This window comes from Rattus norvegicus, chromosome 7, assembly GCF_036323735.1.
Source record: "Rattus norvegicus strain BN/NHsdMcwi chromosome 7, GRCr8, whole genome shotgun sequence".
In the NCBI taxonomy this organism is placed as follows: domain Eukaryota; kingdom Metazoa; phylum Chordata; class Mammalia; order Rodentia; family Muridae; genus Rattus; species Rattus norvegicus.
In genome coordinates this window covers 85457848-85529936 of record NC_086025.1, presented here as the reverse complement: position 1 = coordinate 85529936, position 72089 = coordinate 85457848, and the positions used below count along the sequence as shown (strand labels likewise).

General features: G+C 39.9%; 1 protein-coding gene across 3 annotated transcripts; it reads right to left on the bottom strand.

The window, feature by feature from the left end:
• Positions 1-12681: 12681 nt before the first annotated feature.
• Slc30a8 (solute carrier family 30 member 8) lies at positions 12682-48073 on the bottom strand. 3 transcript variants are annotated; one of them, XM_006241645.5, is made up of 8 exons: positions 47694-48073; positions 36484-36680; positions 28058-28204; positions 23634-23787; positions 20282-20432; positions 17345-17450; positions 15295-15429; positions 12682-13906 (listed from the first exon to the last, which is right to left on the bottom strand). In XM_006241645.5, exons 1-8 carry the CDS (start codon positions 47762-47764, stop codon positions 13761-13763), a joined length of 1107 nt encoding a protein of 368 aa, XP_006241707.1. In that variant the 5' UTR covers positions 47765-48073; the 3' UTR covers positions 12682-13760. The 3 variants fall into 3 exon arrangements, with proteins under 3 accessions (XP_006241707.1, XP_008763722.1, NP_001124010.1); XM_008765500.4 differs by having other exon boundaries at positions 36484-36683; positions 47694-47764; NM_001130538.1 differs by lacking the exon at positions 12682-13906 and having other exon boundaries at positions 15287-15429.
• Between the last annotated feature and the right edge of the window lie 24016 nt (positions 48074-72089).

Sequence of the window (72089 nt, the reverse complement as noted above, 5' to 3'; positions counted from 1 at the left end):
GTGGACGCCTGATGATCCCACCTTCCGGAAGCGCACACTTGCAGCATGGTAGATGTAGAGAGAATGCAGACGTTGTGGTTAGATAAGCAGTATTGGGGCAGCACAGTTTGTCCTTGTTGACTACATGAAGAAAGTAAACAGCTCCTGCCGCCTGTGGACTGAATCTCATGCCTAAAAAGGAAAAATCAAAACAAATGAGGAAGTCCAAGCCCGTCATGGGCTTCCCAGAACATAATCCTGTTTAAATGCTGGTGATGACAGATTGTCAGAGAACTTTCATGAGAAAAGCCATCTTAGGAGTGTGAGGACTGGGCATCCATCCTACCTCTCTACTCTTCTTGTAACTTCCTGGGGGCCATTTCCCTATGTGCTGCTTCACATCTTCCAGGAAGATTTTTAATTTTAAGTATTAATATCACATACTTAGTGAAACATTTCTTTGGAATAGGTTTGTGGACCTTGGTAAACATTTAATGGTTTTATTTGAAAATATATTTTTTGGAGCAACACTACCTTGAAGATTTGTAGCATGCCCAGATCTCTCTGTGGTTCGAATCTCTTGGGGAAAAGCTTTTCACTTACAGTAACGTCTCGGTAGCAATCTTTGCCTACTGGCTTTAACTTGTATATCCAGAATATTGCACTTTTGCAACCTTTGCTCACAATGTTCAGATACACTGTCTTCATTTCCTTTTCAAATTCTTCTTACCTTGGCTTTTACACATGCTAGTCTATCTTTTCCTCCAGTGCCATGACAGGTTGGTCCTTTTCCTCAATCTCTTTTTATGACTGGACATTTCCTGATGCCCAAATGTCACCTCTTCAAATAGAACCTCCATGGCCTTGTATATGCAGCTGCCTTCCTCTGTCATACTCCTAATCATTATCATTTTCTTCTTCTTGTCACTGCCCCCAAGGGGCCTCATTTGGGTATTTATTTGTTTATTTATTGGTTACATTTTTATTGGTGTGATAAAACATCATGGCCAAGGCAACTTTTAGAAAACTTTATTTGGACTTACAGTCCCAGAGGGTAAGAGTCTGTTGTGGCAGAGTGGAGTCATAGCAGCTGTAAGTAGAGGCTGAGACTTTTACATTTTGAGTTTAACACCCAAATCAATGAATTTCATACCCATTCTAAGACCATACATCCTAAGCCTCCCAAAGAGTGCTACCAACTGGAGACCAAGTATTCAAATGTCCAGGAGTATGGGGGGGAGGATGTCATCCAAATCATAGTTTCCTTCACTAGACACCAAATTGTCAGCAAATTAGCTGGATGTTCAAATGTACCACAGGGCTTTTTGCAAAGTCATCATTCATTAAATGCTCACTGAATAACCACGCTTATGAAAAGGGCAGATTGAAGGCAAGGTAAGATCTGTCCTACACTAACACCCGGATTTCTGTTGGACATTTTGTGGTGTGGTAGAAAAAGGACAAATGTAGTTTTCCGTTTCATTTTAGCCTCTCATATTACCCTCAACCTCTTACTCTTTCTTTTAATCCACCCTGCCCCCCACCTCACAGCTTCATTTCCCCTGTGTATTCTTTCTGTGAGGGTCAGGAAACATGTATGTCCTCATCTCATTTTCCAGGGTAATTTCTAAGCACTCCACACTAAGCATTCATAAGCATGATGTCTGAATGAAATTCCCTACACACACACACACACACACACACACACACACACACACACACACACACACACAAATTGCATAATAATGCCATCACTCACTTTTTAAGCATTTTAATTTCTATCTTCTTCATCTCTTAATTATTTATATCAATTCCTTAAAACAGTTCTAAATTCTATAGGTCTCCACTTCTAGCTGTTTATAAATAGTACATCGAGTACCCTGAAAGGGAACCATGAGCTATAATACTGATTCCATCCAATCTATGTTTTAAAGATTTAGGATACAAGTGAATTTTTTCATTACTTTGATAATTTAATTCTTTAAATAAGAATATGAAACTCCTAATTCAATAATACATATATTCCGCCCACTCTACCCTTGCCATACACGCATTCATGTTCATGAGCAGGGATATATTCCAAACAGAACGCGCACTCATATCCTTAGGCTACACTATGTTCCAGCCACATTAGTTACCTAATGATTCTACAAACTTGTGACATAGATGCCATCATCCCCATTTAATCCCTGTTTCAGAATCTGCCCAGAATCTTGCAGCTCCAAATTAAAAAAAAAAATCACACCTAATACAGGGTGGAGTGAATCTAGTTAGGGTCCAAATGTAGATATCTGTGTTTAAAATTAAATGTGAAAGAATTAAAATGACTTGGTATTTTATTTATAACATTATAGTCTCTCAGACTAGCCTATTACACTTTTGATAAGGCAATTCACTGAATACTACTGTCTACTAAAGCCTTGTGCTAAGTACTGGAGTACAAAACAATACAGAGATATATAGTTAGAGGGGGAAAATATTTAAAAATCAAAGCAGCACAACTCTGTACATAACCTACAAGTAAGAGACAAACACAACAGCGGGAAATGGTTGAGAGGAGTTGTTCTCCCTAATAAGCGAGTAATGATGACTAGCATTGGTCCAGAAGTCAGAAGTCGAATGACTTGAAACTGGATGGTTGGGATTTATTGGGAACATACTACATACATCTTGCTGAATGATTTACACACAACTTCTCATTTGGCAGTCACAACTACACAAAAAGTGACTGGTTTTAGTTCTCTTGTCAAGTACAAAATGGAAACAGAGTCCAGTTAATTGGTTTGTTGGTCTTCAGAAAGCTACAGTACCACATGGATTCCTATAAGACCATATCAACTATTTTATATTTTATATAAAATATTAGCTATAGATTAAAAATTGAAAGACAGAAAGGTGAAGAAACAACACTGAATCAGCGTAGACATCACTGAAGGAAGTAACGTTGCTATGCCTAAAGAATTAATGGGGCTCAGGAGCCTCTAGGATTAAACCCTGAAGGGCTGCAGCTCTACCCTGAGGAGAGGCACTGATAACCATCAGTGCTATTCTGCAGAGGGTTGGCATGGAGTTAAGAGTCCAGATCTCTCAAGAGAGAAGATAACAGCAAGCTGGTGCTCTTCTGGAGAAGTCTGACTGAGACTGGCTCTGTGGACGTGGGCATACTTCAGAATGGAAGCAGAGGGAATGAGAAAGGCTTTGCTGTCAGAGCGGAATGCTTTGTTAGGCTGGCTCTGTTGTGAGAGGCCCAAGCAGGAACCCAAACCAAGAAAGCCCTCTTTCCCTTAGTGCAGGCTTCTGGTCTATGTTCTCCCTCTACAGCCTGCTAGGGAGGAGCCCCAGCTGAGGAGAAATGCAACAAACGCAGTCCTGCCTCAGTATCTCAAAGTCAAGAGTAGATGGATACGTAGGGAGTTGAGCCACAAAACTTAGCAGCGGGCACACCCAGGCAAGCAAGCTTTCAATCTTGGCTCTTCCGTGGCTCCTTTCCCTGACGACTATTTCATCTTTGCCCCTCACGTCTCCAATTCTCAGGGTCTTCTCCTTCAGTGATACACTCAATTGATGGATTTAGTTCCAATTTCATAGAAAAAATTAAGCGATCCGAAGGGAGTGTTGAATTGATTCCACCAAGCCCACCCTCTGGCAGCAGAAGTCTGGTTGTGAAGACTGTCCTGTGCATAGATGCTGCTTTAGAACTAAACTCCTTTAGAACTGACTGTTATGTGCCAGGTTTAGGCTTTCCTCCCTTACTGATGCCTGCTATCTCAGCAATCCTCACCTCTCTCTCGAAACTCGGAAACCATTAGCTTCTTTGTATCTGTCAGTTCCCATTCGCTTAGATTAGGTATGATTAGTGTAGCCAGTAGACTCAGCAGACATAGGAAATGTCCGCTTAAAGATAATATTATTTGAAAGTTAAAACCAGTGTTTCTCTCTTTGTCTTCCCTGTGACCTGATGCTGCAATTTAAAACACAACAGAGCCCCTCCCTATACATCCCTATATACCCAGGAGACATCAAGAGTGCTGTTTCTTTAACTTCAGCCCAGACTCACATAAACAATGATATCTTTAACTTCCCATTGCTGGTTTATTAAGCTAGTTGCCAAAGACCAAGTTCTTCATCTGGTCCCACACTTCCCAACACACACACACACACACACACACACACACACACACACCACACACCACACACACACACACACACACACACCACACACCACACCACACACACACACACCACACACACACCCACACCACACACACACATACACCCCCCACACACACACTTCACACCACACCACACATACACACACCACACACACTCCACACCACACCACACATACACATACCACACACACATACACACACACACACTCCACACCACACCACACATACACACACCACACACACACACACTCCACACACACATACACACACACTCCACACCACACCACACATACACACACCACACACACACACACTCCACACCACACCACACACACACACACCACACACACATACACACACACACACACAAAACACACACACACACCACACACACACACACAAAACACACACACACCACACACACACACAAAACACACACACAAAACACACACACACACAAAACACACACACACACCACACACACACCACACACACACACACACATACACACACACACATTCACCTCTTGCCTTGTCCAACTCTATTTCTGAGTGGCATCCAAGCACTAAGATTCAAAAATACACACTCATATCATGGCCTACTTTTGCTACTTACAATGCACCTCAACTCTCGGGAACTGAAGAAGGAAAATGAAGTGAAGGGCTTCCATGTTTGGGAATAAACAGGAAACATACATCAGGCACTGCGGCTGGTTCCGTGATTTGATTGCACCTTAGCAATTCTGTTAGGTGATATATTTGCAGAGGAAAAGCCGTGCAGGTGTGTTTGGTTCTCAGAGATGATGCCTAGCACATAAATATGAGGCATGTTTTGAGGACACCTAAAGTTTAGAAATTCAGAAAATTCTAATCCTGGATGTGACTAGGAGTCTTAGGGATGAATATCAATTTTTCTAAAGCACTAGTGTTCTCTGTGTTTGGCTTGTGGTTTATATGTATTTTTATAAATGAGCTGAACAAATGAATTAAGCAGAATGAATGGAAACTCTCAGGGCATAGAGTTGTATTTTTTTCTAAACTCCCTATTACTGTGGTATTTCTGTTGTACAAATGTTTCTACTTAGATAATGACCACTGAAGTTGAAGTAGTAAATTCTAGGACACTTGACAATTGCCAAAATAGCAGCAATAAGAAGAGGAGGAAAAAATAACTGTAAGTCTTCATTAACCAGTGTTTGTGACTGCACTCTCTTTACAGTCAAGGGGAAATGTTGACGGCACCCTCTGTTGCCTCCTGTATAGAAAGAATCAGAGGCTCAATGGAGGGTCAGCCACTTCTTGTTTATGAGTTACTACAGCTGGTAGGAATTATCTTTTCCCATGAAAATTGTTTTGAGATGCTGAATTCTATGACATCCCAACTCATCCCCGCAAAGAGGCCTTATCTTTCAAGGCCACTAATTTGTCAAAAATACTAAAGTAACCCCAAAATGGGGTATTCGATACCCACTGTGAGATTTTTACCATACCACAGTGGAAGTATAGGTAGAAATGGGCAGTAAGGGGCTGTTGTTCTGCAGTTTTCTAAAGTCTTAAAACATGAGAGGGTGCATAGAAAAACATGGAATTGATTTACTAAGCGCCTTTCTGAAGATGAGGTTAACTTTCAAACACAGACCAAATTTGTACATCATCCTTCCATTGTGCAGGCATTGTGCTGTGCTTTAGAGTATCTTCAGCATAACTGAGATCCTTTATCTGTAGTATTCCCAAATTCACCCCAGCATTGCACATCCTGGAAAATAATATTTCATGGTACTATTGGACTGTGTGGAGTAGCTGTATTGTTTGGATGGCTGTAAATATGAGAATTATATTGTTAGCAAACATCTACGTGTTTAAAGAAAGGAATATAGAACAATTTTATTGATATTCCATCTCCAGGGCTTTACCGTTACTCCTGAAAGTAGGATCTCTCTACTACTGTTACACTAGATGAAGGATGTCTCTCATCTCTTCCCAGCTTTTACAGTTGAAGTTTTGTATAATTGTCAAGCATTATCACATTACCCCTGACCCTCATCTTCCTCTCCTGCTGGATTTTTATACCCACGACAGGATGATTAAAAAAATGTTCTCAATTCTTAGATCAATGTCCATTATCCCTGAGCCAATCTGTTAACCAAATAGGTTCTTTCTACAAGAAAAGATAGAGAGCTAAAATGAAAGTTTCATGGCGGGCTTCCTTTCTGTAATGGAAAACATCTCCACCATGATTTTGGTTATTGAAAAAAAATGAAGACAAATTAACCTGAACTGTCTTCTCCATGATTTTATTCTAAACAACATATATTAACATTTTAAAATAGAACTGAAACAGGTGCCCAGTAACAGAATGACAAGCGTTAAGTGTGAAATATGAAAGTTAAAGAAACTAATCCACATATGGTCACTGTTTTTTTCTTTGAAACCTCCGCCTGCACTGGTCTGCTAAGTGGCCTCATCACTGTCAGCCAAGAAATGGGTATTTACAGACATATTAAAGTGGGTGTCTTTAATATGTCTGTAATTAGTCATTTAAACAGATTGCCCTGTGATCCAAAACTGGGGGAGCAGAGCGATGAACTGAGAAAATAATGTCCCAAAGGTAGTTTTCTTGGAGCACATTGTGGGAAACAAGGCTTTCCTCTGTGAAGGGGTCTTCAGATCATGTTTCATTGGGTGAGAATGGAGCTAAAGAGCAGCCAGGACTCTATAAAAATATATGTGATGAGAACATATCTTTTCCTCTCTGAAACAAGAGTGCTATAAAAAGTTTTGTTGGCTTTGTGATATCAAGTGATCTAATATCACAATTGTCTAGCTAGGAGCAAGAAGGAAATGGACTTGGTGAGAATGAATTGAACCAGAAACCAAGAGAGATAGCTAGTGGAGTAAGAGTGCTTACTTTGCAAGCATGGAAATCTGATTTCAAGCCCCAGCACCCACAAAGAAAGCAAGATGTAGTTGCCTATTCCTGTAACACCAGCTCTGTAGTGGGTGGCGACAGGAAGATCCCTGAGGTTTACTGGATGCCAGTCTGGTTCCAGGTTCTTCCAGAGAACCTGTCTCAAATGAGTAAAGAGTGATAGAGCAGGACACACAGTGTCCTCTCTTAGTCTCTAGTATGTATGCAAGGGCTAGCACAATGACATGCACACATGTATATACAGTGGGCCTACACATACATGCACATAGAGTAGACACACACATACACCAAAATATAAATAAATCAACATTTGTAGAAAACTTTTTTTTAAATGAGTTTGGGGCAAAATCGTAGGGAGAGGTGGTAGCATGATATTTTATAGGAATTGGCAAAGCTGGAAGAAAACTCTGACTACCTGCTTGGAACTGGCCAGTTACACTCTTTTACTAATAAATGTACTTTGAGTGACTAATCAGCTTCTGCTTCAAAGATGAGAGTAGACATTTTCAGAGACTGACAGGAAGAGATTGGACTGATTTAATTAGTCTGTGACTTCCTATTAGTCTGTGACTTCCTCAGCGGGAAGTGTTCTCTCAGTAAGTGCCTTTATCTCAGCAAGGCTCAATTACTCCTTCTTATAAAAAGACTGTTTAATTGTCACCAGCCATTTTGCCTGTCTGTCTGTGGTGTATTTGTGCTGATGACTTAGGAGTTTCTAAAGAGTTGGATGATTTAAATCTGTGAGATATATATATATATATATACATATATATATATATGTATATATATATATATATATGTATATATATATATACACACACACACACACACACACACACAATCACTAATATATCCTGAATGATGACCAAAGAACACTTTGTACAGTTTGAAGTCTTCTAACTGTCCCATTTTTTTAAAGATACTTGGACAACTAAATAGGAAAGTTTTGGCACTCAGGAAATGAAAGGTCAGAATATTTAAGTAACCAGCTTCAGAGGTTACAGAGCCAATCAGATGAGGAGCTGAGTTAGGTCATCTAACTTCCGAATCGATGCTCCATGCAGAAGCACTCTCTCGGTCATGTCCTTCAGAATTCCCATTTTCCATCTGCAACCAAACATATGGAACACATAAATTTCTTTTATGAGCCCTAGCATCACCATAGAGCCCGAGATGAATCTCAAGTCGGCGCTGGATAATGGAGAGGCATATTAAGAATGGAGAGGGCAGGGAGGTTGACCTGACTTCAGTACTCAGAAGAATGAGGTGCGTTGCTTTGACAGAAATGATGTGTTGAAAGCTGGGGGGATACAGTGTCTCAAAGCGGAGAACGCTATGCTGTGTCACTCATTTCAATGGCTCAGAATTCTGACCATGCAAAGGAACGGGCAGAGGGTGAGTCAAAACGTCCGAACTGACAGATGGCCTATAAACGTGTTTGGAACACCTGGGCTTTTTTTGTCTTAAGATTTTTAAATCTTCATTTTTAAGTTGTCTTGCAATTCACCATCTAGGTCTTCTGAGTGAAATGACTAAAGCAGTGGAATTTTTTTAAAAAAAAGATGGAAATTTCAGAGGATTAACTAGAAGTCTTGAGACAATTCCTTTGGTAGACACATCACTCTCCCGCCTTCATGATTGCCTGACATACAGTGCATTTTTCTATATAAAATAAGATCTTACCATGATTTGAAATTGCCCTAGAACCAAAGTGTTTGCCAGGTCACTTCATCATTAGTAACTGTGACCCACACAAAATATGAAAAAAAGAGTCATTCCATAGCCCTTGAGACAGAGGAAACAAACTTGCATGATATAAGCCATTGGGGAAGCCAGATGTGGCTGGAGACATAAGAAACCTGAGCCGTTGCCTGAATGTGCTGGACGAAGAGGGGACACATCAATTTGCCTCCACTGAACAGGGCCAGATGTCAGCAGAATGCTAAATAGCATGTCAGTGGCACTGACTGACCTGAAGAGATTGCACAGCTGTGACCTCCTCTGTCAAAGTCAATGTGTTCTTGGCCTTCACAATTCCAGAGAAATACAAATATAAATGAAAACGCAGTGGTGAGACCCACCTCTAGCCTCAGAGTCATTAAGGCCGTCGAGGTTTCTAGCATCCTGCTGGATGGAGACTGGCGATGATATAAAGACTGCCTAAGACTGGAGTGATATTCTCTATGTACTAATAACGCCAGAGCTGTAAAAGTATATGGCATTAAAAACCATAGAATTGAAAAAGGCCTCTCCCACATGCTCATTGCTTTATACTAAAGACTGGCAGAGAAATACAAGTGTGCTTTGCTCACTTGTGTGCTTTTGCCTAGAACGACTATTCCTATCTGATCTGCTTGGAACCCCACTATAAAATGCAAGGTCCAGAACGACATCACCGTGATAATAGCATAAAGTCTGATGCGCCCTCAGCAACTCTCACCATTCCGCTTCATGCCTTGCTTCATCCTGTAATGCGAACTGCCGCTATAGCTATCTAAGCACATGTCTGACTCGCCTCTTGGTACCTTTCAGTTTATGTTTAAAGTTCTTCCAGTTTGTGTCTCTTCTTTAGTGTTCTCAGGGTAATTTACACAAACGTGCAAACCATTTAAATTGGCCTCTGACTTGTGATTTCCCAGACACTGGCCTGAACACTTTTACTTTAATTAAATTACCAGAGGAAGTGTGAGTTATCACTGTGGCTTAGAAGAATATACTATGCCTAATTATTCTTTATAACCCCATTGTCTAGCACACAAAGTAAGTGCTCATGTAGTACCTGTGGAATCAATAAAGTCATTCTATCTCCATTACTCCGTTTAGGTTAATTATCATGTCAATGACTTGGAGAGTCAACTTTGTGCAGCTGCTTGTATTACGAATAGTAATTACATTCCCTAAAACAATCTGTTTACAAGTTTGCACAGAACTTCAAGGACCCTGCCCCCAGTTGGTTCTGATTGGTAAATAAAAATGCCAACAGCCAATACCTGGGAAGTACAGACAGAGGCAGGGTTTTAGGAATTTTTGGGTTTGGGACCTTGAGGAAGAGGAAGGAGAACCACATCCCTGCCAAGAGAGTATGGAGGAGACAATAGATACCTTGCCTGAGAGGAGTGCAGGGCAGAGAGGCATGACTGCCATGTGAAGAAGCAGGGAGATCGTGGCCCTAGATCAGCCAAGATAGAATTTAGAATCAGCAAGTAGTAACTCAGGATTAATGGTGTGGAGGTAGGCAATGACCCAGCTCTTGAGCTGCTTAAAACATGTTCAAATATAAAGTCTGTGTGTGTCTCTTTCCTTCAGGAAGATAAACCATTGAGGCATGTAGTGATCCCTGCCCCTGCTAGGATTTATTATTTAAAAATTTAATTCAAAAACTTTGAATCTTTTTATGTGTTCTTCTTAGAGATCTCTGGGTTCCTACAAGCACATTCTTTGGTGGGTCCCATGATATAAACACTGTGATAGGCTAGAATTTAAAACTAAAAAAAAAAGTATTGTCAAGAGATGATAAAGGAATAATAATCTTGAAAAGAGTTTTGTATATTTGTATGCATGTCCAATTTCAGACTAGAAAAAAAAAGTCTATTTTAAGGACTGCAACCAATATTCTGCCAGTTTATAACTTTATAATTAACATATTCAAGTAGAATTTTTTTCCTCTCCTTATTAGAGGTAAGCACCAACGTTTAGAATAATATGATATTATACAGTCAAGAACTTTGAGTGATATAGACGTGTATTGCCAGTTGTCCTTCCCAGAAGAGGGTCTAAAAGAAGACCTATAAATAACAGAGTACAAATCAAAATACTGCTGGATTAATATTTGAGTCCAGTAATTCAAAGAAATGTTTGGGGGCTAGAATATTAATTAAGCCATCTATTTTTTTCTGTAGTTTAAGCTTAAGTCTTGAAACAAGCTTATTCAATCTCCCTGTGAAAATGAAGAAGAGAGAGAGATAGAGAGAGAGAGAGAGAGAGAGAGAGAGAGAGAGAGAGAGAGAGAGAGATGGGTAGCCATATTTGCCAAGAACCTGTTCCTATCTGCTCAGCCCTCAGTCCTGTGCTCATCATAGTTGGAACAAAATGGAGTCAACCAAGCCTGGGGCTGACCCACAGAGACATACTCCGCCTACTTCATGTACTAAGGGAAGTAGAGAGAGAAAGATATATGAGCAAGTTTCTCTGAATTTGGTATGCCATAACTTGGCATACTATTTAAAGTTAGCCCAATGAATTCTCTAGTTTCAGATTAATCTTATTAAATGTCCTGCCTGTTTAATGAAGGATCTGGAAAATAAGTAGACAGTACTGGACCCAACATGAAGACACCCTCAAGTTCCATTTGTGAATCTTGGTTTCTTGTTCAAAGGTAATCATGCAAACTCCAAATCCTCACAACCTCTACTTCCCTTCATAGTCTGTAAATCTACCTTCCCTGCACGTGTGTGTGTGTGTGTGTGTGTGTGTGTGTGTGTGTGTGTGCATTACAACCACAATTAGTAAACTACTAGGCCCTGGAGATCCTACTAAATATACTGTCAAGGAAAGGACAGTGTTCCCCATAACAAAGAGTGATTCAGACCCAAATAGGAATAATACCGTTAGAAATATGTTTGAGTTTGCAAAGAAAGAGTCCACCATTTCAATCAAGTTTCTTGCAACAAGGCAAAACTTTACTCTTGATCAAGAGGGTGATCTGCTCACTAAAGCAATGGACCAACACATGCTGAGTTTAGTTTTTATTCTAATGTGGGTGGCAACCGTGTGTTTTCATTTCATCGAGGACTTTTTTTATTTGCCAGTCATGTTTAGTTCTATCTTAAGTCTGTGGGCTATCCAGCCTGCCCTGACCAGGCAGTGTCAAAGGCGGGCACCTTCTTGTGGCATGGATTTCAACCTGGTTTGGTTCTTATAGATCCTGGCTCCTCCTACATCCCATCCTGCCTCCTCCTACATTCCATCCTGGCTCCTCCTACATTCCATCCTGGCTCCTCCTACATTCCATCCTGGCTCCTCCTACATTCCATCCTGGCTCCTCCTACATTCCATCCTGGCTCCTCCTACATTCCATCCTGGCTCCTCCTACATTCCATCCTGGCTCCTCCTACATTCCATCCTGCCTTCTCCTACATTCCATCTGGCTCCTCCTACATTCCATCCTGGCTCCTCCTACATTCCATCCTGGCTCCTCCTACATTCCATCCTGGCTCCTCCTACATTCCATCTGGCTAACACACATTTGTTGTTGTTATTGTTGTTGTTCCCTTCAAATTTGGTTTTCTTTGAGAAATTCTTCATGGACCTGCCTTAGTCTCACAGCCTCTCTTACTTCAGATTATTGGCTAGTTCTTAAAGTACTTCTCAGTTGTTTTTATCTCTATAGTGTATGTCTCCCCAACCCAAGAAAAATAGCACGATTTGTGCCGGTGTTAACGTTACCTCCGTCCACTGATAACAGTTTAAACAACCCCACTAAAACTAATGTTGAAATTTAATGCCCCTGGTGGACTCTTGAGAGACTAGAAACCTGGGTTTGGGCGGATAAAACCACTGGGAGGTAATGTTCAAAAGGAACACAAACACAGAGACCTAATTCAGTGAAAATGTGGCTTTATATGAAGAAGAAAAGCAAGCCAAGATGTTTGTCCCTGTCATCGTATGATGCTCTGCTCTGCCTAGGGATTCTACACACATCCATTACCATCCCATGCAGCAGCCACTCGCATACAGACTCCCAGCCTTCAGAGCCATGAGCTATATAAAGTTCTGTTTCCTTTTTAATGACCCAGTATAATTCAGTTACAGAAATAAAAAAAGCTCTTCCCCTGCCCTCTTCCCAAGTCTAGCATCAAAATTGTGACTAAATGACACTTTAAAAATTACTGATCCTCTTTGATTTTTATGTTCTGTCTACCTAGTAAAAATAGTAATAAGTTGACATTCTAAAAGTTATTTTGTTGGGAAATAAAGTACAGCAATTGAATGATGGTGATTCATGAATAGTGTGCAAAATTTGAGAGTTATCTTAATTCTTAAACTAAATTTCCTTGTGTGTGACCTGGAGAAAAGCCATCTCCTCGTTTTCTTCCATTATTAAATTCTACTTTATGAAAACATTCAAAAGTTAGCAATTTCAGAAATTTTTCCCACTTTCCATACCCTTTGCACATAGCATTAAAGTATAATTCAATCCTTCACAGCGTAATTTACATGCAAGATAAAAAGGGGGGTTCACTGTTTCACAAATAATGGAGATTTCACTGAGGATGGCACAAGAGTCAAATCCCCAAGCCTCGAGATCCTCTTCAAATATTTGTTTCTCCTGCTGTGGATCCCTACAAAGGCATTCCTGAATTCAGCTGTACCCACTACTGTAGGGAAGTGAGTCATTCATTACCTATGGTGGCCAACATCTGCTATTTCAACCCCAGTTAGGAATAATCTATGTATACTATCATTGAGCACGACTACTGATTAAGTATGTAATCCAAGACGCTGATGAAGCCCATGCATCCTCATTCATGGTGGATGGAGACAAACACAATGGAAGAGCGTGCACAGTGCATTGTCATGATTTTCTCAAATCTGTTCTGCTGGTTGCTTAATTGTGCATTGCAGAGACTTTGCTGCAGTTTATCATGGCCTAGGAAACACTGGAAGCTGACAGTGAGCGAGCTAGTCCTGTGGGTCTTCACAGAGAAGGCAGCTGGGGTCCTGATCTGCCGCAGATTCGATCTGAATGGTAAGAGAGTGCAGATCAAAGCTACTGCTGAGAGCGCAAGCAATTCCTGTCCGCACAGACTGGCTGTCCTGGCTCGCAGCTGTTGATAAAGAACCACGGGAAGATTAACACAGATAATGTGAAAACGTATTCCTGACCTCTCCCTCCCCCCACACACATACAAACACGTGCTCGCAACATGCAACATGTAAGCATGTTGAAACAGAAGCAGATTTCACCAAGGGTTTGGTGCCTGAAGGGTGGAGAAAGGGCAGAGCCCTCAAAAGAAGCCATTGACTCGAAAACTCACTGCTGTTCACACAAACAGTGCATCCTAGCATAGCAAGGTACCGTTTACTGTGGGTACTTTTTCCTACACAGTTACCTCTGTAGTGTGGCACTGGTAGGAGCTCCTTATGGAAGGAGAGACAAGACTTGAAAAAGCAGTGGAACCAGACTGAGTTCCTGTGTCTTATTGGGCCCTGCTCACTAGTCCCCAGGGATCTCCCTCTTGCCGATCTTGGATTTAATTAGAATTTATATCAAGACAAGTGGCAGAAACCGGGAAGCGTTTAGAGCTCCCCACAGACTTTCCCTAGAGCATCCGCCCTCACTGTCATTCTTTTTTCTGTCTTAAATAATATCAGGAGGCTGCAAAGTCCCCACATGGTTACCCGATTGTTTACTATATTCTTACACTGATAGTGAAATATTTGGACAGAAGACGCTGTAAATTTCTGGAAGTCATATCTGAGACCCTTGGAGAAAATGAAGACATTTGATGAAGGACAGCCTTTGAGGGAATGTCACTGACTTTCCAAGCCCTTGTCTCTAAGTAACGTCTCGAGTCATTTTTAACAACCTAATTACTATCTGTGGCCTGAGGTTTTTCTCAAGAGGAAGCAAAACCTCCTGCCTCCCATTTCTCCCAGTCTGAAAACTTACGATGGGCACACTCCCCTTCTACTACAAGAAAGCAGGTTTGAGTCTATTCTGTGAAGTGTCTTGCACGGTCACATGACATCTGACCATATTTTAACACATGTTAGCTTGTTGGAATTTCAAAGCTAAGCCTCCATCTCCCTTCTTCCTTCTTTGGGGTCAGAAAAGTGTCATTTACACAAGAGACAACCCATGGAGATGCTTTGCTGTCTAATTCACTCCTATTATTTAGACTAAGGGGGTATCCAGGAAAATAGGCAAAGTCATTTTTTTTTCTGAAGCAGAGGACTTGAAGTAAGAGACATTTTAGCCCTTTGCTCTGTCTCTCCACTCTATATAATCAGCTCAGAGGATGCAATTGGGATCATTGTTGCTATGACAACATTGATAAGTGGGTTGGTTTTCAGAGGTGCTGAGTAGAGCAACACATTTTACAGTTGTCCTGACAGACAATGGATAGTGGGGGCTGCTGTAAAAGGAAGAGAAATGACTGGCTTTTCAGGCGAAGGAGTGACTCTTGCCTGGGTGTTTACAAAACTCACTGACCTGTAGCAACATGAACAGAGAGAATCACTTGGTTCACTGTCAGCGACCAGATGTGTAGATTGTGCACGGAGATCACGCCATCGACTGTGAGGAGGAGTTCTTTCACACTGTTGTAACTCAGGCCCTTTGGAACACCTGACCAAGAAAAAGTATGACCCTCTTGTTACTTACCTAAATGTCCTCACCACGAAGGCTAAGTGGCCTGCAGAGGCCTCAGCAGAGCACCAACTTGCACCCAGTGCCTTTCTTTGGTTTTGTACTTCAAATGTTTAAAAAGCTGCCTCTGCCAAAGGCTTTGAGACTGAGGAGTCTCAAGTCAACAGACAAAATACTCACAGAATTTACTCAGCAACATCTAGCAACAGTAATCATCCTGAAGATGTTATTATACTAAAAGTGTTTTGCCTAATTATCTTTGCACATGCTCTACAAAGCATAATGAAACAGCATGGGGTTTGCTATCATAAATCTTGAGTTTGCATTCTGACTATAATTACTGTGAATTTTCTCAAATTGTGATGCTTCTGTGACCTGCATTGCATGCAGAGTAAAATGTGACCAATATGAGCAATTCATAGATCATGAATGGTGTGGGGAGCAAGTGGAACAAGTCTGTTTTTTATGAATTACAATGCTATGAAAGGTTGATATTCAGTGGTCACTCCAGGGACTGTGCTAAGAGGGCATGCTAACGTTGCAATGATAATTCACTTGGTTTGTTAATTGCCCATTATGTTAGATGCCCAGGTCTGGGTCACAGACTATAATAATTTGAGTTACTATTCTTTTTTAATAAATCATGTAGTGAAAAGATGGGAAAACCGGTGGTAAATTAGCTTGTTTTTTTAATTTTTATAATTTATTTTTGGTAGGTTCTCACTACATAACCCTGAATGGCCTGAATGTAGAATATAGTCCCTTGAACTTACAACAATCCTCCTGCCTCTATCTCTCAGTTGCTGAGCTTACAGGCATTTGCTACTGTACCTGACTACTACCTGTTCTTTGAGGTTGAAGTAGTCTCAGAATGTATGTCAATCACACCTAACAACAGTTATGCAGTCTGGGAATCTCAGAATACTGCAGTTTTTCAATTGTGTGATGCCAAACGAAAACAAAGTACCAAGCTACAGAATGCAGGGTGGAGACACGCCGAGTAAGCTTTAGTCATAAGAGCTACTGTCTTGACAGTGAGAGTTACTTCTGCTGTCTTTTCCTGATTGATGGGAAGAACCACGGGGGCTAGTCAGGCAAAGCAGAATAGTTGGGGCCACACTGTCTACGGGCAATGAGGTTCATATGTAAAAGGTCCTACCCTAGGCTCAGAATGAGCTTAGAAGGTCACATCCACAGCTGCTCACTGGCCCTCCTCTCCAGCCATGTTACAATCCCACCACTCTCTGTAGCACTTACTGCCCTATTCTTTCACTCAAATATAACTCCCTTTATTAGGAGAGTTTCCACCACTGAATCACTGCTTTGCTCAACTTAGTCCAAGTTTAAGGACATGATCTAGCAGGGTTCTGCAAGCACTTGCTGGATGGATAAATGTCACGCCAGTGTCCTTGTACTTTGAGACCCATGAGACCTAAATGTTCAATTATATTGCTGCCTAACACAAAGATGCTTCTTCTCTTTCCTTGATATTTCCTCTGTATCCAGAATACTTTTGCAATATTTCCCTCTAACGTTGCTTTCAGTGCTTATATTTGGTATCTTTACATTGCAAGGTAAAATTTAGCAATGTGTGTGTATGCATGTGTGGTTTCTATTTGTTCCATATAGGCAGAAATCAAACATCGTGCGTGTGTGCATGTGTGTGTGCATGCATGTTTGTGTGCGTGCGTGTGTGCATGCATGTGTGCATGTGTGCATGTGTGGTTTCTATTTGTTCTACAGAGGCAGAAATCAAGCATTAATAATCCTTATCACTCTAATTTCCTTCTATAATGCAGATACAAATTAATGGAGAATATGCCTTGCAGTCACCCCTTTTATGAGCAAAGGGCAGAAGCATCAATGCTGAAGTTACCGATGAAAACGGCCCTACCTTCCATGAGTAAGATGGAGAAGTCTTTTAAGATCATGACGGTGCTGGCCAAAGCCAAGACGGAAGAGATAAATGTGCACACTGGATCAGCCATTTTGTAGTCGGGCTGGAAAACACAGCAGCCTCGGTTAACTGAGGTCAAATTTCCCATCAAGAAACCCAGTTGAGAAAAGAAGTAACACTCTCTGAATCCTTCTTCCTCCACCACCCATTGACCTTCCTGACCATTCAATTCAACAGCAGGATGCTTTTTCTGGGGACCCAGTCAGGCAAGTTTTAAATTACAGTGAGTAAGGAATGGATGGCATCAGGAAACATGTTTCTGATAACCCAGGGATTAAACTGAAATAATTCTTAAGTATTCTCTAAAAATTACTTGATTTATAGTTATTATGAGAACACATTGGTCTTGAAAATGTGTGAAAAGACAGTCCCACTAGCCAATACTTTTCACCTTAACTATGATGAGGGAGGAAAAAGAGTATCATTTATTTCCGTTTTTAAAGCAAAAACCATCTCTCTCTCTCTCTCTCTCTCTCTCTCTCTCTCTCCCTCTCTCTCTCCCTCTCTCTCCCCCCTCCCTCTCCCCTACTCCTGCTGATTGATAACCTTGAAAGTACAGGGAAATATGTACTATTCTGATTATGATGAAGCTCAGTGGCACAGAAAAGTCCATTCTCTACTTTCTTTAGGAAATGTACCCTCAACCTAACCTTTGTTCGTGCAGCGACTGGAGTTGTTTTTTTTTTAAGGTGTTACATGGATTTTATTTGTTACACAGCAAAGAAAGTCATAAATCAATTTCCTTGCCAAACGTATTGTGGATGCCATGGATAGGCAGGCTGCAGCAAAACCGGGAAAAGTCTGCTACAGATTTCAGTTGCTATGTGATGTAATGTGATGACATTCTTAGCTTTTTAGATTAGTGGAAGTAAGTGGTCTATTAAGGATTCATTACAAAGTCTCATTCCTTTTTTATTTAAATAGATTGTTTAATGCAATGTATTCTGATTATAGTTTCCCCTCCCTGGACTCTTCACAGATTGTCCCCACTTCTCCACTCACCCAAATCCCATACCCTTTCTTTCTCTCATTAGGATATAGACCACCACCACCACCACCACCACCACTACTACTACTACTATTACTACTCTTACGAGGAAGAAGAAGAAGAAGAAGAAGAAGAAGAAGAAGAAGAAGAAGAAGAAGAAGAAGAAGAAGAAGAGGAGGAGGAGGAGGAGGAGGAGGAGGAGGAGGAGGAGGAGGAGGAGGAGGAGGAGGAGGAGGAGGAATTGGACAAAACAAACAGAAGAAAAAGCTTAAAAGCACAAATAGGGAGACACACACATACACACAAACACACAAAAAACTCAGAAAAACACAAAGTTGGAAGCTATAAAGTACATGTAAGGTTTAAAAAGACAAAAGCATTAAGAAACAGAGAACCTTTAAAATACCATTGATGTCATTCTGTTTTGGCACTTACTGATGAGCATGGAGCCTGCCCTCAAGTATGGTTTGTATAGCCAATGAGACTCCGTTGAAGAATAACAGATTAGAATAACTAATTTTTCACTTGTGAGCAGTTATAAATTGGAAATAGCTTCTATGCTGGGGATGGGCCTTCTGTCCACTCCCCATCTCAGTACTAAGGCTGCGTCAGGACCAGACCTGTGCATGCTGCCGAATATATTTGAGTTCATAGTTACACAGCCCCTGCTATATTAAGAAGACTTTGTTTCATTGGTTTTCACCATCTGCTCTGGTAAATTCAAACTATTAATCTTTATGATTTTAAACTGTCTTTAACCTAAAGCTTTTATTTCACTTTAAAAATTTTTTTTATTTATTTACCAACTTCAAGCTTTTAACATGCATTCCACCCCATCTGTGTTCAGATATCTTTCCCTTTATCTTTCCCTTTTACTTATGATTTCATACTTTAGGAAAGAATACTGTTCTCTCCACATTGGGTAATTATAGTAGCATGACATAAAGTGGCAGAGCCAAAGACTATTATTTTGCCCCCGCTCACTCTGTCCCAAACACACATCTCTATCAAGGAGTACTTGCATGTTTAGAAAGAGAGAGCCTTCTCAATTCTCATTTTGCCCTGAATTCTGCTTTGGGGTAACAGAAGCTCCTCCCACACTGAAAACAATGTCAGCAGGCCCATGGATCAAGTGCTCTACCCTTCCCCTAACCAAGCAGTAGGCACAAGTCACAAACATGGTGAATTGAATTCCTTCCCCCAGAAATATGATTCCCAGAGGGCTGGAGAGGATATCTCAGTGATTACGAGCAGATGCTGCTCTTGCAGAGAACCTGAACTCAATTCTCAGCGTTCACATTAGACCACTAATAACTCCAGCTCCAGGGCCTCCAACTCCTCTGACCTCTGTGGATGCCTGCACTCAGGCACATACTTACTCAGAGACACAGTACTGGACATAACTATTAAAACAAACATGAATAAATCTTTAAGAAATATGACTTTTGGCATTGATAATAAGAACAGATAAAATACTTGATCAGACATTTATTTCAGCATGATATCTGTAGATAGATACAAAATGTGCCCAATCTCAACCTTGATTTGTGTCTCTGAGTTCATTCCATAAATTTCAACCAACAATATAATTTAGATCAGACAGATATCCCTTCCATTGCTTACATCTGAAGAAAGCCAGTGTGTTCATGGTTTCATTGGTTTACATCTTAACACCATACCAAAAGGATCTTGAAAGATTCAAAGCCCAACAGATGAAAACAAACAGCACTTTGGGATCCAGGAGAGACTGAGGCTTCAGGATTGTTAGCTTCGGCTCTGTAAAGTGGTTTGAGCAAGTGAACGCGGGCTGCTAGTATTGTGGTGTTCCAGTCTTAGTTTCGATGCTGCTTCATCCAGAGCATCGCTGTGATTACTAAAACACTCACCTTAAAGTAGATAATGAGAGCACTAATTAGCACACTGGTGCTCTGAAACACATCCCCCAGGGCATGCACAAAGGCCGCTCGAACGCTGGCATTAGCTTGTGCATCCTTGTGGTTGTGGCCAAGATGCCGTTGGTGCAAAATCAGAGTTAGTCTGAAAGAGATAGAAATGTTCCTGACTCAGAATAAGCCTAAACAATGTAATGGAGGAGTCATCAGTAGCATTTATTACTCAAACTGTCAGGTAATTAAATTAAGGTACACTATGTTGAACTTACGTCTGAATATATCTTAGAACTTTTCAAAACCCTCAAAAGGAAATATTTCAAAAGTACACACCCTTTTTCTGGAGAATTTACCAACATAATGCTATTTTGTCCCATGGTAAAAATGAGTATTACTGCTTTCATGAAAATCAAACATTGTTCCAATTAGATGACTGTTGCTTATCCCAAATATGTAAATTCCACTACTGCAACCATGAGTATATCTTGTCACTGTGGTTTATATAGGCTTAAAGCCTGCTTGGACTCTTGACTGTTTATCTCCCTTGGCAGCTTGCATAGAGCTCACCGTTCTGCTCCCAAACCTGGAATCTTTAATTTGAATCTGAATAATTTAAAATCTGAATAATTTTCTAATGGCCAATGCAAAGAATACTGTGTCTGCATATATACTTATCTATACAGAGACTGAAATCATCTGATATAGTATAAAGAATATATATATATATATAGGTATATGTATAAAACAACATATTGCAAAGTTAAGCATGCATCTTACAAGCAAACTGACAGAAGGAAACACATCATATACATGTAATGTATCTGTTAAATCTCAGGCCATCACTGAAGCAGAATCACAGCTACCCACCAAGATTCGATCATTCCATAATGCAGTTTTCAGATTGTCAGTATTTAGGTAGGAATTCACTGTTAACTACCGGTTACCATCCCACATGCCCCAGACAGGCTGGCTGTAAATAGAGCCTCTGGATCTGCTATTCATATTCATCACATTGTCACTCCTTCTTTGACTTGTTTTATTTTAAGATGATGAGGAGCACATATTTAGGCACAGTTAAATATTTATACCACAAATTGGACATAGCTCCCTAGCATACATTTGGGGCAAGGCTAGAGAGGATTACACACACACATTTATATTCATACCTATTAAAAATTATCATTATACTTGACCAGCAGAGGAGTCTAGTTTACACATATAGCAACTGTGCTGAATTCATAAATTAAGCAGAAATATCTTCACTTCAGAGCTCTATCTACAACTTTTATTGAAGGTTCTCTTCACAGTTGTTATTAGAACTTTCTGTTCTAGTTTTCAGGTTCCCAAAGAGTATATTTTCCCCCAAATTTCAGTTCTAAAATCTCTGTATATTCCCACAGCACAGTATCTAACAGCACTTGAAACCCACATTCTCAGTTCCCAGAGTAAACATTCTAGTCACCTCTATCTACAAATAACCATCTGTTTGCTTGCTTGCGGAAGGCAGAGCAAACAGTTAGCTGTCTTTATAAATATGAAAACTACTTGCAGTTGTCAGGTCAATATTCAAAAACAATGCAGTAAAAAGAAAACCTAGATGGGATCTATTGTGAAGATCAAGATCCATACATAAGGTCCCCCAAATTAATGGAGTAATTGGCTTGGTTGATACACTACCTTTGCATAGTATTAGCAAAACCCACATAACATATGACTCTTTGGAAAACATGAATACTTTCATTCTTTCTACTGACTTTAGGACATACTCTTCTTCTAAAAGACGGTATTATTTCACACACACACATACACGCGCACACACACACACACACACACACACACACACACACACACACACACAGTGATCAGAACACATCTGAGTATCTCCTAAAAAAGATAGGTTTACATTTATCTGTCTGGATTCTTTTTCCATTTGAAGCATCATTTCAAGTTAACTCATAGCACGTAGGATTTAGTCGATGACAGTAGATCATCAAATATTTTCAGCTCAGATATTTTGGGTACAAACTATGGGTTGAAAATAGAGGTGTCTAAATGGAATACTCCTCCAATAGCCTGAGGATGCATAAAAACTGTCAGTACCATTTTATTTCTTCAACCACTTCGAGTCTTTGAGGTCAAATCTACCTTATAAAATGTATCAGTTTGTACTGGAAGACTGGAAGACTGGAAGAAGAAGAAGAAGAAGAAGAAGAAGAAGAAGAAGAAGAAGAAGAAGAAGAAGAAGAAGAAGAAGAAGAAGAAGAAGAAGAAGAAGAGGAAGAAGGTGGTGTGTGTGTGTGTGTGTGTGTGTGTGTGTGTGTGTGTGTGTGTGAAATAGAGTCTCTGGATCTGTTATTTATGTTCATCACATTGTCACTCATTCTTTAACTTGTTTTATTTTAAGATGATGATGATGATGTGTGAATTTTTACATAAAATTTGCGAGTTAAATATCCCTAATTTGACTATTCAAAATGTTCAAAACACTCCAAGGTCCAGAATTTTGAGCATAGAACACATCCCAAAGTCCCAGGTTTCAGGTCAGTTTAGGTTGTGCATCAAGGATGCTCAATCTGTAAATGATTTTCATTTTACTCCATTAATAAAGTATCACAATTCTTTGGGAGCTTAAATCAACATGAATTCATTATCTTACAGTTCTGAGGTAACATGTCCAAAGTAGACTTGAAGGACTGAATTCCTTCTGGAGGCACTTGTGGAAAACAGCTTTTCATGCAGTAGCATGTTACAAAGATTGAATTTGATGTGAACCATTTTTGGTTTGGTTGAATACACAAAGCCAAAGATTGCTTTATGAAGATACTGCAAAAGCTAACTTAAATGCAGACAAAGTACATAATTTCCAAGGTCTCTGTCAACTCAACAGTCTGAGAACTCATTGTCTACTTACCTAACAAACATTGAACCATTTGGAAGCCACATTACATGAAGACATTAACACACACAAGAAAGCAGAGTGGATGGAAGCTTGATTCCAAACCCGTGCATCTAGATTTTGAATCCTAATTCCTTCCTACTTGTTTAACATAGCTGAGTTTCCTTTACATACTCTGTGGGTTCGGAAGACTATAAAAATTCAGTTTGATATGTATATCACAAGATCCTTTTCCAGTCTCTGGCATGTTGCAAACTTTCAAACATGATAACTACTAGAAGCAATGTTTTAAAACTACTTAATCTTTAGTGACCAACATTATTTTCTGTCATAGTGGCACTCAAATACCATGTCAGAACGTTAGCATCTTCTCGACATGGGATTTATTTCTAAATCTTTCTCTACATAAGAGTGGAGACAAGTCAAACAGACAATCAGCATGGTATGACTTACACAATGTTGGCTGCCACTGCACAGCCTGAAACAGTGATCATGATGCCTGCTTGGATCTGGTAATCAGGATACAAGAGGCGCTCACAGGCAAGGTACACCAGCACACCAGTCACCACCCAGATGCAAAGGACAGACAGCAGGGCACCGAGGATCTCTGGGAGTCAAATTCACAGAAAGCACCATGAATATCACCTTTGCATCCCCCACTCCCCACGCAAGAGTCATAGACTCTTTGATCTCATACCTCCTCCCACCGCCCATGAGAATGGCCTCACAGTGTTTTCTTTCAGTGATTCATGAAGCAGAAGTATGAATGGATTTGAGAACTGAGATGATGCACTTTAGCATTGCATCCATAAAACAGGAGCATCAGAATTCATTAGGCTCCCTATTACTGGACAATTTTCAGCAGATTTTTGGAACATATTAATTACTGCCTGCCCTCCCTGTTCTCCTTGGGGATTTTAATTTACACAGGTGCTCAAATGATGAAAACTTATTAGGGGAGGGGATGAAATAATGAGATGCGACGAGTAAAATGTGTTTAGAAACTCTTAATTTCACCATAAAACATTTACAACTTGCCAGCACTGGCACCTTTAGAGGAATAAGCTAGTAAAAAAAGGAAAGCATCGGAGTGTACTTTACGAAAATGGGTTTCATTTGCCAAGCCGACATATTGTAAACACAGAGGCAGACTCAAGGGCTTCTAGGCGCCCAACTGCTCTTTAAGAGCAACCACGAGGAAAAGAAACATCAAAATGGAAACATTTGCATTAATATTTGAAGAGAAGGGAGATCTCAATGTGCTTGTTTAAGAAAGAAAGTACTTCGGCTCACATCAACATTCCTTAATGCCTCACCTTGTTCTTTCACTCAATCTTGCAGATAGATTTTAAAAACCCACAAGGGCCTAGGGAGATCCCCCAAGCTGCTGGTCAGGCAAATTCCACTACACTATTCTCTATTCCCTTCCCTGCCATGGTATAATACTTGTACTGTGGCAAACACCAACCTAGGAGAGGAAGGGGTTTATTTGGCTGAACTTCCAGGCCACCATCTATTGTGGAGGGGAGTCAAGTCCAGAACTCAAACAAGAACTTGAACAAGAAACCATTGATGAATGCTGATTGATGGCTTATGTTTGACCAGACTTCTTATGCAGCACAAGTCCACAAGCCTAGGGAGTGGTGCCACCCACATTAGGTAGGGCCCTCCTAGAGCAAGCAAGACTACTTTCCACAGAAATGCCCACTGGCTAATCGGATCTGAGCAATCCCTTAGTTGGGAGTTTCTTTTCATGTAACTGTATCAAGACAATTAACACCAACTATGACACTCCCTTTACATTATTATTATGTATTAGAACTTGTTAAAGCAGAATTATGTACTATAACCCACCATGTGGCTATTGCTCCTCTAACTTTATTCATTTATATATAACCTTCATGTTTTTGCTATATTCAAGGGCTACTTATCTCAGTCATTTCATATTTTTCTCAGATGAGCTCACTTATGCTTAGCTTCTTCCTAAATAAAATTATCCATAAAATTGGAAGTTTGATGTTCTACTTTATGTTTCATGCATAATAGAATGTGAATGTGGTTATTGTCCATGCAACACTCAAAACATAGTCCATCCGTGGAACATTTTTACATAATAGGAAGTGCTGGTGCAGATATTTAGGACTTGACTATAAGTATCAGATCCATATGTTATGTGGCTTTATACAATAAGAGTTTCTTAATTATCAGATAGACTTTTAAAATAGCTTATGAATACTAATTGGCATGGGTTGTGGCTTGAATTCTGTCCCTCAAAGATCTATATGTAAAAATGCTATTCATCAGTAATTCATATTGTCACCTTGCTTGAAAACCAGGTATTTCCACATGACTGGTTAAGATGCAGTCATTTGGTATAAGGTATTCCTATATTCAAATATGGCTTGTTGGCTTCTTCTAAAGGGAAATGTGGAAATAGTTCTGTATAGAGAGAGAGTACAGGAAAATATAAAAATTAGAGCAGAGATATTTAAGCCAAGGAACAACAAAGACTGTCCCCAAATGACTGACAGAGAGGTATGGGACAGGTTTTCATTGACCTATGTCAGAAGAAACCAACCTTGCTCATATCTTTATCACACACTTTTGTTTCTCTAGATCTCTAAGGCACCAAATGTCTCCGAGCTGTCCAGTTGGCACCATGCTGTTTAAGCAACTCAGGAAAACTAATGGAACATTAAATAACCTCTCAAGAATTATTACTTAATCAGTCAGATTGTTTAAAACTTCTTTTGCCAAAATTAATGAGAATCGACCTTAAAAAATTCTGCTTAGCCAGAAACAGATCTAAATTGGGATATTCAAGTTTAGCATGTCCCACCCTAAGCCCATGTTTAGAAATATGGAGACAGGGGCTGGGACAATAAAGCCCTCATACCAAGCTCAAAGATCAACAGTCAGATCCAAACATTGGTCAGGAAACCAAAAGCAACCAGTTAGAACAGAAACACATGAGGAAACATGGGTAAGTGGTACCATGATGCTACATGGTTTCCAAAGAAGGGCTGGTGGATTGCTCAGATTGGGCTGTGGATTCACAGGGCCCACCTATGTCTATGGTACCATTTCATATGGTAGCCAACAATACTGTGTAGCCATTTAATTAGATAGAATCAAAAATATTGTTATTAAGTCATCCTAGCCACATTTAAAGTTCCCAATATTTACATCATACTCTGTATTTCAAAATATTTTACCTAATAGCAGAAAGTTTTATTGAACATGCTTGGTCTTTTAGAATATTAGGGATTGTACATTTTTATGGTCAAGGGCATACTGTCTAAGCAAAGATGTAAGGTTCTGAGTCTAGACTATCATAAAAGGAAACTTCCTAGAGAAACAAAATAGCTCTAATAGTACCAGGAAGTGTTCAGTATATGTACAAATTTGTGCTGACAAATGGGAAGAGTTCAATGGAACTCACATGGCTTCCAGGTGTGCTTTGTTCAAGAACAGGAGAAAGAGTTCTCTATGCTCAATCTCACAAGCTTTCTGGAGCTGTTTATTTCACTCTCCCTGTTGAAGGGAAGTGAATCCACCTGTACTGACCAATTGCTTAGCACGAAGACAGAGTTTCCTAGTACTCTAACCTCTAAAACCTGTAGTTTACATTGTCAGCAAATGAGCTATGGTTTGTAGCCACCAGCATCTTTCCCTGTGAAGGTGGGCCATGAGGATTACCTGCATGTTGTCATCAGCTTTCCTTCCCCTTGTCTTCTCAGCCTGTGTGAAACCAGAGCTGTAACTATGTTTCCAACATAAATTCCTCCAACTGATATAAGAAACCACAGAGATTGGAAATAAAGAAGCCCTGTGTGGGGATAGGGGATGGAGGTTGAAGAACACCGAGTAAACCCTTCCCAGAAACTGAACAATTCTCATAGTTCTGGCTACCACCCAGGCAAGAGCAGACAGTGAAAGAAGCAGCACTGAGAAAGGACAAAAGAGTGAATTTTATTCCCTCCATTTCTTTCTTGTCATCATTTTGTCTACTTTATTGCTATTGATGATTAAATGAACAAGCATTCAACTGAGCCGAACAATCACTGCATGGGCTATCTGGGTGCGTTTCCTGCTGCTATAACAAAATACTGGAGAGTAGGCCATTTATAATGAAAGGAGGGTTGTTGCTTTTTTTCCTCATACTTCTGGATCCTGGAAAGTACAAGACCAAGGTTCTTGAAGTTGGCAAACATTCAAAGCCGCGTTGTAACATGATAGAAAAGCGAGCAAGTATGTGTGAGGAAGGGAAATAAATTATGCTGACCTTATCCTTCCCAGAATTCCACTCTCCCACAGTAAAAGCACTGACCCACTAAGGAGAGTGCAGATCTCATGAATTAATGAAGTCCTATCTCAAGACCACCCGAACAATCATTAAATTCCAACCTGAGACACAAAGGCAGCATTCACATTCTAGCAATGATTACTTGTGAGTGAGAAAGCCCGTATTTTATGCCTGACTCCCTAGAGACAATCACTAAACCCTGCTACTCTCTTGGACATTAATTTGGAATGTGGCAGTTTGTCTGCCTTCATTCTTTCTTGGAAGGATGTACAGTAACCAAAAGAATCATCTCCTAGCTGTTGCTACACAGAGACCCTGGGGACAGGGTGGCTGCTCTCATGATACAGAGATTCCTGTTGTCCCATAGGAGAGAAGGTGCATCCATTAATCTTGCTGTCAGCTGAATTAATGTCTACAGCTCGCATTCCCGCATGGTTATTTCATCCTGAGCACCAGACTCTTAGCCAAGAGGGAATTATTAGACAAGGCTTTGCTCTTTACTGTCCTTTTTTTTTCAAGTTCTGACTCTGTATCATTATGCATTCACCATTGCACAATCAGAGAACTTTACCTGCTCGATACCACCCAAATGTCAGCCGCTTGGAAGGGGGCCTTGAAGATAACCACAAAGAAAAGAGACTGAGCAGGAAACTAGTCAGGTCAATTAAGAGATGAGCAGCATCAGTGAGGACCGCCAGACTCCCAGCAACATGTCCACCTGTGAGATGCACAATATCACACTGGGTTAAAGGCTCGGAATGCAATTAGGACTCGTGCATATTAAACACAGTTCACTCATACTACTTGTGAAGAAAAAAAAAGGTACTAAATTCAAATTAACTTATATTTTTTCCCAACCTGAAAAGTAACTGAGACCCTAATGGTAAATGAATTCAAACACATAAAACTGAATGTTCAGGGAGTCATTTCGGAGGCTGTGGATATACAGAGATGAATTATGAGGCCAGTAGTGACAGCATTTCAATTAGGCTAGATGAAAGACTCAGGAACAGGCCTACAAGTACATATGGCTGTAGAGGCATTGGCTGGATTCGCAGGATCTCGGAATCCAGGCTGTAGACTTGAACTTCTACTTGGAGATCAGCAGAGCAATCTGTCTCACAGGCTTATTCATTTGTAATTTTACCAAAGCCTTTTCTGCTGCTCTTTCTTGTGCTGAATTACACTACCTAGCTGCACTGGAGATCCGTGTTATAAATAGGAGAACAGAGCAGAAAGGAGAAATGGGGGCACCATCCAGTGGAGATAGCAAAAGAATGAACAATCTGATGAAGCACAGGGGAGAGAAACGCAGGCACTTGGGCCCACCTTGATTTTCTGGGCATTGGTGACATTCCTCCTCCCCACCTCTGTCTCTCCTTTGAAAACACCCCCCAGCCTCCAGAAGAGAAATTAAAGGAGGGTTGTGTCCTTTCTTCCCGAGCACGGCTTGTTTGAGAGCATTAACCTCTATGGCTCTCCCCACCTCTTTCCAGCAAAGAGCATGTGCTGACTGATGAGTCGTCCCTGCCACTGTTTATTGCCTTGTGTACTACAAAGCTGCAGAGACCGTCAGTCATCAGACCCTCCATCATCAGACTCACCTTGTCTTGCCTAATGATTAAAAAAAATTGCAGAGATGGCTCATAATTGCAATAATCCCCACAGACCGGTGGCTCGAGCTGTACTTAATAACTGGTTTGTCAAAGTTTAATGGTCTGAAGCAAAGTAGTCTTCAGGCTTGTTACTGAGCTGTCCGTGCAAAAATCAGAATGATTCATTAGCCAAAAGGCAACATTTTGCTAACAAATCAGCTGTCCTTCCAATTATCCTCTAATGTTCCTCTATCTGCCAAACTCAGTCCTGATAATAAAGCTGTGTTAATAATGCATTATTTCTTGCCTGGAGAATGACTACATGCAGATAAGCAGCATGCTGCAATTTCAGCCATGAATGATGAGGCTTCTCGGCGCCACGCTGAAATTACCCACTAAGTCGAGGGAAGAAAAGTCCTGGAGAAATTCTTTAGCAGGCTCAGCTGGTGAGGAGGCAACTGAGAAAGGAGCTTGCTTTAGAAGAATCATGGTAATGTGGAGACCTGGGACCCCACAATCATTTCCTAACCATTAGAGCTAGCAATAAGAACTATCCAGAAAAGTGTGGGCACTGCTGAATGATACAGAGCAAACTGTTTGCAAGAGGTAGCAAGTGTGTTTGCTTCTGAAAGCATGGGGTATTATTGACCATTAATTCAACTATCCAGCCAGCACTTATTGAGCTCTTGCTGTGCATAGTAGCACGAGCAAAGTACACAAAGATAAACAAATTACGATCCTTTCTTCAGTGATGATCTACCACTGCACAGAGGACTTGCTCCTGGAATGAGATCTGATACACTGCGGTATTCAGGAACTTTTCAAAGAAGGACTGAGAATTAGCGAGAAAATTGTGGGTTTTCATGATAAATAGGAACATGGAAAAATAAAAGAATATGGCATTTTGCTGTAAAAATAAAGATGGTGCGTATCCGAGGATTACGAATTATGGGAAATGATATTGAAAAGAAAGTTTAATGGCTAAGAAGAGCTGCTTCAGATTTTCAGGCAATGTCAATCCATGTTTGGATTTGTGTTTGTGAGAGAGATCTTTGTCACAAATATACAAGCTTACCTGGAGGGACAAGACATCGATGGTTAAAAGCATGTCGATCTGGAAACCATTATACGATAAAGCTCAGAGAAACAAATATCACATGATCTTTCTCATACATGGATCCTAGCCCCCCCCCACCGTCTGTGTGTGTGTGTGTGTGTGTGTGTGTGTGTGTGTGTAAATAAGTGTGAAGTGTGGTCTGATGTAAATGTGCACTAACTATGAAGGTAGGAATGAGACCATGTGATGAGGAAAAAGAATTATTGAGGAAAGGGAAGAGAGCAATACAGCCCACAGGACAAAGTTGAAAGGAGGATATGGAGGTAGAAGGAAGAGTAGGGAAAGGAGCAGGAATGTGAAGAGAGTACAGTGGAATAAACAGAAAATAATGTTTCTGAATATCATAATGAAACCTAATAGTTTGTATACTAATTTAAAAGACCCACACAGCAGTAATTGCTGGAAGGAATTATGGTGAATGCATGAAGCAGAGCGTTGTCAGGTCTATTTCTAGGCATGGCAAGATGTGTGCAGAATGTGCTTATAGCAAAGCAGCACAGGCACAGCGAGTTCTCAGCCTAGAAACAGATCACATGGGCCCTGACAGCAGAATGCCGGGCCTGCAACTCCTAGACACAGACCCCCTCAGATTTAAAAAAAAAAATTGGCTTTAAATTCCCATGGTATTTTCCATGAAGGAAGAGATGTGTTGGCAGTGCTGAGAAAATAATGGTTCACCTGATGACATTAGCTTTTGTGGTGGTTTGAATGAAAATACCCCCTTGAGTTGATATATTGAAATGCTTGGTGCCTGGTAATGGAACTGCTCGGGAAGGATTAGGAGGTGTGTGTTTGCTGGAAGATGCGTGTCACTCACTGGGAGTGGGGTTTGAGATTTCAAAAGTCTACACCATTCCCAATTGTGTCCCTCTGCCTTATACTTATGTCTCAAGATGTGAGCCCTCAGCCACTGCTCCAGCATTACCCACTTGCATGCTGACATTTTTTTGCCACAATTTTATGAATTCAAACTCTCTGAAACTGTCAACCCCAAGTAAACTCATTCTACAAATTGCCTTGGCCATGGTGTCTTACCATAGTAATGGAAAAGTAATCAAGACAGTCTTGTACCCACTACTGGGCTACATTATTGGATGCATTAATTCATACGTAAGAATGAGTTACCTATCTCATGAGTGGCATTTTGTTGCACTGGATGACACTGTATTATCTCATATGATGTGTCAAAACCTTCAGTTATTTAGCGAGTTATTTAAAACATACCATCGTTTTCAGGGTCCTCTTTTAAAATTTCCCAATAGCAGGAACCTCAAAATTATCTGTGACCCGAATTGGGGTAGCAGACATAGAAAGAATTGGATGGAGAAATGGAGGGCCCAGTATGATGTGGCTTCAGTGCTCATATATAAGGTTCTTAAAGAATAAAATTTTTAAACCAAAACTATTTTATGACCCATATCACTGAGGTGCCATAACTACAGAACAGAGCAAGTAAAACTCTAGTAATCAAACATGTGAGTAGCACCCATCACAGCTACATCCCTCTCTCAGTAAGGCAGAAATTCTCTCTCTCCAGTGTGTGTTTCTTCAGCCTGCTCCAGCTCTGCATCACTGCCTAACAAAAATCATCTTTCCCCATCCTTCTATAACACTGAACATGGCACCCCAGATACCTCTCCCTGCCTACTCTCAATTGCTTCCAGCAATAGCACACTTAGGCCTATTTTCCTGAGTTCTCTGTGTCTTCATTTCATCTTTTCAAATAGAGACGTGTGTTCCTATCGGCATCAGAAGACCCATTTTGTGGCCTTTGCACAGTGAAGAATTTTTACAAGCCACAAAACAGTCCTAGTCTGTGAGCTCCAAAGGCCCAAGAGTGGGCACACTGTGCCAGTCTCCTTCATTCCTCAGTCCCTCTACCACTCTGCGCAGCACGCTGTGGCAGTCATCTTCCCAAACGCAGCCCAATGGCCTGATTCTCTCCTACTCTAAAGAGCAGTTATAAAGCAAGCTCTGCAAAAGGACCTGGTTCCCCAGCCGAACCTCCAATTACCATTCTAGCTGTGTCTTCGACAATCTCCTTTAGGTATTCTCCTTCGAGTCTAAGTCATAAAAACCGAGTGTAAATTAAATTAAACAACAGGCAGGTTTTAAGTTATTGGCTCCTATAAATGAATCTGGGGATAAGTGAACAGGTGTGTCCCAAGTCTAAGGATCAAAGATGTCACTAAAGTAGGTTATGGAAGGCAGGTAGGGCTCTGGAAGCACCAGGACTGCAGCATTCCACATTAATATTTTTAGAGGAAAGAGTACGTTTTTATTCAGCCTCTTTATAGAAAGGCCAGAGGTGCCTCAAGCATCAGGCCGTTAGGCCAAGAGGATAGGTCTTGTAGCCACTGTAGACAGTGAAAGCAAACTGAACAGAAGTGCCTGTCTCCTTTAGGCTGCTGTGCCTGTATCTCTGTAGATAACATTCCTTGTCCTGTTTGAGACATAACCACAGGCATATCTGAAGGAAGAGCCTGATAGTCACTACCTCTCAGCCCACAGGCAAAAATGATAAGCAGTTGGGTGTTGCTTTTGCTGTCTTTATTTATTGATTTAACTGTTTTTTTTTAATATAATTACATCACTTTCAGTGTTTTAACCTTTTAAAACACTGTTCATTTAGGAACCTCTTAGTTTTTCCTTTGAGGACTTCACAGAGTCCATACCCCGAGGAAGGACCTTCTAGACTCCCCTAAGAGGTCGTGAGAATAGTCATTTCTCTATTTGGCTTCAGGGAAAAGGTGTGCTATGGACTGGGATCTTGAGTGATAGCTAAGGCTTTGATGAGAATGGAGACTTTGGCATTTAAATGAAAAGACTAAAACTCCTGAGACCCTACACCATAGGATCATTTCACAGAAAATGAACAATCTCTTTGAGTTAGAACTGAATAAGTATGTAAAGATGTGGCAAGAGAAAAAATGTTACTAATTTATAAGGCAGATTGTGGAATATCTGCAAAAGTATTTCACAAAAAGAATTTTTTTGTCTTAGATGTCCAAAATTTGGGAGAGTAAAGTGAGGTCTAGCATAGAAGCAGCTTCCAAACCAGCCTCTTCCAGCTACACATAATTTTGTCCGTTTAACCTTATGCTCAACTACATTTCAATCAAAGAGGAAACGCTGAAGACTTTCAAAGATGGATGTGGCCTAATAAGAGCCATGATAAGAACAGTAATCAGCTTGATGATGACACGGCTCAAAACTCAGCAAGTTTCAGTCAGTATCCGTGATATTCCTTGACTGGCGAGATCACGTGACTTTAAAGTCAGAGTAGAACTCCCACACTTGGATACATAGTAATAAGAGAGATGCATGTGGATAGCTATCCAGGCCTATCTCACATGAAGTATTTTGAAACAAAATGAAAATAGTTAAGAAGGTATGAATGAAATGGAGGGTAGAAATAACGCAGCCTCATGCTACACAGATTGAAAGAGGAAAGCGCTCCTCTGCAATCAGGAACAAACCAAGGAACTGACTTTTGCCACCTCTATTTGGTGTGTTCTGAAGGCCATAGCTGGAGCAAAAATACAAGACAAAGAACTAGAAAGCATTATAGCCAGGAAGAAGGGATGACATTTTCTATTTGTATAACACATCATCTATTTATCTAAATATACTGTAGGCATACATGTACATGCATGCCTGTGCATACATGTATGTGTTATGTCATCTATCTGTGTGTGTGCTTGTGTGTGCACTTTTGTGATATATTGGACATTTTCAAGAGGATGCTCCAGATTGGAACTGCCTATTGCCTACAGCAAATGATTTTGCTACTCCACCAAACTTTCAATCTCTTTCCTCAAAAGACAGAGCACTTGGTAGAGAAATTGTGTGGTATTTTCCCCTTATTAATTCAAAGTAAAGTGTTGTATCGATGCTGTGCTTGTTTTGGATTTTACAGACCTATGGTTTTATCTGCTTTTCAAAAACTGTAAAAGTCTATATATGAGAAGAGTTCACAGCTAGAAGAAACTCATATTATTCCAGTAGCTAAAAAGTGCATAGAAAAAGGAGCTAGGGAGAGCCTGTTTTCTTCTATTTGCCTGTTACTACTCACATCAGCTTCCCTCTAGGTAACAGAATGGAAAGGAGGCCCCAAAGACACTGGTAACAGCATGACAGACAGTGGGTAACAAAATTGTGAAGGTAATGATGACCCCACATACATGTAATGTACATAATACATAATGTACAGTTTTCTTTTACATAGTTAAAGAAAAATGAGATAACCTTACATTTCAAAATCTTCAAGCTGAGAAACTCCAATACAGCAAACTCATGCCCAGTGTCTGACAAAAATTTTAAAATTTCCCAATAGTTGAATGGTTTGAGAAAAAGATATAGAAGAGAAAAAAAAGTACTAAAGAACTAGAAATTTTGAGTTTACCAAAGAATGAGACAAAAGCTAAAATACATACCAAAAAAAGTACTTAAAAAGTTCTCTAAAAGAGATGATTATAAACCACATGGTTTATTTATTAAAATGAAATTATTAAAATTCAGCTTTCCATGTTAGCATGTGTGGCTGTGACTCAAAAATCTTAGAAAAACACCGAAATGGAAAACTACCGCTAAATTTCAGTTATTAATACATGTTTATAATTTCCTATTAGCTTACATGTCAATAAAATTATAATTAGATTGGATGAGAACAGAATGAGACTTGTGTTTAATTAAAAAACAGAAATTAATAACCATTATACTTTTCTTCTAAATAGAAGAGATAACAGATACTATAATATTTAAATCTATATTAATTATGTTACTGCCATAGAATAGGAACTCAGATCAATATGAACAAACTTAGAAACCCACTATAAAAGGCTAATGAATGATAAACATATATTGAATATCAGTGGAAAAATAATTATACCATGATCTTGGATATCTAACCATGATTTTACATGTTAGAAAAGGGACTTTAGTTCTTGTAGAATGCAAAACATCTAATTTTACATTAATTTAAAAATTACATGCAAACCCCAAAGAAAATGCATTAAAAAATATTTATTCTCTCAGTGGTTGGTGATTACCAAGTTTAAAACAAAAGCTCACAGTAAAAGATAGTTGCCTATGTATAAAACCTAAACTGCCTGTAAATTTAAGTTTCTGAAGTCAAAACACAAATGAAAAGGCAATCAATAAACAAAAAAAAAATGTTACAAACACTGTAATCCAGAATTAACCTTCCAACACATAAGGCGCTCCCAGAGATTAGCAAAATAATTTTCAAAATTCTCAACTGAGAAGGTAATAAGAGAGAAGGGGAGGGGTACATTGTAAGAGTATACACATCTGATTAATAAGTGTGTGAAATATGCTAACTAATAATTAAAGCAATGAATACGAAAGCACTCGTATATACATCAGCAAAGACTTCACTCGTATGTGCCTATGTGTGTGTATGTGCGCGTGTGCATGTGTGCGTGTGCATGTGTGCAAGTGCGCATGTGCATGTGCAAGCCTGTGGCATTCAGAGGAGAGTTTCAGACCCTCCAGAGCTGTATTTACAGGTAGTTCTGAGTTACCCAACATGGATGCTGGGAACTGAACTCAGGTCTTCCAAAAGAACAGCAAGTGCTCTTAACCACCAAACTCTCTCTCTAGTCACAACAAAGATTTTTAAAGAGTTGGATGGAAAATCATTTTTTATGAGGAGCTTCCATACTGACAAATCATTTGGAGTGTCTAGATATAGGTTTGACAGAATGATTCAAGAAATGAGAAAAATATTCTTGTCTTTCAACCAAGTATTTCAATTATTTCCATTTTTAGAATCCCTTTCAAGGGATAACCAGAAGGGTAGGCAGAATTTTATTAAGATTTTCTTCGTTGTAATATGGTGCAGAAGCAGGAAAAAATCTCCCTAAATGTCTAACAGTAGAGAAATGGTTATGTGAATTACAGTGAAGTATATTCTTTGGACACAAAAGTATTTTTAAACAGTATTTGATAGAATAGGCAAGAGCATTCAGCATGATCCAAGTAATGTAAAAGAAAAGAAAAATCCCATGAGCTAGACACAGAAGATCTACTGTAGGAAATAACCTATGGTGTTATTAGAAGCTTTCATTTAAATGTGACGTGATAATAGATTTTGTTTTTCTACTATTTTCCAAGTTGACTACTATGTGCCTATTGTCTTTTTTATACATGCAGAAAATCCTAAACACGTCTTTTAAAGAACACCTTAGTTGTTCCTCCCATCCTGATGCAAGGTTTCGTTAGTCTGTGGAGTCGTCAGGCGATTTCTTGGGCAGTACTCACCCACCACCTCTGCCACCATAAAGAAGAAGCATATTGCTGAAGCAGCACAGAGTCTCCACTTGGCATGCACTTGCTTGCTCGACCTGTTCCCTGTGGCCTTGAAGCTGTTGTGGCAGTGATAGATGGCTCCTGCCTCCGGACGCTCTGGCCCGTCTCCAGGACACTGATCTTTATTCACAGGCTTCTGTCCACGTTCTCTGCTGAGGATGATTTTGACAGGAGCAAGAAGTGAACATGGTTGCAAACACGCGCCTTCCTGGCAGCCCTACCCACTCTCACTGTGGCTCGTAGGACATCTGCAAACTAGCAAAGGAGTTATAATTCAGAGCTCTCTTTACATTTCCTTCGGAACTCACAACTGCTTCCCAGAACTTCCTTTGTCGAGCTAAGGAAATAGAAACAAAAAAAGTAGACGTTCTTAAGGACAGGCCTTCCTTAATTGCTCCATTATGAAAAGATTCTGGGGGTTGGGGATTTAGCTCAGTGGTAGAGCGCTTGCCTAGCAAGCACAAGACCCTGGGTTCGGTCCCCAGCTCCAAAAAAAAAAAAAAAAAAAAAAAAAAAGAAAGAAAAGAAAAGATTCTGAATGCTGTACTCAGAACCCACCACATCCCCATCAGGGTAGAGGGTAAGGTATGACAAATAGACACCGGTAGGTCACAATACTTGATCAGGCTGAGTTCACGGGGACCGTCAGACACCTGATCACCCGTTTGCAGACATCCTCTATCAAATACTTTATGATGACAGCTGGATTCTACTTGTGTGTCCTCGAATAGATCCAACACAGAACTTAATTTAGGTATTTTCATAGGATGGTAACCAGAGAGGCTATTGATAAAAGGTAACACAACTGCATAGTTTCTTGGCTGAGATAAGTAAGTTTCGGAGAATTAATGTGATTTTCTGAGGTCAAATAGTCAGAAAAGGACAAGGCAAAAATCCAGTGTTTCCCACCACAGCACAGACTAGTTGCTATCTCAGTATCAGTGCATCCAAATTCAATTTTTGCTGGGGCAGATGACACTGCCCATGAGTCTTGAACTAATAGGATGTTTTTAAATTCAATAAACATTTGAAAACTCTAATGAGGTTCTCGGAATTAAGAACCTTACATTTCTAGCTCTGAAAGTTAAATTTTAAATTAGCTTCCATTTGAAGGTTATCTCATTTGGATTATCGCCATCTGGAATTAAAAGTCTGAATGTTTTGGCTTCGCTGATAAGTATTAGGATCACTCTAATTATTGTCCTATTTCAATTCTTCTGAAAAATAATATATGTGCATATCATTACAGAAAAGTTCATATTACCAAAAAGCACAAAGCCGAGGAAAAAACACTGGTAATCATACTTCCAAAATATGATTATTGATATTTTATTGGATAGTGTTGCAACATATTAAATATACATTTTTATACAATGAGAGTCCATTGGTTAGAATGTTTTGAGTTGTATGTGCCGAAAAGAAAAATTGTATTGAAAAGGTAATGCATGAGAATTTTTGGTTCCGCTATTGCAGACACATAGAAGCACCTAGGCCTCAAACTCTTTGTATAGAGCAACAGAGAGCTCTTCTCTCCTTCTCAGCTGTGCTTAATCCTCAGACTGATTTTCCTCCTATCTTGGAATGGTTGTCAGGGTTTGTCAGACTCTCTGTTTTCATATACAGATAGAGAAGATCTGCTATGCTTTGAGCCGGAAAGCCTCCCCTCACATCCCTCACATCCCTCACATCCCTCACCATGGGCCCACGTATTTCAACTCTTGATCTCCAGCTTCCATAACTGTTTTAAAGGTGTAAAACGTGATGTTTGTCTGCGGACGTGGGCTCTAGGATCAGCCTGTGACTTTTATCCCGCCTCTTGATGTTGGTCTATTTCTTCTTGCTTCCTGGAGAGCTAAGCTGGGAGAGCCCCAGGCGCATGCTCCCATCACAGTGGACCTACTTTGTCTTCTCACGATAGACTGTTGTCTCCTAAACCATGGCCACGGCTCAATCTTTTCTCTTTGAACTTGCCTTTGGTCACAGCAATGAGAATACTAATATATTATTCTCTCTTAAAATTGACCGAAGAATCTGGAGGCAAGTTAATTTTATCAAATGAGACCCATCCAATAAAACCAGAGAAGTGTTCGTGTAGACCTCCTTACATTTACCTGTCTAAACCCAGATATGCAGTTTCCTAGAGCTTCGAATAGAACAAAGTCTACTGCCCATTAGTTTTGTATACTTTGGGCATTGTTTCTATAGTTTGCAAAGCAAAATGTTTCCTTTTGTTTTTTGTTAACGTACACAATTCTAATATTTATATGTTAAGTATCTTGTCAAAAAAACATTCCTAATCCAGGATTCATTGGTTTATACCTATGTTTTCTTTAAGAAGATTTTAACTATATCATTGTAGCATCTACCTTAATGCCTATGATTCATTTTAGTTGTTCAGTATGATGTCAGAAATATATGCATATTAATTCTTCTTCACACGAATATTTAATTGTCCCAAAGATAATTGACCCACTCAGTTCACACACACACACACACACACACATACACACACACACACATACACACACACACACACATATATATATATATATACATATATATCATAAATTTCATTGTATCCTTATTTTTTGACTCTTTGATGGTTTCATACATTCATATAATGAATTTCAGGGGCTTTTTACCCTATAATTATCCTCTCTTTTGCCTCTCTTTCTTCTACTGAACGCCTTCTTGTCATTCTGTCTTAGGGTGTATCATGGTGAAGACATACCATGACCAAGGCAACTCTTATTCAGGAAAACATTTAATTATGGCTGGTTTCTTACAGTTTTAAAGGTTCAGTCCATTATCATCAGGGCAGGAAGCATGGCAGCATACAGGCAGACATGAAGCTAGAAGAGCTGAGAGTTCTACATCCTGATCTGAAGGCATCAGGAAAAGACTGGATTCCACAGGCAGCCAAGAAGAGGCTCTCATTTACATTGGGAGGACCCAGAGCATAGAAACATCAAAGCCCACCCCACAGTGACACGCTTCCTCCAACAAGGCCACACCTACTCCAACAAGACCACACCTCCTAATAGTGCTATTCCCTAGGACAAGCATATTCAAAACACCACACACTCCTACTGATATGCCTTCTTTGTGTGTGTGTGTGTGAGTTACCTGGATGAACAGACAAATACATTCTCTAGTGTAATAGTGGTGTGACTATTATGGGAATGATAATAATCACAAGTGCTTTCTAATTAGGTTTGTGTTAATTTTTAAAAGCAGAGTATTGACACCTTGTGAAGTTGGTACCAGGGACTGGGGTATTGCTGTGATAGGCCTGACCTTCCTCCCTTTTGGCAGAATGTGGACTTTGGATTAGGGAAGCAGTTGAATGCTTTAAGTGGGGTTTAGTGGGCCATACTAGTAGGACCATGGAAGACGGTGGTGTTGAGAGTGATTTGAACTGTGGTTGTGGCTTAAGATGCTTCAGAGAAGAATATTACTATGGGAACTAGTCAAATTCTGGTGATATTTGGGCAAAGAATGTGGCACTTTTTGCCCTTGTCTGAAAAGTCTACCTGAAGCTAAATTGAAGAGTTATGGATCAACAGATTTTGCTAAAGAAATTTCCATACAGCATGCTATTGATAGTGTTGCTTAATTAGTTGCAAGCTGAGCAAGAAAAATACAACATGTACAGTTTGAGGAGAAGGGGGGCACCAGGAAGTATAAACATATTAACAAAAAGTCTGGTGCTAAATGGAGTCAAGGGAATGATGACCTCAGAGCAAAACCCTACCCAGCTAAGCTTCCAACTTATGAAAAGGACTTAAGAAAAAGTTCAGGACATAGTGACATATACCTTTAATCCTAGTACTTGGAAAGCAGAGGCAAGTGGATCTCTGAGTTCAAGGCCAACCTGGTCTACAGAGAGAGAGAGAGAGTTCCAGGACAGCCAAGCTTAGGCAGTGATGGAAACCATTGAAAACAGAAAGCTGGTGAAAATGTATTTGAATGAGGGGGTCATGTTCCAACCCCAGCAAGCAGCAGAGCTTGTCAATTTCTCCACCACCCACTTAGAGCTTTAGAGTTAAGGATACAGGAAATGGGTTATGGCATCTCCCTCCACAACTAAGGAAAGCCGTTGAGGTCAGGTATGTGTCAGGGGTGTCACTGCTGAAGCTAAAGAGGCCATTGTTCAAAGCTGTGGAGGTAAAGCCAGAATTGCCTTGAGGACTCCGAGACGTTGAAGATGGCAGAGTCATAGGATGGCTTCTGAGGAAAGCTCTGATAGAGAGCGGAACCAACATGAGAGAAAGCACATGTTGCAGTCAATGAAGCTGGAAGGAGTGGCAGATCTGAAGAGCTCTTTGACGTCAGATCTAAAGATACAGAGTTTGGAGTTTGCCCAGCTGGTTTTTGGTCTTGCTTTAGTTGGGTATTTTCCCACTTTGCTCTCTTTCCTCCCTTCTGGAATAGGAATGTATTTCCTATGCTATTGTATGTTGGAAGTCTGTGATATGCTTTTTGATTTTCATCTGACACGGGGCTACAGTTAAGTTTGTCATGAGTCTCAAAAGAGATTTTGAACTTCAGTCATTTGAACAATGTTAAGACTGTTATAGGCTATAAGGATTTTTGAAGTGGACTAAATGCATTTTGTATCATATTATGGCTAGAATCCTATGGGGTTCAGGGAATAGAATACGGTAGTTTAAGAGAAAATGGCCCCCATAGTCACTATTTGAAAGGATTAGGACAAGTGGCCTTTTGGGGGGGGTGGGTATCAGTGTATTGGGGGAACTGTGTCACAGGGGAAGGACTTCGAAGTTGCAGAAGCTCAAGCAAGGCCCAGTTTGTCTGTCTGTCTGTCTGTCTGTCTGTCTGTCTGTCTGTCTCTCCTGCTTACTAACCCAGATGTAGAACTCTAGCAACCTCTCCAACATCGTGTCTGCCTGCATGCCACCATGTTTCCTACCATGACAATGATGAACTAAACCTCTGAACTGTAAGTCAGCCCCAATTAAATGCTTTCCTAAGAGTTGCTATGGTTATGACGCCACTTGACAGCAATCAAAATACTAAGGCAGACTTCCACATTTTTGCAAGGGTGTTTTTCAGTTCTAAGTCTCTTCTGTTACTATATAAGTTTTGGGGTCTATTTGGTTCATTTCTCTTAAAAGGCTTAAAGAATTATGGCAAGCACATTAAATTCCCATGTCAGCTTTAAAATTTGACATCTTAACAATATTAATTCTTCTACCCTTCCAACGTGGGGAGCATTCTTAGTGAATCTTTAATTCTTACAATGTCTGTAAATTGAGCATTTTTATTTACTTAATGAATTAACTTTTTTAAAATTTCTATTTTATGAGTTTTGCCTGCATGTATGGTCTGTGTACCACATGCAATGCCATATCTGAAAACGCCGAAAGAAAGCACTAGATCCCCTGGGGACTGCAGTTGCAGTGTTTGTGAGCCTCCACATGAGTGTTAGGAATCAAACCTGGATCCTCTAAAAGAGCAACCAATGCCCATAACCAGTGAGCCATCTCTTCAGCCCCTCTTTGATGAATTCTTATGCATTGTGTTTGCATGTCGAAGTGTTTTCTCCATTTTGTTTTCAGGGTTGTTTTGTTCTGTTTTGTTTTTGCTATCCCTATGTACAAATACAATTACCTTTACATTAAGCACTTACTACCCCTTTACTGAGCTTACTAAATCTAACATTTCTATATTTAAAATATGTTATTGTTTGGAAATAGAGCTTTCATTTTCCCTTTCTAATTTGATATCTGTCCTTTTGTTTTCTCACACAAAAGTCCTGGCTGGAACACGCAGTGCAATGTTGATTGGAAGCAATGAGGCTGGAAATAGTTATGTTCTACTTACTCTGAAATACTTTCAGACTTTATAATTATGACTTTCCATGCTATGAATGTGAAGAAATTCTCTTGGGGGCTGAAGACATGGATGTGGGGGAGGGCAGTGCTTAGTGTTTTTTGTTAGAAGAGCTGGGTTTCAGCTCTGAGCACATGGGCACTCACATCCACCTACAAAGTCGGGCAGCTCACAGCTACCTATAACTTCAGAGGTACCCAGTACCTTCTTCTGGCCTCCCCAGACACTTGCTCTAATTGTGGTTTTTTGAGACAAGGTCTCTCTATGTAACCGCAAGTGTTCCAGAACTCACTATATAGATCAGGCTAGCCTCAAACCTCTAAAGATCTACCTACCTCTGAGTGCAGGGTACTGACTTAAGTGTGCTGCACCTCACCGAGCTGCTTGTTTCTTCTTAGAATCACTAAGTATAACAGAACTACAAATTAATTTTCACCAAATTTTGGAGATTCGGGGGCTTTAAAGACATTTATATTTTTTTCTTTTCTTCTGGTAATGCTATCACATATGACTTGGTGAATTTGCCATGTGTCACATATCTCTAATGTTCTGCTCATTTTTTCTTTAACTTTTTAATTGTTGCTAATATTTTAAAATCATATACATATATTTATATGATATGTAATTATATAAATGAATATTTTATTAATCATTTAATTTATATTTACTTATTTTAATTATCATTTTATTAATGGTAATTATTGCTTCATTTTCAAAGCCACTGAAGTTTTGTTCTTGTTGGTTGATATCGATAGCAAAGGTCCGTTATTGGACCCTTCTGGTGTTTTTTATTTTTGGTTTGGTGTTTCTGTTATTTGGTTTTTTTTGTTTTTTTTTTAAGTTTTCTATAATTTACATGTTGATCTTATGGTTTTTTATGTCCTTATTGGTATTCACTATTTGGAGGCTGTCTTCAAGAAGTCTCTCGCTAATTTTTTTAAACATAATTGCATTTTATTGTTTTGATATATTGTAGCAGCTGCTATTAAAATATTTAAACTATAAGTCCAACATTTAGACACTTTTAAAGGTGCTTCCTGTTAATAGATTTTTTTTTACTATTTATGGTTTTTTTTTTTCTGTTTCTTTGTTTCTGGTGATTTTGTGGAAAATGAATATCTTTACGGATTGTCGTGGTGCTAGATACTGATCCTTCCTAGTTTTTCTTTCTTTTAGTTTCTTATTTGGTGACTTGGCTTACCCAGTTGAGTGGAGTGCATTTCCTCTGGTCTTCCACACCTGTGAATGCCCAGTGCTCCTTGAGAGGGTACATCTCTGTGGGTCTTTACTTCTCTGTACCCTCTGAGGATGGTGGCCATTTTAGTTGCACACGCTTTGTCTCTTTCCGTGGCCTTGCTCTCAAGTCTTCAGAGCTTGTTCTGCCTGTTCTAGTAGCTCATGCAGAGTGTGGAGTGTTTACCACAATGCTCTAAGATATAAATTATCCCACAGCTTACATGGTTCAATTAAATTTAGGGCTTCTGTTAGGCTGCTTGAACCATAAGAAAGCTTGACAGCATGGATAAGTTAACAGAAATTCATCCTCTCACAGACCTGGAGTTTCAACTTCATGACCAGTGTGCACATTCTGTACATTCTAACTGGCTCACTAACCAATGCCTTTTGATATCCTCACATGGCTTTTCCTCATTGTGCACACAAAGAGAGATAAAATGAATTCTCTGGCTTATCATATGTAACAGTCATCCTTTAACCACATTTAAACTTAGTTGCACCCTTAGAAGCCATATTGTTGTTAATAATAGACACACTGGGTCTTCAGGTGTCAGCATGTGGATTTGAGGAGTGGGGAACACAAACAAAGCCTCTCTGTAGGGTAGCTGCTAATGCCAGTCTGTGGTTTTCCACAACTCCAGAAGGGATATTTACCTCTCTGTCTCTCTCTCTCTCTCTCTCTCTCTCTCTCTGTGTGTGTGTGTGTGTGTGTGTGTGTGTGTGTGTGTGTGTGTGTATGTATGTATGTAATCTTGGGCTGCTGCAGCTCAACCTTTAGCTGCATTTTCATTTGCTAGTTTATTTCTGTCACAGAGTCTCGAGCCCACTCTTCATTTCTCAACTGAAAAACAAGAAGAACTCTGCCTTTTGCAGCAGCAGCAGCTCTGCTTGGAAATATAGTCTCTCGCTTCTTACTGAGAGGCACTGGCTTTGGAGAACAAGTTGTTTTTCATTTCTACATGTGCCCTTAGGACAACTCCAGAGACAATAAAAAACATAAACCTTGTCAGTATGCTTGACAAACAGAAGGGCCTGAATTCAATCCTTGGGAGAAAAACATACGTACATACGTACATACATGCATACATACATACATACATACATACATACATACACACTCATCTATAAAAGCCAGGTGGTGCGTGGTATGTGCTTTCAATCCTAGCACTGGATAAACAGAGACAAATGGATCTCTTGCACTCATGGACCAGGCAGCCTCACCAACTTAACATGATCCAGGCTGGTGAAAATGGTGGGATGCACCTGAATTTATCCTCCACATGCACAGACATCAAGAGAGAGAGAGAGAAAGAGAGAGAGAGAGAGAGAGAGAGAGAGAGAGGCAGAGAGAGACACAGAGAGAGACAGAGAGATAGAGAGACAGACACAGACAGAGAGACAGGCAGAGAGACAGACAGAGAAACAGAGAGACAGACAGAGACAGACAGAGAGACAGACAGAGACAGACAGAGAGACAGATGCAGAGAGACAGCAACAGAATGACAGAGAGACAGAGAGACAGAGAGATAGATTGTTAAAAAGAGTCTAGTGTCTTATCTCTACCCTCTATTCCTATCCTCATTTCCACTGTCCTTCTTTGACAATGGAATAATTCTGGAATAAGAATTGCTGATGAAGGAGAGAGTACACCCTAGTGACAATGGCACTGACAAGGCTCACCTCTGTCCCATGGTGAAATGTGTACAGAGTTGACACCCAGTAATATCTATTATATTAAAATCCAAACCTTGAGGCTTCTTATTCCCTGCTAAGATAGTAACAGTGATTTTGGTGTGGGCTTGGTTACATGATGGTTATAAGCTTCCAGTCTTCTCTTTTTAGGTCTTGAATTACCATGCCAAAGATCTCAGGCTGGTGCAAATGTAAAGAAGAACAAAGACTCTAGCAGAGGGTCAGCAAGAGCCCCAGGCAGGTGAGTAACGGTGTTCTTAACCTTCTAGTCTAGACACCGGAGAAAACAGCCTCCTAAGCAAACCAGAACAAAGGTCATATACTTCAGAGTTTCCTCAGAGTTATGTGCTATAAACCACCCACTGTGGGAATAGCTAATTGAAAAACAACAGCTATAGGAAACAATTTCTCCGTGGAATTAGACCACAAGGTTTCCTTCAAGAGTAAATATCTTTACAACATATAACAATTTAAACAAGAAGCTAGTGATGGGTCTAAGAAAGCAACAGGAAAGGAGAAGAAGAAGATTACTAAGAGGCAAAGCTCTGAAATGAAAGAAAACACAAGTAAGGACATTGGAAGAGGTGGGGAAGGATAAGAGATCTGCCTGATACAGACTATCTCAGGATAATTAGATTAGGTTTTTTCAGTCACGCAGTGTGTAGATGTACGAGATGGGAAGATACTACACAGACCCACTAGGAGTGTGGATCCTCTAAGATTTGAATCATCTCTCTGGCCTTACAAGGTTGGGTCCTGTCTTTGGCATTCATTCTCTTCTGTTGCAAATGGAGAGATCGGGGTAAAAATAAATCTGTTCAAGATTTCACTTTTGTGCTGAAAAGAAAATACTGAATGTTTTCATGGCTCTTGAAGCTCTATGTCTTGAGAACCATACTCCATTCACCCTTTGATATGAATGAGACCATTTCAATAAACTATTGGCTGTTGGTATTACAGAATTCTAAAAATTATTATTATTTCAGTAATATGGAAGTGCTCCTAGGGCTAACAACCTGTCCCAGGCCCTATATGAAGCTCTGTCTTCAGTATTTATGAGATCAATAACTGACACCTCAAATTTTCTAAGCAAATAATTCTTTCAATGTATGATAATAGATGTCCTTCTTGTATACGATTCATTTGTTTAAAAAATTATAAATACTCTTTAGGAAAAGTTCTCTTAGCAGTCTTACCATATTTGATGTGATCAAATACATCATTGTCTTTAAATTATGAATTTGGTACTACAAAATAAATAAAAATATTACATACATTATTATTAAGTGCATATTTTCTTAAAATTTCCTCTGCATAAATCCATTTTAAGTTGTCACTTACCACTTAGCTCCCACTAGGAGTGATCGTCCTACATACATCAATTCCCTAGCCACAGACTCCTCCACTCAGCTACATCTCTACCCCCCATTTCCTTACTTTCTATGTAGATTTTCCATAAATCTATTGTGATTTTATTTTGTTTTCTTCTGTCCTTATTCCATTATTTCTGGAAAATTTTGCTTTTATCCTCAAACGCAGGTAAACATTAGTTTCTCTTAATGTCTTCTTTTAGTATCATTAAATGTCTCCATCACTCTTCTGTATCTACTCTGTAATAACTTCTTTTTATATGCAATTCATATTAGCATCTTAGTTTTACAGATATCTAGGACTAGAAATTTTTTTCCATTACACATACAGGACACAAGTTAGGTGTGTTCAGCCAATAATTATTTATAAATGAAAATCAAAGAATATATTACACATGATACAGTGGAAGACACTTTAAGAAACCATGAAAACAGTAAATTCAGCTACATTTATTACAGGTAGACTTACTGATATAAAGCAATTCGTTCATCTTGAGGTGAACGTAACTCTGGTTTTGAGCCATCTATGGAAAATATTATTTTTTCCTAAATATAATTTTGGTTCTTTTTTTTTTCGGAGCTGGGGACCAAACCCAGGGCCTTGTGCTTGCTAGGCAAGCACTCTACCACTGAGCTAAATCCCCAACCCCCCTAAATATAATTTTGACAGTTTCCCTTTCTAACTTAAAAATGGGAAAAATTAAAGATAAGCAACAGTAAACAATTAGATTGTTCTTGTCTGTTTTTCTTAATGGAAAACCATAGAAGAAAATAACTTTAATGAATATTTCCTTTGTGACTTATACTGTTTAAAGAATTAGAACAACTGTGCAGTCTTTAGTATGTCTCAGGATGTGAGTCATACAAATCAGTCAACCTCGTTTGAGATGCTCAAAGTAATCCTAATTTTCAAAGCAGACATTTATCATTTTAAAATACTAATATTTGTTATCTTACTGAATACTCAAGACACAGAAAATGTCAATGCAAACATAAGTACCTTCTTACCTGTCTGAAGTGAAGGCATACATCTTGGTGGCTTGATCATTCACAAGGTAAGTCCTCTCAAGAAACTCCATGGTAGCAGGGACAGGAGCTGACACTGTTGTTTTTGATATATGACCTGCTGTCCAGTTTTGGAAGTAAAGAAGCACTGAGATTATTATATTCACACAACTTCCTAAGAAAATAGAAAAATCCTTCCAGTACTTGAGTTAATAGTGCGTCCTACATCAGTGCTGTTGGTAGGTCTGTGAAAATTAACGGTCTTCTTGGATGATCACTTGGACTCATTCTATCACCCACAGAAACTGCTTTTCTGGGAGACTGGAAAATGGAATCCTAAAAAGTGTGTGTGTGTGTGTGTGTGTGTGTGTGTGTGTACACATGTGCATATGTGTGATCTCTCTGTGCTTTCTAAGGGTGGAGCTGCTCTGGTAATGCTGATGCAGGATATTTGCCTTCAGAGCACACCTGAGTGAACTGTAAATAGCCACCCTCTGTCTTTCTCTACACAAACCTCATTTTCTTTCTTCGTTTTGCTTCTACAAACATTCCTCCCAGGATTTAGTTCAGAGATGATCTCTAAGCAGCTGTGTAGGACCATTTTGGGATTTCATTTCTAAAGTGGGGAACAAAGGTTATCACTCACTGAAATCTATAATCGGAGCATATTCTGCATGTGGCATCTTGCAAAGCCCTTGGCAAGCTCTTTGCTAGGTAAATAACTACCCTCTGAGTGAACTGCATCTACCTTGGCTGGACTGCCCACAGCAGAAAGCAGAAGACCTAACCTAGGCAACACCATCGAGAACATCAGTCACAGTTAATCAGGAATGGAGCCTTCTTGGTTGCTCACAAAAGACTTTTGAGTCACAAAATTCCATGGATTGACACATTACTTCATTGCAAACTACCTTCCTTTCCACAGATGAGAAGGAACAAGAGCCTTGTCAAACAACAATCATTTAAGTAGAGACCAAAGATCTATAAAGACTTAGTGGAGGAAATTGTGAGATAGAGCAGAGAAGGATGAGCCCATCATCACTGAATCCTTATTACCATCTTCCTTTGTATTTCCTGTGGGGAAAATTCAAAGGAAATTAGCTCCAGAATAACCCCCCTCAGCCTCAGCAGTCATTGGAGTATGCCATTTTGTCAAGTAGAGATCTTTCTCAATACCTGATGGGATCAATGTTACCCTATATAAGGAGGATGGGGTGTCAATGGCACTGGGATGGGCCGAGAGAAAGAAGCAACCATTGTCTGAGGTCTTTCATCACATCAGTGGGGAGTCAAACATCCAGCAAACCACAAGACTTCAAATACTCTCATTTGCAATATAAATGCTAAGGGCTCTGCACAGAACAGTATTGTCTGACTATTAACTTTTCTCTGTCAGTGAAGAGTCAATGAAATAGCCCTAGGGAAGCAATCTGTCCTTGTTGGAGAAACCATGGATCTTGGAAGCTAATGTCAGCAGAATAAAAATCAAAGCATTTCCTTCTCATATATCCTAAGTTACCTGAGCAAAATATCAAGTTATTCTATAGAGACAAATTAGACAAAAACAGAAAGCAACTACTAATCCATCTGGGTGACACAGGACTGTACTCTGTTGCATGGACCATTCGTGAACAGTTGCTAGCAAAGAGGAGAGAAATAGAATCTAGAAGGACAAATGTTGGAAAACAAGGAAGCAGCTACAAGTGAATCTGAAATGCAGTAAGGATGAGAGCAGAGAAAAGGCAGAGGACCCTAAAGTACAGAAAGGAGGATGCAGACTGTAGAAGACCACAGAACTGCAAGCTTGAGACTGTACCACAAACTTCCTTATTAGTCTAGACATGGACATGCAGGCAGAATTGTAAGTGTTCATGAGTTCTATAGTACAGAGGTCATATACTAACTTGCAATGTGGATCACCTCTGGGTAAGGAGAGAGGCAGTGGATAGTGCTGGTATAGAGTAAGGTGAAGTAGAGATGAAAAGGGGGAGGAAAACACAATCAAAGCAAAAAAAGGATAAGAAAATATGGACTCATTCTATTTAACTATATAGCTAAGTGAAATTACCTTGGTCATAGGCTCTGTACTGAAATTTCATGTGTTCGGATCTTATTAAATATGCATACTATAAAATATGTATGGACATAGATAATACATTTAAAATTAAAAATTTAATGTCTATATTTATAAAGTATTGAGAAATAAGATACCATTTTCATCAAATATTTATGATTTTCAAAGTGCTATCCTTAAAGATAATTATCACACACCAAAGTATCTCATGTAAAGAGCATAAAAGCAGAGATTACAGCAAATAAAACTCCCAAGTTAGAAACAGAGGTAGGTTTTGTTGACTATAAATTTAGGTGCAGATAACTTATGATCACGTCGGCTTCATGTGAGGTGAGAAGATGGCTCAATGGTCAAGAGTACTTGCTTTGCAAACAAGAGACTGAACTCAACACCTAGCATGGTTCTACTCCAGATACCTTAGCTTTGGAGGGCAGAGGCAGATGGATCATGGGAACTCTTTGTTCAGTTAGCCTGCCCTCAATAGTGAGCATAAGGTTCAGTGACTACAGTGGAGGGAGATAAAAGAAAGCACATTATGTCTTCCTCCAGTCTCTCCATGGATGAGTATATGTGTTCATGTCTGCACACATACATGCATATACAACACATATACACAGAAAGAATATTAAGAATATGAAAAATATTTAAAATATTTAAATGTTCATCACCACTTTATAAATTCATTTTTCATTGCACTATTATCTTCCTCCCAAAAATTTAGTCAGCAGAACGCTTACTAAAAGTTTTGTAGCCTCTCTTGGCTAAGGTGGGTCACTTTGGCATGAACATCATGGCATCAAGAATAAGTAGCTTTAATTAGACACTGCAGGAGGCATAGGGTATAAATTAAAAAAGCAACTCAGAACATAAATGCCCTCTGGTTGACAGTTGGTTTTGGTGGGCCTTCTGCTGTTCATCTCAGTTTCCTAGGCAACCAGCTTCCCAATCATCCTGAATTACAGGTTGTCCTCTCTGCCCACTCTCCATCATAAGCTTACAGCAACTGAAGGAGCAAAATGCAATTTATAACAGTTACTTCTGAGAATAAATATTCTGTCAGCCACAGAATATCACTGACATAACAGCTTCAGCTTCCTGGCGCTGACAGATTCCAGCACCAATTTCTTATAAGCAATAGCTAATCCTTGTACAAAAATCATTCATACAAGGTTTTTCTAATGTTTTATTTTCTGGAGTAGAGTGGCATGTGTATTGTTAACATACATAGAGATCAGAAGACAACCATGGGGGTTAACCTTTTCCCTCAATCATTTGGGTCCCAGGGATGAAATTCAGATTGTCCTTCTTGGTAGCATGCAGCTTTATGTGCTAAGCCATTACACATATGCCCCAATACCAGCATCTTACACATTGTTTTATACTTCATTTACAGAAAATATATTTTTTCTATGAAACACTACCAGGACACAATGTGACCAAGTTCTCACAATTCACATTTTCCCCAAATAAATTTATGTTTCAAAAATATTTGTCGATGCTATTGTTTGTATGTAACTGTCCCCTAAAATGGGGTAGAAGAGTCAGCTTGTTTTCAAATCTTACCTTAGGTTTACATCATTTTTACTTCTGTGACACTTAGTGGTCAAGAAGAGGGATGAACTAGTTTAATACATGATCTTATAAATTAGAGAGGTTCAGTTAGAAGTTCAGGTTCACAGACACACTCAAACTAATAGAAGAAAAACTAGGGAAGCATCTGGAACACATGGGCACTGGAAAAAATTTCCTGAACAAAACACCAATGGCTTATGCTCTAAGATCAAGAATCGACAAATGGGATCTCATAAAACTGCAAAGCTTCTGTAAGGCAAAGGACACTGTGGTTAGGACAAAACGGCAACCAACAGATTGGGAAAAGATCTTTACCAATCCTATAACAGATAGAGGCCTTATATCCAAAATATACAAAGAACTCAAGAAGTTAGACCGCAGGGAAACAAATAACCCTATTAAAAAATGGGGTTCAGGGCTGAACAAAGAATTCACAGCTGAGGAATGCCGAATGGCTGAGAAACACCTAAAGAAATGTTCAACATCTTTAGTCATAAGGGAAATGCAAATCAAAACAACCCTGAGATTTCACCTCACACCAGTGAGAATGGCTAAGATCAAAAACTCAGGTGACAGCAGATGCTGGCGAGGATGTGGAGAAAGAGGAACACTCCTCCATTGTTGGTGGGATTGCAGACTGGTAAAACCATTCTGGAAATCAGTCTGGAGGTTCCTCAGAAAATTGGACATTGAACTGCCTGAGGATCCAGCTATACCTCTCTTGGGCATATACCCAAAAGATGCCTCAACATATAAAAGAGACACGTGCTCCACTATGTTCATCGCAGCCTTATTTATAATAGCCAGAAACTGGAAAGAACCCAGATGCCCTTCAACAGAGGAATGGATACAGAAAATGTGGTACATCTACACAATGGAATATTACTCAGCTATCAAAAACATCGAGTTTATGAAATTCGTAGGCAAATGGTTGGAACTGGAAAATATCATCCTGAGTGAGCTAACCCACTCACAGAAAGACATACATGGTATGCACTCATTGATAAGTGGCTATTAGCCCAAATGCTTGAATTATCCTAGATCCCTAGAACAAAGGAAACTCAAGACGGATGATCAAAATGTGAATGCTTCACTCCTTCTTTAAATGAGGAAAAAGAATACCCTTGGCAGGGAAGGGAGAGGCAAAGATTAAAACAGAGACTGAAGGAACACCCATTCAGAGCCTGCCCCACAGGTGGCCCATACATATACAGCCACCCAATTAGACAAGATGGATGAAGCAAAGAAGTGCAGACCGACAGGAGCCGGATGTAGATCGCTCCTGAGAGACACAGCCAGAATACAGCAAATACAGAGGCGAATGCCAGCAGCAAACCACTGAACTGAGAATAGGTCCCCCGTTGAAGGAATCAGAGAAAGAACTGGAAGAGCTTGAAGGTGCTCGAGACCCCAAAAGTACAACAATGTCAAGCAACCAGAGCTTCCAGGGACTAAGCCACTACCTAAAGACTATACATGGACTGACCCTGGACTCTGTCCCCATAGGTAGCAATGAATATCCTAGTAAGAGCACCAGTGGAAGGGGAAGCCCTGGGTCCTGCTAAGACTGAACCCCCAGTGAACTAGACTATGCGGGGAGGGTGGCAATGGGGGGAGGTTTGGGAGGGGAACACCCACAAGGAAGGGGAGGGGGGAGGGTGATGTCTGTCCGGAAACCGGGAAAGGGAATAACACTTGAAATGTATATAAGAAATACTCAAGATAATAAAAAAAAATAAAATAAAATTTAAAAAAAAAAAAAAAAGAAGTTCAGGTTCAGCACTTCCTTAGATGTAGCCTTGAACAAAGGGACTATTTTTTCTTTTTCTTTTCTTCTCCTCTTGTTTGTCCATAAAGTGGGAATGTTAATAGAGTTCACTATGTATAGTTTTCCAAAGCAAAAAGAAGAAAAGTACCTAATATAGGTTACAATCACATTGTTCTCAGTTTGATCTCTAGCACGGAACAATATGCTGTAATATATGACCACACTACTGTGTACTCAGTCACATTCAAGTACAATGTCTCAGTCTTTAAAAAAGTCTGAGAATTACCAATGAAGGAAAGTATCCATGAAGAAAGTTGTGGTCACTGGAAAGTCACTTGTGGTGACTTGAAATCATCACAAGTTTACATTTTTCAAAGGCTCTGAACTCAACTGTCTCAATTTAGACATCCATGTCTGTCTCATACTGTCCCTTTCCCAATAAAATGACATTCCTTATAGATCCTCCATTACAATGTTCTCTCCAACAACAGAGGATAAATTCACAGCCACCTACTGTAGTCACCCTCTGAAGCCTCCAGGCTGCTGTGTTTCCACACAAACAGGAATGGTCTTATTTCCAAGTTGAATAGCATTTCCATAGCAAGGTAGATTTATGCTTATTTCTACCATGCAAGTTTCTCAAAAGTCCTAACTGGAAACATTAAATAAAAACATTGATATTTTAATTGTCTTATAAGCAGCATCATTAAACTTTTATTTCAATCTAAAGTAAACATATAAAACATCAATTATTTCTAGTATTTGATATATCATTGACAAATGAACTGAATACCATCCAACTTTATTTTCTCTTTGAAAAATATAGCTTTATCCTTTAACCATTTTCATTTTTAAAGATGTTGAGCATTCAAAACATGTCAGCAAAAGATTCAATTTGTATTTATTGAGAAAAGAAGACCTGATAAAATATTGATTCTGAAACAATAAAAGAAACTCTTTATTAAGTCTCATAGATCCAAAATAATAGAAAAATAAACTAGAATGTGCTGGAAAATATTGGGTCTAGGCGGTTGACATTTTTATGTGGAACATAATTTATTGATTGCTCTATATTGGACAGTGACTGAACTAAACATTCTGCAAATTTGAACTAAATAACCCTTAAAATCACCCTCTATGTCAGATATGGTTGCTTTTCTCTTACAAATTTCAAAGCAATTATTTTGAGCCTTTCTAATCCCATGATTACTTATATCTTTCTCCTATTTTATATAAATGCAAGCAAGAAAGTTGCAAAGACAAACATTGTGGTTTGGGGGGCATTAGATATAGAAGACAGTCAAATATAGCCTCTAACTACTTCTTGATTATAAGTTCACTAAACAGTCACTAAAACCTGAAGCTCCAAGTTCCTTAAATTAAAAACCACAGAAATATAACTTTTTCATCCATACCTAGAATACAGTAATAGAATTCCGTGAGTACCATATATTTTCTTTTTCTCTTTAATTAATTAATTGGTTTGTTTCTTTACATCCAAAATGTGCCTTCCCCCGCCTCAGGGCCGTTCTCTCTCTTTCAGTGTAGGCCCTCCCATGCTCCGTTCCCTTCTGAGAGGGTGGGACACCCCACTCTGGGTACTCCCCAACCCTGGCACATCAATTTTTCTGTGAGATTAGGATTAGTAATCTTCTCCCACTGAGTCCAGACAGGGCAGCCATGAAAACTGAGCTGTTTGTCTGTCTCATTCCACCCTATGTATGTTCTTCAGTTGGTAGCTCAGATTTTGAAAGCCAGGGGTGCAGGTATTTTTGACTCTGTTGGTCTTCCTATGGAGTTACCATCTAAAGAGCCTCCAATCCTGCCCCTTAACTCTATTAGTGTTCCCAACCTCCATTCAATGTTTGGCTGTGGGTATCTCCTTTTGTTTCTATCTGCTGCTGGTTAGAGTCTCTCAGGATGCAAGCATAACAGAGTATCACTAATGATGCCAGGGATTGGTGTTTCAATGCATGGGATGAGTTTCGAGTTGGGCAGATTATTGGTCATCCTTTCCTTTGGTCTCTGTATCATCCTGCATTTCTTTGAGACATGCCTTGAGAGTTTTCAGAATCACCCCTACCCCATTCCACCCGTCCCACTCCACCCCTCTCTTATGAATCCTGAAGCCTGGAAATATGTACCTGTACCTGCTAGGATCATCTCTCTGAAGACAAAGGAGGACTCAGAAGTTCTCCCACAAAGGCAGAGTCATTGATTTAAACTTGAACTCCTAAATGTGTGGAGAGATGGCATTGTCTTTCCTGATTGCCAACAGAAGCCCAAGGTTTTACAACTAATTCTTCTCTTCAGATAATGGTGAATTTGCTAGCAGTGAATTTACAGTTTCACGTGCTGCTAATTCAATTGAGACAAATCTGACCTCTTTCCTCAGAGGATGAGATCTTTGAATTTGCATCTCAGGAAGGGAAGTAAGGCTTCATAATAGCTTATCCAACACTAAGCTCTATCAGTCACTCAGATATTGGTCTATGACTAGATAACAGGAGATTCTATTTCTTTTTAGTGAGCTATCTCTAGAAAACAATATTTTTTAAATTAGAACAAGAAGACTCAAATCATTATTAGAAATAGTGTGTTGGGGAAGTCCCACACCGGCGGATCCCGGACCGCAGCAGCTCTCTGCTCCCAAACCCCGTGGGAGAGAGACCCCACCGCCTGATCAGGTGGGCACTCCTGAGGCTGCAGAGCGGAGGAGACCACCAACACTGCCCACCCCTGCCCACATCCCTGGCCCAAGAGGAAACTGTATAAGGCCTCTGGGCTCCCGTGGGGGAGGGCCCGGGAGCGGCAGGACCCCTGCGCCTGAGACACTGCCGGAACCTGAAGGAAACAGACCGGATAAACAGTTCTCTGCACCCAAATCCCGTGGGAGGGAGAGCTGAACCTTCAGAGAGGCGGACACGCCTGGGAAACCAGAAGAGACTGCACTCTGTGCACATCCAGGCGCCAGAGGAAAACACCAAACGTCATCTGAAACCCTGGTGCATGGAGGCTCCTGGAAAGAGCGGCGCAGATCTTCCCGGTTGCTGCCACAGCGGAGAAGATTTAGGCAGTACCCCACGAGCAAACTTGAGCCTTGGAACTGCAGGTAGGACCAACTTTTCCCCTGCAAGAAACCTGCCTGGTGAACTCAGGACACACAGAGGCAAAATTCCTCTAAGGCCGGGCACTTCCTGTGTTTACCGGAAGTCCCACACCGGCGGATCCCGGACCGCAGCAGCTCTCTGCTCCCAAACCCCGTGGGAGAGAGACCTCACCACCTGATCAGGTGGGCACTCCTGAGGCTGCAGAGCGGAGGAGACCACCAACACTGCCCACCCCTGCCCACATCCCTGGCCCAAGAGGCAAATGTATAAGGCCTCTGGGTTCCCGTAGAGGAGGGCCCGGGAGCGGCAGGACCCCTGCGCCTGAGACACTGCCGGAACCTGAAGGAAACAGACCGGATAAACAGTTCTCTGCACCCAAATCCCGTGGGAGGCAGAGCTGAACCTTCAGAGAGGCGGACACGCCTGGGAAACCAGAAGAGACTGCACTCTGTGCACATCCAGGCGCCAGAGGAAAACACCAAACGTCATCTGAAACCCTGGTGCACAGAGGCTCCCAGAAGGAGCTGCACAGATTTTCCCGGTTGCTGCCTCAGCGGAGAGGACTTAGGCAGTACCCCACGAGCAAACTTGAGCCTTGGAACCACAGGTAGGACCAATTTTTCCCCTGCAAGAAACCTGCCTGGTGAACTCAAGACACAGGCCCACAGGAACAGCTGAAGACCTGTAGAGAGGAAAAACTACATGCCCGAAAGCAGAACACTCTGTCCCCATAACTGGCTGAAAGAAAACAGGAAAACAGGTCTACAGCACTCCTGACACACAGGTTATAGGACAGTCTAGCCACTGTCAGAAATAGCAGAACAAAGTAACACTAGACATAATCTGATGGCGAGAGGCAAGCACAGGAACCCAAGCAACAGAAACCAAGACTACATGGCATCATCAGAGCCCAATTCTCCCACCAAAGCAAACACGGAATATCCAAACACACCAGAAAAGCAAGACCTAGTTTCAAAATCATATTTGATCATGATGCTGGAGGACTTCAAGAAAGACATAAAGAACTCCCTTAGAGAACAAGTAGAAGCCTACAGAGAGGAATCGCAAAAATCCCTGAAAGAATTCCAGGAAAACACAATCAAACAGTTGAAGGAATTAAAAATGGAAATAGAAGCAATCAAGAAAGAACACATGGAAACAACCCTGGACATAGAAAATCAAAAGAAAAGACAAGGAGCTGTAGATACAAGCTTCACCAACAGAATTCAAGAGATGGAAGAGAGAATCTCGGGAGCAGAAGATTCCATAGAAATCATTGACTCAACTGTCAAAGATAATGTAAAGCGGAAAAAGCTACTGGTCCAAAACATACAGGAAATCCAGGACTCAATGAGAAGATCAAACCTAAGGATAATAGGTATAGAAGAGAGTGAAGACTCCCAGCTCAAAGGACCAGTAAATATCTTCAACAAAATCATAGAAGAAAACTTCCCTAACCTAAAAAAAGAGATACCCATAGGCATACAAGAAGCCTACAGAACTCCAAATAGATTGGACCAGAAAAGAAACACCTCCTGTCACATAATTGTCAAAACACCAAACGCACAAAATAAAGAAAGAATATTAAAAGCAGTAAGGGAAAAAGGTCAAGTAACATATAAAGGCAGACCTATCAGAATCACACCAGACTTTTCGCCAGAAACTATGAAGGCCAGAAGATCCTGGACAGATGTCATACAGACCCTAAGAGAACACAAATGCCAGCCCAGGTTACTGTATCCTGCAAAACTCTCAATTAACATAGATGGAGAAACCAAGATATTCCATGACAAAACCAAATTTACACAATATCTTTCTACAAGTCCAGCACTACAAAGGATAATAAAGGGTAAAGCCCAACATAAGGAGGCAAGCTATACCCTAGAAGCAAGAAACTAATCATCTTGGCAACAAAACAAAGAGAATGAAAGCACACAAACATAACCTCACTTCCAAATATGAATATAACGGGAAGCAATAATCACTATTCCTTAATATCTCTCAATATCAATGGCCTCAACTCCCCAATAAAAAGACATAGATTAACAAACTGGATACGCAACGAGGACCCTGCATTCTGCTGCCTACAGGAAACACACCTCAGAGACAAAGACAGACATTACCTCAGAGTGAAAGGCTGGAAAACAATTTTCCAAGCAAATGGTCAGAAGAAGCAAGCTGGAGTAGCCATTCTAATATCAAATAAAATCAACTTTCAACTAAAAGTCATCAAAAAAGATAAGGAAGGACACTTCATATTCATCGAAGGAAAAATCCACCAAGATGAAGTCTCAATCCTAAATATCTATGCCCCAAATACAAGGGCACCTACATATGTAAAAGAAACCTTACTAAAGCTCAAAACACACATTGCACCTCACACAATAATAGTGGGAGATTTCAACACCCCACTCTCATCAATGGACAGATCATGGAAACAGAAATTAAACAGAGATGTAGACAGACTAAGAGAAGTCATGAGCCAAATGGACTTAATGGATATTTATAGAACATTCTATCCTAAAGCAAAAGGATATACCTTCTTCTCAGCTCCTCATGGTACTTTCTCCAAAATTGACCATATAATTGGTCAAAAAACGGGCCTCAACAGGTACAGAAAGATAGAAATAATCCCATGCGTGCTATCGGACCACCACGGCCTAAAACTGGTCTTCAATAACAATAAGGGAAGAATGCCCACATATACGTGGAAATTGAACAATGCTCTACTCAATGATAACCTGGTCAAGGAAGAAATAAAGAAAGAAATTAAAAACTTTTTAGAATTTAATGAAAATGAAGGTACAACATACCCAAACTTATGGGACACAATGAAAGCTGTGCTAAGAGGAAAACTCATAGCGCTGAGTGCCTGCAGAAAGAAACAGGAAAGAGCATATGTCAGCAGCTTGACAGCACACCTAAAAGCTCTAGAACAAAAAGAAGCAAATACACCCAGGAGGAGTAGAAGGCAGGAAATAATCAAACTCAGAGCTGAAATCAACCAAGTAGAAACAAAAAGGACCATAGAAAGAATCAACAGAACCAAAAGTTGGTTCTTTGAGAAAATCAACAAGATAGATAAACCCTTAGCCAGACTAACGAGAGGACACAGAGAGTGTGTCCAAATTAACAAAATCAGAAATGAAAAGGGAGACATAACTACAGATTCAGAGGAAATTCAAAAAATCATCAGATCTTACTATAAAAACCTATATTCAACAAAACTTGAAAATCTTCAGGAAATGGACAATTTCCTAGACAGATACCAGGTATCGAAGTTAAATCAGGAACAGATAAACCAGTTAAACAACCCCATAACTCCTAAGGAAATAGAAGCAGTCATTAAAGGTCTCCCAACCAAAAAGAGCCCAGGTCCAGACGGGTTTAGTGCAGAATTCTATCAAACCTTCATAGAAGACCTCATACCAATATTATCCAAACTATTCCACAAAATTGAAACAGATGGATCACTACTGAATTCCTTCTACGAAGCCACAATTACTCTTATACCTAAACCACACAAAGACCCAACAAAGAAAGAGAACTTCAGACCAATTTCCCTTATGAATATCGACGCAAAAATACTCAATAAAATTCTGGCAAACCGAATTCAAGAGCACATCAAAACAATCATCCACCATGATCAAGTAGGCTTCATCCCAGGCATGCAGGGATGGTTTAATATAAGGAAAACCATCAACGTGATCCATCATATAAACAAACTGAAAGAACAGAACCACATGATCATTTCATTAGATGCTGAGAAAGCATTTGACAAAATTCAACACCCCTTCATGATAAAAGTCCTGGAAAGAATAGGTATTCAAGGCCCATACCTAAACATAGTAAAAGCCATATACAGCAAACCAGTTGCTAACATTAAACTAAATGGAGAGAAACTTGAAGCAATCCCACTAAAATCAGGGACTAGACAAGGCTGCCCACACTCTCCCTACTTATTCAATATAGTTCTTGAAGTTCTAGCCAGAGCAATCAGACAACAAAAGGAGGTCAAGGGGATACAGATCGGAAAAGAAGAGGTCAAAATATCACTATTTGCAGACGACATGATAGTATATTTAAGTGATCCCAAAAGTTCCACCAGAGAACTACTAAAGCTGATAAACAACTTCAGCAAAGTGGCTGGGTATAAAATTAACTCAAATAAATCAGTTGCCTTCCTCTATACAAAAGAGAAACAAGCCGAGAAAGAAATTAGGGAAACGACACCCTTCATAATAGACCCAAATAATATAAAGTACCTCGGTGTGACTTTAACCAAGCAAGTAAAAGATCTGTACAATAAGAACTTCAAGACACTGAGGAAAGAAATTGAAGAAGACCTCAGAAGATGGAAAGATCTCCCATGCTCATGGATTGGCAGGATTAATATAGTAAAAATGGCCATTTTACCAAAAGCAATCTACAGATTCAATGCAATCCCCATCAAAATACCAATCCAATTCTTCAAAGAGTTAGACAGAACAATTTGCAAATTCATCTGGAATAACAAAAAACCCAGGATAGCTAAAGCTATCCTCAACAATAAGAGGACTTCAGGGGGAATCACTATCCCTGAACTCAAGCAGTATTACAGAGCAATAGTGATAAAAACTGCATGGTATTGGTACAGAGACAGACAGATAGACCAATGGAATAGAATTGAAGACCCAGAAATGAACCCACACACCTATGGTCACTTGATTTTTGACAAAGGAGCCAAAACCATCCAATGGAAAAAAGATAGCATTTTCAGCAAATGGTGCTGGTTCAACTGGAGGTCAACATGTAGAAGAATGCAGATCGATCCATGCTTATCACCCTGTACAAAGCTTAAGTCCAAGTGGATCAAGGACCTCCACATCAAACCAGACACACTCAAACTAATAGAAGAAAAACTAGGGAAGCATCTGGAACACATGGGCACTGGAAAAAATTTCCTGAACAAAACACCAATGGCTTATGCTCTAAGATCAAGAATCGACAAATGGGATCTCATAAAACTGCAAAGCTTCTGTAAGGCAAAGGACACTGTGGTTAGGACAAAACGGCAACCAACAGATTGGGAAAAGATCTTTACCAATCCTATAACAGATGGAGGCCTTATATCCAAAATATACAAAGAACTCAAGAAGTTAGACCGCAGGGAAACAAATAACCCTATTAAAAAATGGGGTTCAGAGCTAAACAAAGAATTCACAGCCGAGGAATGCCGAATGGCTGAGAAACACCTAAAGAAATGTTCAACATCTTTAGTCATAAGGGAAATGCAAATCAAAACAACCCTGAGATTTCACCTCACACCAGTGAGAATGGCTAAGATCAAAAACTCAGGTGACAGCAGATGCTGCCGAGGATGTGGAGAAAGAGGAACACTCCTCCATTGTTGGTGGGATTGCAGACTGGTAAAACCATTCTGGAAATCAGTCTGGAGGTTCCTCAGAAAATTGGACATTGAACTGCCTGAGGATCCAGCCATACCTCTCTTGGGCATATACCCAAAAGATGCCTCAACATATAAAAGAGACACGTGCTCCACTATGTTCATCGCAGCCTTATTTATAATAGCCAGAAACTGGAAAGAACCCAGATGCCCTTCAACAGAGGAATGGATACAGAAAATGTGGTACATCTACACAATGGAATATTACTCAGCTATCAAAAACAACGAGTTTATGAAATTCGTAGGCAAATGGTTGGAACTGGAAAATATCATCCTGAGTGAGCTAACCCACTCACAGAAAGACATACATGGTATGCACTCATTGATAAGTGGCTATTAGCCCAAATGCTTGAATTACCCTAGATCCCTAGAACAAAGGAAACTCAAGACGGATGATCAAAATGTGAATGCTTCACTCCTTCTTTAAATGAGGAAAAAGAATACCCTTGGCAGGGAAGGGAGAGGCAAAGATTAAAACAGAGACTGAAGGAACACCCATTCAGAGCCTGCCCCACAGGTGACCCATACATATACAGCCACCCAATTAGACAAGATGGATGAAGCAAAGAAGTGCAGACCGACAGGAGCCAGATGTAGATCGCTCCTGAGAGACACAGCGAGAATACAGCAAATACAGAGGTGAATGCCAGCAGCAAACCACTGAACTGAGAATAGGTCCCCCGTTGAAGGAATCAGAGAAAGAACTGGAAGAGCTTGAAGGTGCTCGAGACCCCAAAAGTACAACAATGTCAAGCAACCAGAGCTTCCAGGGACTAAGCCACTACCTAAAGACTATACATGGACTGACCCTGGACTCTGTCCCCATAGGTAGCAATGAATATCCTAGTAAGAGCACCAGTGGAAGGGGAAGCCCTGGGTCCTGCTAAGACTGAACCCCCAGTGAACTAGACTATGCGGGGAGGGTGGCAATGGGGGGAGGTTTGGGAGGGGAACACCCATAAGGAAGGGGAGGGGGGAGGGTGATGTTTGTCCGGAAACCGGGAAAGGGAATAACACTTGAAATGTATATAAGAAATACTCAAGTTAATAAAAAAAATAAATAAATAAAAAATGGAAAAAAAAAAGAAATAGTGTGTTGAACAAGAGATTTTGTCAAGGCTTATGCAGCTAAAATAATATTCCTTTCAGCATGTAGGATCTATAGCAAAGAATATTATTCTCTGATTTATTACAAAGTATCACTTCATTCCCACAATGAGAGTTTCATTTAAACATCAAAAAAAAAAAAAGGTTTCCATTACAAACTGTTCAAAAGTTTTAAGTCTTAATATGATTTGTTGAAGAATGGTATCCTGGATTCAAACCTGTATGCAAAAGCAAAGAGAGTTTTATTCTGCACAAGCCCAGCATGCTGGGGTCTCCCATTACTAAGATGGAGAGGATAACCAAGTGAGCTTGCAGGCCTGATTTAAAGCACATTAGGGAAATTCCAGGGTAAGTGACCTTAATCTGACTCTTTTGGCTCTATCTTAGTGACATTCCAGAATCATTACTGGGCTGGGGTAGGGATGGAAACTAGATTGCTGGAGAACTGGAAACTGTTGCTAAGGAAGTCTGGAAACTGTTACTGACCTATTTTGCCCTTGCCTCAGACCAGGTGGCCCGCCTGGCAGCTTCTGATGGGAAGGCAGTTTCTGAAGCTTTCTTGTTGTTGTTGTTGTTGTTGTTGTTGTTGTTGTTGTTGTATGTTGTTTTTAATAACTGACTTGCCTAGACCGCCCCCCTTCAAAGGGCTAGCCATGTGGTCATTAGGTCCTGGTCCAAACTCTTGGTTGAGCAAATATGATAGTCTAGTTTCTAACTAGTGGTGTGTCAAACTGCTGAGAACAGTTCTTCTTAGGGCTAGCATATCTAAAATAAAGGCTGGTCCATCCACCTATCTTAATTCGTATTTCCAAGGCAATGAACATGATTTCATGCTCAATGCATTTGACTGATAAATATGGGGCTGTGTATTGTTACTTTTATTTTTGTTTTCAGACGTGGTTTCTCTGTAGACCAGGCTGGCCTTGAACTTACAGAGATCTGCCTGTCCCTGCCTCCCAAGTACTAGGATTAAAGGCATGTGCCACCATGCCCAGCTGACATTCCAACTTCCTACCTGAGAGAAGGCAACAGTGATGGCCTCCTAAGAAGACATTCCTCAATAAAGATAATCCCCTTCCTCCTTTATTCTAAACAAAATATACTCTAGTTATTTGTTGTGTTAAATATTAACATTATATATTCATAAGTCATTTATTGTCAAATAAATTTAACTTTTTAAGAAGTAGCACATAGATCCAGCAAATTATGTTCAAAATTTAAAAAAAAAAATCTCTTTGAAATCAAAGCCCAAGGTATCTGGGAATACGTCAGTCTTTAAAGAACACCCTGAATGTCTTCACAGAATTACTAGTACATCTGTGGGAACACACATATCTTTTAAAAGCAGGTTTGGCAGATTTTGAAGCTAGTAACTAGCGAATGTTACAGTGATACCTAAGTAAGGTATTTGTTTCCCCACATACCTTGGCATCTCCCAGATCTGTCCACTCCCAGACAAGAAAGATTAGACAATCTTTCCACTGCTCTGTAACTCCCCGTGAGTGAGCAAGGGCAAACTCATTCCCACATTATGCTTTCTTTACTAGCAAATGGCACAAGCTAAAGTCCACAAAAATTGTTTGTCACTGGGGAAAAAGTTTTAAAAAAAGAAACTGAAGGACAAGACTTAGGAAAAAACTCAGCTCACTGCTCAACCCCAGAGCAGTCACTCCATCTTCACATTTTCCTCATCCTCCCAACTCCTAAGGAAAATAAATACAGCTAACGATTAAGCTTTAAATTCACACTGAGATTGAGCAGTTTAGACACATACAGACTGTCTCCTGGGAATTTTTAAGAGAGAATTGCCCTTGAAAAGCAATGCATCCAGTAGTAATATCGCATAGCAATCACAGACCTGTCACTCTCAAGCCAGCATTTTATCCGTAAAGTCTATAATACTCATTCACAAAATTATAGCAAAGAGTTCTAGCCCCAGCAAGTAAATATCACTGGACTAGATACCTTCAATGACAGTGTTAGATATTATGAGCTCCTATTTCAACCTGTCAAGCTATTTAATCCAACTCTATCAATCAAAAATGATATCAAACGTCATACATTATCTTACAGTTACAGTTCTGCATGGCTTAAGGGACATCTTACCACCTGGGATGACAGACATTGAAACTTAACACAACACTATTCTTCAGAGTGACATGACTTAAAATGAAACATTCACATTGTCACATGCATGCAAATATTTTCCTATCTTTTAGAAAATGTCAAAAGAAGGTGAACCTTTTTGGCTGAGTCTAATTTTGGGAGTGGTGACAGTTCCTAGGACATACTTTCTCTGCTAACACCCTTAGGGCATGCATCTCTGTGTTGAGGGAGTTAGTTGGTGTTTACAAACACTCAGCAACTTATTATTCAGCAGAGGAGAGGAAACAGGAAGGCCACCAAACAGAAAGCAATTTAGCTAAGGCTTTATGTGAAGACTAATTAGAAGTGTGACTTCCCCACTGCTCTCCTTTAAAAACTTCCACAGGAGACTCCAGCCTTTTAAGTTCCAGAAATAAATGTGGCATACATGATAATCAGAGTGTCAATCAACGGGCTGAGCCAATGAAGATGAGTGTAGTGGTGACTTCAGTGTGATCAATAAATACCCAATGACTATGCCTGCTGGACCTTTTTTTTTTTTAAAGAAGCGAGGACTGAACTAAGAACTTAGGTATACTAGACAAGCACACTACCACTTCCACCAAGACTCTTCTAAAGTGTGGCATATCATTGTTTGTAGATCATTCCTGTGGTACTGACTCCCTTCTTTTCTCTTTTCCACTAATTTATTGACTTATTCACCTTACATCTCTATTGCAAAACCTCCCAGTTTTCCCTTAAAGAGCCCCTCCCCCCAGTCCTCCCCTCACCTAGTCCTCTGAGAAGGGGGAGACATGCTGAGTACCAACCCATCATCAAATCTCTGCAGGACTAGGTACATCCTCTCCCACTGAGGCAAGACAAGGCAGCTCAGTTAATAGAACAGGTTCCACAGGCAGGCAATAAAGTCACAGACAGCCCCCATTCCAGTTGTTGGTATAACAGCATGAAGACCAAGCTGTACTTCTGCTACATATGTTCAGGGAAGGGGCTAGCTAGGTCCAGCTCATGCTCACTCTTTAGTTGGGGGCTCAATATCTGGGAGCCATCAAGAGTCCAGGTTAATTGAGTCTGTTGGTCTTGTGAAATCCCTATCCCTTCCAGGTTCTTCAATCCTTCTCCCAACTTTTCCACAAGATCTGTCCAATGTTTGGCTGTGGTTCACTACATGTGTTTCAGGCAACTGTAGCTAGAGCCTCTCAGAGGATAGCTGTGCTAGTCTGCAAGCATAACAGAATATCAATAGTGTTACCCATGGGATGGGTGTCAAGTTGGACCAGTCATTGGTTGGCCATTCCTTAAGTCTGTGCTCAATCTTTGTTTCTACACTTCCTGATTACCTTCTTTTCAAACAGACATTCAAGAGAGTAAGGCTCTGCTGCTTTGAGATAAAACTGGGAAGGAACTCTTAATAGCATACCCTCATCTGAATACTCCCCTTTTAACAATACAGAGGGGATTGAAGGACCCTAGTTCTTACTAAAGTGTAAGAGCTATTAAGAGGCTTGGCCTGATAGAAAGTACAAAGGTTATGGGGACTCTAGGGGCTTTCACCAGTTTTACGCCCACTGCCTCAGGTCAAGATTAGGCCAAGTACCAGCTTCCTACAGTGGGTCAGGGCTAGACCAAGTTCCTCTCTCCACCCACAATTCTTGGGAGGATCAGGGGCAGGGCATTCTTAAAAATCCTCAGAATGTACTAACTCATAGCCACATGATCCTCTAGTCCTAGATAGAGTTCAAACGCATGTCATATGCTTGCTATCCAATAGATTCAAAGGTCAATAAGCTTAGCCAATAAGTTTAAACTGTAACCTTGCTGATGTAACCTGTACCACTTAAAAGTATAAAAACTGCTTGTTACAACCATTTGGGGTCACCTTCCAGTCACTCACCACGAGGAACTGATTGAAGGTTGACCCCCAAAGTGCCAGAAAATAAACCTCTAGCATTTGCATTGAACTCCATTCTCATTTCTGATTTGGGGGTGTCTCCCAGTAGTTAAGACTCACTTTGAGTCTTACAGGATGCTGCCTCTTTCTCTTGCCAGGTCTCTTATCACATCCTTCAGTGAAAGGAAACAATGAGGCCATGCATTTCTAGTTTCTTTCATATTCTACGCAGTGAAGAAGACCACCTGTGGATATAAAAGCAGTCCAAATGCAATTAAAAAGGAAAAAGAAAAGAAAAACCCCAGGAACACGACCAGTGGCCTCTACAGCTTTTTAGGAAAAAACCTATTAGTCTTTGCAGAACCTCCATGACCATCTCCACTACACTTTTACTGTTTTATTTGTTTCTTTGACAATGTAAGCTCTTGTTAGGCAAACATAGTTGTTTCCCCACTGTGGTGCCCCAAATTTAGTAAATAGTTTTCTGACTTACAATAGGGGTAGAACATTATTTTTTAGAAATAAATAAATGGATGAATAACAGCTGAAATATTAGAAAGACACCATGAAAGTGATTCACTCTAAAGCCTTTGAGCTCACAAAAGCGTAAGTACCACTAACTGGATTTTCATAATCTTCACAAATTTGTCCTTACATGTAGGATAGAGATATTTGGTTTTCCTCTACTCCAAATTTTTCTAGGCTCATTACAAAAGTTAAATATATCAATTTATATTGATATATTTATTATATCAGTGTAATTATACAAATTACATTTATTAATTTACATGGATACATTTATGGATCATTTTATGTGTAACATTCTAACTGATAGTTCAATATATAAAGAATACTCAAACACTTCAAATATATAACTGACCTATTATTACATAGACAATTCTGTGCTACTAAATATAAAACAGATCACCAAATACTTTGACATCAAGCAACACTAAGAAAAACCTATATTAAGTTAGACTTTTCTATCATTAAAACTTAATGACATGTGGGGTTGTCAAGGATATTAAGCCTGAAATGACATTGTCAACTGGCAGCTCTCACGTGTATGTCTCTTGCCTGTATGCTTCCTTGGGAAAGAAAGACAGGAAAAAGAAAGTGTAATTGATGATCCTGTGTTCTAGAAATAACAACAAACAATAGTAATAGCAAAACCCCTGACATTGACTACATAAATTAATATACACCTGGGTTCTGTTTTCATTATTTTTATTCTTATTTTCAGTTATTTCATAGCTTTATATCTTTTGATAAAACTCAGACAATGTGCTTATTTATATGCTATTTAAATTGTACCATAAACATGTCTTTTGAAATATATATATAGAAAGAGTCAGCTGATTACAAGGCGTGAGAAGTTCTGCATTATTCCTGACTGGTGTAGAGCTAATTGGCCTTTCTAGTCATTGCACAAATATTTATTTTTCCATTTTATCCCTCTCATAAATGCAGCTGAAATCAGTAATGGACACAACCACCTGGCAAATGCTAATGCAGGAAGACTTTGATTCACAAGTACCCCAGTCCCACTGACCTCCAAAGCCTTGAGAATTATTGCTCATAGAGAGCCTGTAGTCCCCTTTACGCCATCTCTGCTGACAGAACAAATTTCCCAAGAACATCTTGATTCAAAACAACATCTGGTGACTCTCTTTATTTGAGCTGCAAAAAGTCTTAAAGTGCATATATCTGATGGTCCAGAAGTAGAGATAAAAATTGATGGTGCAGACTCCTGGTTCCTCTACTGACCCACATGAGACTCATGAAAAGGCAGGTTGCCTATTCCTTCATGTGAAACAGTAGAAAATTTAAATGGAATCAGAACCAATAAAAAGTTCTGGCCATGTTTCATTTGGATTTAACTCTAAATTTCATAGTCAACAGAAATCCAAAACCTTCTCGATATGTATATTTTAACAACTTTCTTAAAAACCAGAGAGAACAAATGAGATTAGATGGTATGTACATCCAAGTGTCTGTGTAAGCGATTGCCCTGAGTCAGAAAGGAAATTGGCAGAAAGGAAATTCACAGAAGAAATTGATGTACACAGGGAATTGTTGGATGTGGCTAGTTTACAGAAGACTGGAGATAATAACAAGAGGCGTTCGCCTGCGCTCCTGTGAACGGCTTCAAGTGTGTGGCAGAGGAGCCAAAGCACTTCAGTTGTTTTACTGATGCATTTAAGGTGGTTACTATTTTGGTTTCTGCTTTACTCTCTTCTATGTCTTCATTCCTTTTATAAAGGATTTCTCTTCCTTCTCTTAGAATCATAGCGAATTTTGAACTTGCACATGCAGAAATGTACTGGTAATCGCCTGCTGCCCTCTTGGTAAGTTGTTAGTGCTTAGCATTAGACCCAGCTGTCCATCAAGGAAGTATTTCAAATAAAGGGTGTACTCTTATTGCAAAGAATCCTGATGCTAGAATTTAATTATCTATCATTTTGCAGCATAAATTATATTAGTAGCATTAACATTTAGCACAGTGCTTCTTTGCCTTGATTATTCTTGAGCCAAAGATTCCACTTCCTTACACAGATCAACTTTTTGAGATGATAAGCATTCCAGACAGTTCCTTATAGCCTTTAAAAATAGTCTCTGAGTCTCAATATCTATGAAGGCATTACTGGGGGTGGGGTGTTCGTATGATTTGAACTCTGTTGGGCTTTATCATGACCTGAATCCCTTCACAGCTTTGCTTCTGCCTTGGATATCTTCTATCAGTTACCTATCACAAAATCTGGAACAAGTGATGTAGGCCTTTAATCCCAGCCCCTCAGGAGGCTGAGATAAGAGGATTACAAATTAAATGCCCTCCTGAACTGTAACCTATCTTCAAGGACAACCTGGGTAACGTAGTGAGAGCCTGTCTTGAAAAATAGTTTTTCAATTAGTGGAGGCTACATGTAAGAGGCATCGGGCTTAATTTTTAATACTGCAAACATACGAGTGGTGTAGAAAGGAGAGAGGTAGAGAGAGGTGGGCAGGAAAGTTGAAGGGAAGAGAGGAAGGAAGGGGAGAAAGAGAGGAGGGGAGGGTACATAAGAGGGGGAGAGGAGAGAAAAGATCATATATCAGAAGCTGAGTAGAGGAACATACAATAGTAGTAACACCTGTACTCAGGATACTAAGGCAAGTGGATCACAAGTTCAAGACTAGGCTGAGCTATGTAGCAATATCCTGTCTGTAAAAAGAAAGCTGTCAAGTTAAAATTATCCATCCCTGTGCATTGCTTCTGAAGTACATGATGAAAATGTGCACAGAAAGAAAAAGAAAAGGGAAGGGTTTTCCTCACAGAATCTATTCTGGGCAATATTCAATGGAAATATTGTTCAGCATCTCATTAATTGTCCCTATGATTATCAGTGTCCTTTCTAACCTATCAACAAATTAAAGAATTAAAGTCAACAACTATGTTATAGCTGAGGCACATTGGGACTGCTACATTCTATTCAAAAACTGTAATTTACTAACATTACATGATTTTATGAACTCACTAAAAAAAATCTTTGTATTTTAAATCAAAACAAGTGAACTTTGTGAGAGGTGAATTATCCGTCAAAAAAACTGTTAAAACAATAAAACAAAATATATGATTTCTTCTTAAAAACAGGTTTAAAAATAAAATATTGCCTTATTTCATGAAATTATTGTAATGTTCTTCACATAGAATATAACTCACAAACTTTTGTTCCCGCATTTTAAAGTGTATAATCATGTTCCAAGGGTATCAATGGCTAATAATGAAATTAGTTCAGGTTTCTAATTAATGTTGCATCAAAAGTTCCTTCCACATTATTTTAATATTGATGGACTATTTATGCAAATGCCACCCATTAGTCTCATTTTGGTGTCAGTTTATGCACTGCATTAAATCAGCTAGGTCACATTTTTAAAGCATGCATTCATTTGGTTGGGGAGTAGACCTTTAGTCTCAGCACCATCTGAATAAATGAGGCAGCTTAAATGTCGGCCTGTTCTGATGCCATGTATTAGAACTACAGCCCAGAAGAGCATAGCTAATGTCTGAGTGACAAGCATCAAACGCTGAAGGGAAGGTGAAGGTAGTGATGAAGCACAGCCTGGGGTCAGCCCTCTAGCAGAACCCAGAGAGACTCCCGCAGGAGTCCACTCAAGCTCCTGCTTGTCTACACAAAGCTCAGGGCTAAGGCTGGCATAGTGAGTTATTCCAGCAAGTCCCTTTTAGGTGTGGATCCCAGTGATTTGTGTGAGTGTCTGGTGACAAGGATGATGAACTCCATTATGAATGATTAAAGCAGAGGAAAAGACCCAAGGAGCAGAATAATAACTAAGGTCCTCCATGGGATAAATATTTGTGCAGGGGAAGAGAATGGTCTCCAAAAGATCACCTCACTAGACTCTCAGACTTCTTCATTGTCAGACCAAGCTTTAGTGAAGAAACCCTTTGGAACACTTAGAACTCAACAATGATATGGGGCTAAATGAGTCAATGACAAGAGTTTGGGTAACAAGAGGGGAACAGCCATATAGCAGTTATTAGAGGCATAAGCCCTGGGACAGAAAGCCTGAGCTTGCATTCCAGTTCCACTGTTTTGAGTTAGGCATCTTTGGGAAAGTAGCCTAGTTAGTTTCCTTATATGCGAAAGGTAAACAGTCATGATAATGTTTGATTACAGAGTAGTTCCAATAATTGATAACGTAATATGTGAATACTGCTTAGCACATGATTTAATCCTCCGCAAGCTCTCTTGGCATGTTAGCATTATTAAAGGAGGCTAATGCCTATCTGGTGCAGGAAAAGAGGGTCTCTTAACTTCATTTTCCTACATAGAATTCTGCTGCATACCAAAGCAAGTCGGTACCTATCCAAAAGACACCACCATTGCTTGACGTTATTTGCTAATAAGTAAGTAACTTGACTTTATAAATAGCCAATAAAACCATATCAGTTGTAAATGAGCACTGTTCCTACAAACTTGATTCCATCTCTAGAAAATTCTATACACCTTGAACAACACTGCAATGACATCTTGCATTTTAGCTTTTTGCTTTATTATGTTAAAAGAACAATGACCTCCATTAAGATATTTTAAAGATTTGTTTTATTTATTTTATGTATATGAGTACTCTGTCTTCAGACACACCAGAAGAGGGTATTAGATCCCATTACAGATGGTTGTAATCCACCATGTTGTTTCTGGGAATCAAACTCACAATCTCTGGAAGAACAGCCAGCGCTCTTAACCACTGAGAGATCTCTCCAACCCCTCTTTTAAGATTTTTAAATACACACACACACACACACACACACACACACACACACAC

Coding starts and splice junctions, on each gene's coding strand:
- Slc30a8 (XM_008765500.4), bottom strand. CDS start 47,764: ATGGAGTTTCTTGAGAGGACTTACCTTGTGAATGATCAAGCCACCAAG. Junction 28,205..36,483: donor TATGGTGGCAGAGGTGGTGG/GTGAGTACTGCC, acceptor TGCATCTCACAG/GTGGACATGTTGCTGGGAGT. Junction 17,451..20,281: donor CTCTCATTATCTACTTTAAG/GTGAGTGTTTTA, acceptor TGTGTTTTCCAG/CCCGACTACAAAATGGCTGA.